General features: G+C 35.1%; 2 pseudogenes across 2 annotated transcripts; both read right to left on the minus strand.

The window, feature by feature from the left end:
- Positions 1–38,259: 38,259 nt before the first annotated feature.
- Positions 38,260–39,880, minus strand: LOC149201301 (putative serine/threonine-protein kinase WNK11 pseudogene; annotated as a pseudogene). Its single transcript, XR_016253411.1, has 2 exons — positions 39,780–39,880; positions 38,260–39,497 (listed from the first exon to the last, which is right to left on the minus strand). The product of XR_016253411.1 is annotated as a putative serine/threonine-protein kinase WNK11 pseudogene (transcript).
- A 27,972-nt stretch (positions 39,881–67,852) lies between these two features.
- Positions 67,853–69,501, minus strand: LOC149201302 (putative serine/threonine-protein kinase WNK11 pseudogene; annotated as a pseudogene). The gene is made up of 2 exons (XR_016253412.1): positions 69,386–69,501; positions 67,853–69,102 (listed from the first exon to the last, which is right to left on the minus strand). The product of XR_016253412.1 is annotated as a putative serine/threonine-protein kinase WNK11 pseudogene (transcript).
- Positions 69,502–72,089: the final 2,588 nt, after the last annotated feature.

The following is a 72,089-nucleotide window of genomic DNA, read 5'->3' on the forward strand; positions in this document are numbered from 1 at the left end:
CAAAAATTGGTTTTGCTTAAAAACAAAATTACCATTTTGTCATTGAAAGGATAAACTAAAATAGATAACCATATGGAAAACCACAACAAAGAATAACCACACATCTTTTTATTATTATAAGATAATTAATTCCTCTCTAATTTGCAAAATTTCATGGGGGAGATATTTTTAAAACTAAATGAGGGGATACTTGTATTCTTATACATAGTCTCATTAATAATACAAGTGGAAGAGTAATTAGATTTTATTGTCAAGAGTTTACTAAATTAGATTTTATGGTCAAGAGTCTACTAACTAGTGAATTGTTGAATTTCTTTACAAGAGATGTTGGTTCAAGTCAATTATTAGGCAGTATAAGAGGACCCCAAGTTTAAATATGGGCTACTAAAATGCTCTTATAAGCTCGCACTCTTTTGAAATTGATTACTCATAAATTAACCACAACACTCAAAATAAATAGATCTAAACCAACCAATATGACGATACGGGCGCGGCTTAAACCCTAGAACCACCAAAATCATGAAATGTAATCATTATAAGAATTTACATCTCTTTTTAGTGTAAAATTACCTTAAGTTAAAAAAACGGATAAAGTCAACATGTTCAAAACCTCTGGTTTTGTAGCATGAAGAGCTTTTCAATAAATTTTAAGAATTAAATAAGGTGAGACTGAATAATCTGAACAATGCCATGAAATGGAATGGAATGCAAACGAAGACTCGGCCGTATTGCCGTGTAAAGCCTTACCCTTTACTTCTTTACAGACTTGAGCTTCACCGCAAGAAATACGAGTAGGAGCAAATTCTTCACCCTCTGCTTTCACATCATCGTCCTGTAGCAAACAGAGCTCTTTCATTTAACATCAAACATGTGAACCCAGCAGCACCAGCATTATCGTCTTTCTTTTGCCAGAAGGAAGATAGTGAAACGAGATATTCACAGCTCAAAATACTGAAATAAGCAGGGACGACAATAAATTTAAATCTTTTATCAGCATAAAATTAGAGAATGTTGAAGAGTCGGATGGAGTAAACATGTTGACAACCTCTGGGTTTCCGAAATGTAGGGCGTTTCAAGAAGTTTTCACAAACTAAATTATGGCAAGACTGAATAAACTGGACAATGCCATGAAATAGAATGGAATGCAAAAGAAGACTCAGTCGTATTGCCCTAAATGAACAGGACTGCAATGCAATGTAATGAATAACAAGAGTTGAGTGTTTTGTTCCTTACTTTCCACCACTCATACAGCTGTGAAATTAAATTAGAAAAAATCAATCTCTAATAATAACAATGAGCATGCATGCAGCCCACCTCGTAAACAGAAACAATACTGGGTAATAATAGAAAACTTCCCTTAACTTAAAAAATCTTCAAGCTTTATCCATTTGTAAATCTGGATATAAAGTTGGCTTTTGACAGCCTCATACTTAGAAATCAATCATCCCTGTAATATGTAACCGCCTATAAACTCGGCAATACATCACACCTAATCGAATAAATTATTTTTTATTTTTAATGACAACTCTTCAAAAAATGTCAATATCTTCGTAGTCCATACTCTCCAACAATATGCACCTCAGCAACTTCATCTCGATTTCTTAGAGATTACGGGCTTGATTCTAAATAAATTTCAAAATAATTAAAAAAATATTTATTAATATAACATTAAAATTATACCTAATAATAATTAATTAAAATTTAACTATAAAATTGGCTCATTAAAAAGAATAAAAATTAGTTACTATATATTCTTTATATAATTAATAATATAATTATTAAAACTTAACTTTAAAATTTTCGAATTAAAGAAAAATACAAATTAATTACTATAAAAAACCAATTTATATATATATATATATATATATTCATTCATTATAATTAAAAAGGAAATAATTACTATAAAAAACCAATTTATATATATATTCATTCATTATAATTAAAAGGAAATTATATTCTCTTTTGGAAAAAAGCCCATTTATATATATATAGATATTCATGGTTCTGAAAAAGACAAATTAAAATATAAAAAAATAATCATTATATTTTGTTATATTGTATTATAGATAAAAGAAAACATTACTCCAAATATTTATATTAAGATGACGTACAATTTCCCAAAGGATTTTTGTTCACATTTATAATATGAGAACATGCATATCTATATTTTATTAGAAATCCCCTTTAGCCTTTCGTTGACAGAGCTTCTTTAAAACACTTCACTTAACTTCAGGATTGGGCAACGTGACGAATAAAGATTCAGCAATGACATACACTGTTCAGCACCATCCAACTCTTCTAGGTCAAGGCACCAATCGACATTTAGTGATTCCAGCCTTGTTAGGTGGGCCAAATCGGGAAGAGCAGGTGGGCCAAATCGGGTATGCTCTTCAACTTGAAACAACTTGTTGCTCTCAACTCTTTCAACGATACCAATACCTTCATGCTCGGTAGACTCTCTAAACTCCTGCACTTCAAATCCATCTGTTGGAGGTTTGTCAAATTACCGAGGGACTCTGGGAGCCTCACCAAACTTACACAATCAGACAACTCCATGCTTTGGAGGTTTGTCAAATTACCAATGGACTCTGGCAACCTCACCAAATTTACACAATCAGACAGCTCCATGCTTTGGAGGTTTGTCAAATTATGGAGGGACTTTGGCAGCCTCACCAAACTTATACAATCAGACAGCTCCATGCTTTGGAAGTTTGTCAAATTACCGAGGGACTCTGGCAGCCTCACCAAACTTACACAATCAGACAGCTCCATGCTTTGGAGGTTCGTCAAATTACCGAGGGACTCTGGAAACCTCTCTAACCTGAAGCACTCAGACAACACCATGCTTGAGAGGTTCTTCAAGTTACCGAAGGACTGCGACAACCTTTGCAAACTTCTGCACCCAAACAACTTGATGTGTTCGAGCTTCGTCAAGTTGCCAAAGGATTCTGACAGCCTTTCCAACGACCATCACCAAGACAGTTGTACGTGTTGAAGGTTCGTCAAGTTACCAAAAGAATTTGGTAGCGCCTTCAGGTTTTCACATCTTTCAAACCCCAAAACCTTCACACACCTCATCTGGCAAAATTCTTCTGGAAAAATTTGGAAAGAAACATAACTGAAGAGAATCCTTTATACTTAATGAAGCCCATACTCATTCATTATCATCATGCAATTAACCAAGAACGTCAACAATTGCAAACAAGTATAAAGGGGAGGGGCAACTCTCGAACAGTCTGCCCAACAATATATTATATCAAGAATATTAGATTTACAACGCAAGTGTGTCTTGGCTGAACCAAGTCTCACACTTAGCCAAATTTACAAGATAAGCAACCTGCTTTACAATCATGTGCACCCTTGCACAAAGAGAAGTGCTCACCCGAGCCACTTATCCTCTCTACCAAGTCCTGCACATACAACCCGAACCTCGACACGCTTGCCTACACTTCAACCGGCATAAGAAACTCCAAATCTGCACTTAGATAACCTACGCATGAGATATGCGCAGTCCTTTACCCCTCTTGCACAGATTTACCTCTGCTCTATGCGTAGAAGTGATGTTCGAATTCGTTGGTTGAAATGAGCCTCATGCTCACATACTTATACACTCCTCACGTGGGATTACATGGGGTGTGCAGCCCCATGGCCGACCCCCAAAACCACTTAACACATGCCCACAAGCCATCGTTCTCAAGTCAGATTTCATGTAACCTTTACATCGCATATAATTATGTTCATGCTCCAACACTTAGTCGCATAAGTGTCTTTCATAACGTCGCATCTATCGTCGCAATCCTCCGCAGAAGTGTCGCAACATTGTCGCACTCTATCGCACTTCCGTCGTTGGGCGCGCCCGCCTGGGCCCGCGTGCACGACCTCTCTCGGCGCCCGTCGCACCGCGGCTCGAAGGCCTTACATCCTCCTCCACCTAAAATTGTTGTCGTCCTCGACAACATATCATCCCGGTAGCCATCCACCAAGATCATCACTCAACTGTGATGTGAACTCCTCTTCGTAAGGCAAACATCCCTGTAACATATGTAGAGATTCTCCTCCACTATATTCCGGCCTAATGACCAGCTGCCACCAAGCTTACCATACCAAGGCATGCACCTCCACGGTATGCTCTCCATAAGATGTTATCTCGATCCATATGTGATCATGTGAACCTCTGTCATGATACTCCAGCACGATGCCAACATATCTCTGCACACTTCCGGACCTCATGTCTGAACTAGTTGGGTAGCTAATCCAACCATCACGCTCAATCCATGAGAGTGAACATCCTCATGCCATCATCAGTTGTTCCTCAAACATCTGCCACATCCTTGACTCCTCAAGAATCCATCTCCATAATCCATGCTCAGGTCCATGGAAACTCCATCCATCTCATCTGCAACATGTCATGATGCTTGATGCCAAGCCATCCCTGCACCATCAATCATACCTACTCAAACATGTTTTAAGGACTCACTGCAATGAGCAGCTAAAAATGAGCCCCATCTTCTTCATCCATCAAGAAAATGTAGAGGGAGTAGAGCCTGAAGGCTCTCCCTCACTAATCAACTCGATCCACCTATCAGGATCCTCAATCTCCATCCTTTGTAGATAAGCAACCCGGTCTTCCTTCTGGACATCCGGCCTCACACATACCTCATCATCATCATCATCATCATCCTCCACCAACTCTAGCTTTCTTGTTAAATCCAAGATTCTATCTGAAAGTGATCTAATGACCAATGACTGCTCAACAAGCTTTGTCTCAACACTAGAAAACTGCTTGTTCACCTTCTCCTTATCCTCCATTTGCATCACTCCCAATTTACAATCAGGCCTTGTCACACCAATGGTTGGCACACCAATGGGTACATCTTCCCTTCCATCATAAATATAGAGCTTCTTCAAATGTGGAATGATCATAGCATCGAATTGTTTCATGAACTCCATCCCCAATACAGCTTCATAGTCATCAATCCGCACTATAGTGAAATCCACCTTCCCGGTCCATTCACCAAGTGTAGTGTTCACCCTTTCAGCTATACCAAGAATCTCAATAGGAGGAGAATTCACTGTCTTCATTTGTGTCTTTGCCGGTACAAATTTCAGCCCAATTCTTCTCACAGTATCTTCGCCCATGAAGTTGTGAAAAGCCCCACTATCCACCATAGTGAGCACATCAACACCTCCAACCTTCATTCGAACATACTCCAACTTGTTCCTTTCAGGATCCCTCCTAGAGGCCACTTCCGTAGTAGCAGAAGCACAAAGTATCTGCATCATCCCCACAGAAGCATCTTCATACTTTCCATCAGACTCAACCTTCTTCTTCAAGGCCTTGAGATGCCTTACCTCAAGGGCTAGGCAATCCCACTTCTTCTGATTCAGTTCATGTCTTATCTGTAGTTCCTTGAATTCTGCTTCAAGCAAGTCCATTTCCTTTGCAAGTTGAGAGGCTTCCTCCTCATTATGGTCAGAAACCCCTTCCTTAGCCAAGGCATGAAGAGCACTCCTTGTTTCAAACAACCTTTTGCCATATTCCGCAAATCCTTGTCTTACTTCCTCTGACTCTTCAAGTAGACTTCCTTCAAACTCTTCGAAGGTTGCAAAACCCAATCTCTGCCAGATAGACATCTTTACCAAGTCACTTGCAACCTAAACCAACCCTTGTTCCACTTCGTGTGAAACAGTTTCCTTCACCTACAAGTACCTGTTACGAGCAAACCTTGCTCAATAGCTTCACCCTTCAATACCTAGATCAGCTGCTCTGATACCACCTGTCACGCCCCTACACCTGCGGTAGTCTTCCAACAGCTTGTAGCAAGGTGCGACACCACCGAATGCGTTCTTTTCACCAATACTAACATTCGTGGACTACACCTACTTTCACATTAACATACTTAGTTTGTGTTTCGCAACCAAGTAAAAGCAATTATCCTTTATACTTAATGAAGCCCATACTCATTCATTATCATCATGCAATTAACCAAGAACATCAACAATTGCAAACAAGTATAAAGGGGAGGGGCAACTCCCGAACAGTTTGCCCAACAATATATTATATCAAGAATATCAGATTTACAATGCAAGTGTGTCTTGGCTGAACCAAGTCTCACACTTATCCAAATTTACAAGATAAGCGACCTGCTTTACAATCATGTGCACCCTTGCACAAAGAGAAGTTCTCACCCGAGCCACTTATCCTCTCTACCAAGTCCTGCACATACAACCCGAACCTCGGCATGCTTGCCTACACTTCAACCGGCATAAGAAACTCCAAATCTGCACTTAGATAACCTATGCATGAGATATGCGCAGTCCTTTACCCCTCTTGCGTAGATTTACCTCTGCTCTATGCGTAGAAGTGATGTTCGAATTCGTTGGTTGGAATGAGCCTCATGCTCACATACTTATACACTCCTCACGTGGGATTACATGGGGTGTGTAGCCCCATGTCTGACCCCCAAAACCACTTAACACACGGCCACAAGCCATCGTTCTCAAGTCGGCTTTCATGTAACCTTTACATCGCATATAAGTATGTTCATGCTCCAACACTTAGTCGCATAAGTGTCTTTCATAACGTCGCATCTATAGTCGCAATCCTCCGCAGAAGTGTCGCAACATTGTTGCACTCCGTCGCACTTACGTCGTTCGGCGCGCCCGCGAACCTCGCCCGGCGCCCGTCGCACCGTGGCTCGAAGGCCTTACAAGGCCGAAGGGGGGGCGAGTGTTTGAGGAGGCTGGTGGATTAAAATGGAAGAGGCAAGCCTATGAACCATTAATTAATTGACACCTTAAATGAGGGGGCTGCTCGGTGAAACCTTTGCTCTCAAGCATATTACCTTAAGGCCTAATCCTATTCATTGATTTAAAATTTCACATGTTCACATCTACCGTGAGTTGAATTGAAATAGGTTAAGCTAATAAACCTAACGATGATAGATATGAGGAGAGTTTCACCATGTAAACAGATTGTTCTTGAAAAAAATATTTTGGAAAATTATGGCGAAGTGACAACAACCAGAATGGACAACTTCGAAGATTTGGTTTGTTTTAAAAGTCGTCAAAACTTTTTTGTCCAAATCTTGTTAGTAAATTTGGCGGAAAACGCTCCCCTCGCAAGTTTTAATCTCACAAGGTAAAACTCGAATCTTCAATAAAATTTATTAAAAATAAAAATAATAACATTTTTAACACAGGTAGAAAGCTAGGATGAATCATGAGGATAAAAGACATTCCCCACTAGCATAGTACCCAAGGAGTGCTTAGTCAACACATCCAACCCAGAAAGCTAGTGAGCAAGCCAACAAGCCTAGATATTAAGGGGCATGGTTCTCTTAATGAATCCCACTAACCAACTTAACTAGGAAACACAAAATTTAAGGGATGCTACCCCATAGAGGGCCAACCTTCAACTAACCAACCAAATCAACTAGGAAAACCCAATGTTTGAATTGTGCTAACCCCTTGGGGGTCAACCTTCTAGTTGCATCTGAATTATTTTATATTTAATTGTGTGAGTTACATAGCAATACATCTCTTTCTATCCTGGAGTTTGTGCATATCCATTTTATATTGTTTTGTAACTATGAGTGAAGGGTTTTAGAATTAGAGAATTTGTAAGCCTATAAGAAGGCCTCTTGGATTCATTAATAAACCGAGGAAGTTGTTTTTATCTTCTCCATATATTATTTACTATTTTGGATCAACTTCAACTTCATCTTGTGATTTCTTTATCTCTTAGATCAAATATAGTCATCTCTTGTGGACTATTTCTGTAGCTCTTGTTTGCAGGTATCTATTTCTAATGAATTGAAGCCGTTGATTATTTCCCATCTGAAATTTTCTTCCATTTTAATGGCCTAGAGACATTAATCTATCTATTCTTTTATATTTTACACATGATCTCTTTAAGGGATTCACATTAAGTATTTAAGGTTGCTCAGTGGCCCTTAGGGAAATTCAATTCAAACTTACCATAGAAACTTAGTAGACAAAGGAATGGAAAGAGAAAGGCAACTCTAAACTTGATGGTGTTGTCAAGAAGCAAGAACACATTTACCTTGACATGTTTTTTTTTTTGTTAAGTTGTTTGTGATCCTCTAGGTTTGACCTGTCGCTTGAGAAACTACAACCCAAGGGCATCTAAGCTATCAAAGTCACTCGGGGATCACACTCGGCTTGGGCCACACTAGTCCTAAGCTCACTCGATTTTAGTGTGTCACCTCCTCTTAGCACGGGCAGAACAAGCTCTGTGAGGTTTGATCCTAGGCTTCCTTGCTAATGAGGCCCATCCTCAATATTGTGCTAGTGAGACTTGACATTTACCTAAACACTGTTAAACATACTTTAGCTCCCAAAAGATTAGGAAAATGAGGCAAAGGACACCCTTTTTGATATTTTTGATACATAAGACCTCCTTATTTGTCTAGTTGACTTTATATATCTCTCTCGTAAGGTGCTCGCTAGAAGTGCTTTCACCATTATTCTATGGAAGGCTCTCAAGGAAAACTAATCATCACCAATGTTGAAGATGTAAAATATAAGTTAATTTAATTTACTATTTGATTGATAAACTATTTAATTTTATTACTTTTTATTTGGTCATTTATAGAACTATATCTCTATTGATTTTTCAAAAAGATAATTCAATCTATTTTGATGATAGGGAATAACATGTTAGTTAAATCAAACCTATGTTTAAGAAATGTATTTTAATTTGATAAATAAAGTTATAAGTCAATTTTTACACCACTATAAATATATTTTATTGTTAGATAAATTAAAAAAAAAAAAATGGTTATTACACATGAATTATTTATTTAAATGATATGTGAGATATATCATGATTTGTGTAAGATAATAGAAGTGGAATACAATGAAATGAATCATTTATTTAAATGATGTGTGAAATATATCGTGATTTGTGTAAGATAATAGAAGTCACATGCAACAAAAGTTCTTCCCTAGATTAATGGTAATTTATAAGAAAAAAAATTCATTGTAAAAATTTATATTTCATTTCCATAGTCATAATATTTTTATTTTCAATTCTATATTCACTGATTCCAAATCTCAAATCTCACACACAAGAGAAAATAAGTAATATGATAATCCTCCATTTTTTCATGAAAAGAAAATTTTGTTCCATGTTTTTGAATTTTATTTTTTTCCAATTCCCTAATTGCTTCCATGTTCATAATTTTTCCATATTTTGGTCAAATCTGTATGCATTGGTATTAGAGGTTTATGATTTGAAGAAAAATATACTATTCTCAACTAAAACGATTATTTTTTTAAATAAATATTATATTAAAAAGTCAATTTTTATAAATTTTGAAGAAAATAAAGTAAATACAACTATTAATTAATCATATAAACAAATTGTTTTAATAGTTATACTTAAAATAAATATTTTTATTATATTATTTAAATTTAAAAAAAAAAAATACCTTAGATATGATTGAAAATATCTAAATCCCGCTATATTAAAAAAATGGCATTTTGATAGTGATAATAAAATAACAAATTTATAAAAATTTATTAATAATAATAATAATAGATGATGAATTTCTAAATTCCATATAAATACACAAATAAATCAAAATATATCATAAACATTAAATTTTATAATATGAAATGAAAATTTTAATTAAAAATCATTAAAAAAATCTACAATTATTAAAAAGAATCAACTGAATCAACTGAGCATCGTATGAATGTATATAGTAAATAATATATATCCAATCCCTATCTAAACACAAAATATAATATATTGCATATATGTTCACGAACCAATTTAATATCTTAATGTTAAAATATTTTAATATATTATATATTTAAATCCATATGATAAAATAACAATTATATAGAGGTATACAGTGCAACAAGTAATAGCAGACAAATATAAAAAATCTCCAACACCGGTGCATTAAACATCTCAAGATATTTCTGTGAAGACTAGCACCAGTACACCTTTTAAAACGAGTGTGCTACAGCTCTTTGTGCAACACAAAAAACCCTTTTAAGCGCAACCCAAAACAGTGAGGATATGCGCCACCAAAGAGCCTGTAATATCCCTATCGTAAAGAACTCAACGTAAAATCAATCAGTTATGAAATAAGTTATGAATTAACTAATTCTTGATAAGGATGAGATCAAGAAAGGAGAGAACTGTCATATTAGCAGCGAGTTCGAAGGAGCTGGGGTTACATCTTAAGAGCCGCCATTGATTATGAGAGTGAGCCATATATTATTGTGGAGCGGTGGAAGCAGAGCAATTATTCAAATGTGGAATGATCATAGCATCGAATTGTTTCATGAACTCCATCCCCAATACAGCTTCATAGTCATCAATCCGCACTATAGTGAAATCCACCTTCCCGGTCCATTCACCAAGCGTAGTGTTCACCCTTTCAGCTATACCAAGAATCTCAATAGGAGGAGAATTCAGTGTCTTCATTTGTGTCTTTGCCGGTACAAATTTCAGCCCAATTCTTCTCACAGTATCTTCGCCCATGAAGTTGTGAAAAGCCCCACTATCCACCATAGTGAGCACATCAACACCTCCAACCTTCATTCGAACATACTCCAACTTGTTCCTTTCAGGATCCCTCCTAGAGGCCACTTCCGTAGTAGCAGAAGCACAAAGTATCTGCATCATCCCCACAGAAGCATCTTCATACTTTCCATCAGACTCAACCTTCTTCTTCAAGGCCTTGAGATGCCTTACCTCAAGGGCTAGGCAATCCCACTTCTTCTGATTCAGTTCATGTCTTATCTGTAGTTCCTTGAATTCTGCTTCAAGCAAGTCCATTTCCTTTGCAAGTTGAGAGGCTTCCTCCTCATTATGGTCAGAAACCCCTTCCTTAGCCAAGGCATGAAGAGCACTCCTTGTTTCAAACAACCTTTTGCCATATTCCGCAAATCCTTGTCTTACTTCCTCTGACTCTTCAAGTAGACTTCCTTCAAACTCTTCGAAGGTTGCAAAACCCAATCTCTGCCAGATAGACATCTTTACCAAGTCACTTGCAACCTAAACCAACCCTTGTTCCACTTCGTGTGAAACAGTTTCCTTCACCTACAAGTACCTATTACGAGCAAACCTTGCTCAATAGCTTCACCCTTCAATACCTAGATCAGCTGCTCTGATACCACCTGTCACGCCCCTACACCTGCGGTAGTCTTCCAACCGCTTGTAGCAAGGTGTGACACCACCGAATGCGTTCTTTTCACCAATACTAACATTCGTGGACTACGCCTACTTTCACATTAACATACTTAGTTTGTGTTTCGCAACCAAGTAAAAGCAATTATCCTTTATACTTAATGAAGCCCATACTCATTCATTATCATCATGCAATTAACCAAGAACATCAACAATTGCAAACAAGTATAAAGGGGAGGGGCAACTCTCGAACAGTTTGCCCAACAATATATTATATCAAGAATATCAGATTTACAATGCAAGTGTGTCTTGGCTGAACCAAGTCTCACACTTATCCAAATTTACAAGATAAGCGACCTGCTTTACAATCATGTGCACCCTTGCACAAAGAGAAGTGCTCACCCGAGCCACTTATCCTCTCTACCAAGTCCTGCACATACAACCCGAACCTCGGCATGCTTGCCTACACTTCAACCGGCATAAGAAACTCCAAATCTGCACTTAGATAACCTACGCATGAGATATGCGCAGTCCTTTACCCCTCTTGCGTAGATTTACCTCTGCTCTATGCGTAGAAGTGATGTTCGAATTCGTTGGTTGGAATGAGCCTCATGCTCACATACTTATACACTCCTCGCGTGGGATTACATGGGGTGTGTAGCCCCATGTCTGACCCCCAAAACCACTTAACACACGGCCACAAGCCATCGTTCTCAAGTCGGATTTCATGTAACCTTTACATCGCATATAAGTATGTTCATGCTCCAACACTTAGTCGCATAAATGTCTTTCATAACGTCGCATCTATAGTCGCAATCCTCCGCAGAAGTGTCGCAACATTGTTGCACTCCGTCGCACTTACGTCGTTCGGCGCGCCCGCGAACCTCGCCCGGCGCCCGTCGCACCGTGGCTCGAAGGCCTTACAAGGCCGAAAGGGGGGCGAGTGTTTGAGGAGGCTGTTGGATTAAAATGGAAGAGGCAAGCCTATGAACCATAAATTAATTGACACCTTAAATGAGGGGGCTGCTCGGTGAAACCTTTGCTCTCAAGCATATTACCTTAAGGCCTAATCCTATTCATTGATTTAAAATTTCACATGTTCACATCTACCGTGAGTTGAATTGAAATAGGTTAAGCTAATAAACCTAACGATGATAGATATGAGGAGAGTTTCACCATGTAAACATATGGTTCTTGAAAAAAAATATTTTGGAAAATTATGGCGAAGTGACAACAACCAGAATGGACAACTTCGAAGATTTGGTTTGTTTTAAAAGTCGTCAAAACTTTTTTGTCCAAATCTTGTTAGTAAATTTGGCAGAAAACGCTCCCCTCGCAAGTTTTAATCTCACAAGGTAAAACTCGAATCTTCAATAAAATTTATTAAAAATAAAAATAATAACATTTTTAACACAGGTAGAAAGCTCTCTTATACGATGTATACGGGTTTCACCGTAATATACCTTTGCATGCGGACGAAGATTTCCAAGAATTATTGCTACATGAATACTCTACATACCTTCATTCAAAACGAAGATCGTGCTTGGAAATAAATTCGGGTGAGGTGATCATCCACCTTACTGCTTAGTATTATGTAATGGTTTTGTTTATTCTTTTATAATAAATATTACACACCAAACTCAAGCTTCCCATGTACAACTACTACACCTTCGAACCCGCCATACCCAATATTAATACATTTACAAACACAAATACAAAACTTTCCATTTCTAAACATTATTCAACTTTAAATCAGACTCAGTCCAGCGTTCAAACGTTACGATTGTGCACCAATGACGGCCTTCTCAAACGAAGACGCCAATTGGAAATCATCCTGGAGCTCTCATCCAAACGCCTATCCTGCACCTGGGCACATTTACAGCCGCAATTCCGTGGAGGTATGGTTCCAGCGTAAGGAAAGCCTGGTGAAATACTCCAGAACATGCATTCTAATCGTTCTTATTCGCGATCGCAGGGCTGGAGCCTTGGGAACCAAAAGCAACTGGAGTCTCAACATCCAGTACCAAATGAGAAAAGGCGATGGCCTGAGAGCGAGGGCAGGCGTTGAAAAGGCACTGGGAGAGCTGGTTGCGGCGGGCGTTGTCGAGGTCGGTGGGCACCATTAGCATTTGGGGAGCTTCAAGGTAAACTGTTCAAAGTGAAAGAGCTTACCCATAACAGAGAGGGTTCAGCTCTCCACCCATAACTGAAATGCCCACTCCACCCGTATTTGAAGATCGTGACACAATACATTAAACACATGGTGAAGTGGAATAGATGTCAGAACTCCAGGTACACATCTATTTGTCTCATTCCACCACCCTCAGGAGACAATGGTCAAATTATAAAAAAACAAGTGTCAAACTATAGGGAAAAGGGTAGACGATTGCACTCATTAAAAAGAATGACAAGAGCTAACGGGCATACTGTAAGACATTAAATGCACGGCTAGACGCGTCTCTGTTAGCTTTTTAACGCGCGCGGTGATAGATAAATAAAAATACGCGTGCATGTGTTAAAGAATTAACAGAAACGCATGTAGCCGGACATTTAATGCCCTATAATATACCTGTTAGCTCTTGTCATAAAAAAGCCTATACGCCTAAAAATAAAATATTTATTTATTTTTTATAATTTTTTAAATATGATTTTATAAATTTTAGTAATAAATTATTATAGAGCATAATTATGTTTTTGTTCGTCAGAGATTTCAACAGACTATTATCGGGATTGAATATTCCATAACTAAAAAGGCAATCACACGTTCAGAGTAATTCGTTGGTTATGAGCTTTCCCAACTCCGTCAATTGTTTTGTTTTTTATGATGGGTACCAATGAGTTTAAAGTGGTTTATTGCTAGGTGGGTGTTTTTTTATTTTAATTGAATTGTTTGTATGGATGAGATAAATGGTATTTATTTATTGCGTAGCTTAATTAATAGATGAAATTGTTTGTTTATTTATCTGTAATTTAATTAATAAATGAAATTGTTTGTTTATTTATTTTGTAATTTAACTAATAGATGAAATTGTTTATTTGTTTTGTTTTGATTTTTACTTTTTTGTATTTTTAATTGAAAATTTAGTTAATTTTTTTATAAAAACAGTTTAAGTTGTTTCATTTTTAGGATATAAAATTAGTTGAAATTGTTTTATTTATAGAAATGTTTCAAGAATTTATATAGAAATAGTTTAAGCTGTTTCATTTATAGAATGTAAAAATAGTTTAAGTTGTTTTATTTATAGAAATGTTTCAAGAGTTTATCATGGTGCTAAATCTATTTATTCATTCAAAAACATAATTTAAATAAAAAATCATTGTGAAAAAAATAATTTCATCTATTAGTTACACATTGTCTTTATTTAGACAAGAATGTGTAATTATTTTAAATTATTTAAACTTTTACAAAATTGAAAATACTTATTTACACTTTTATAGATTTTAGTAGTCAAAGAGTTTCATACATCAATTTTATGTGTGACTCGGTTGTGATTTTAAGAATTTTTTAGATGTTATATGAATAAGATTTATTGGAAAAACTCAAGTTTAAAGTGGAAAAAAAACAAGAAATATTGGAAGAAGAGATAATTAATGTTGATGTGAAACAAGTACCTTTATTCTCTATAAGTTGAACAAAATGCTAGTAATCATATTTTTTTCATATTTAATTTGTATATTACCCTTATGTAGGTGTACATTTAGACATATAATGTTTGTTAAGATAAGGTATGATATAACTTCTATGTATTGATGGATATGAATAAGTCATCTAATCTTGTAACACACTTTTTTTTAATTATTGAAATATAATGATATAGAAAGTAAGAGTTCACATATATTTATGACCTTGATCAATTTTTTCATGATCTAGGTTGATTTGGAATTGGGTGAAATCCCTAAGGATATCTTTCCACCCTCCATGAATCTTAGATCATGATAAAAATTTATTCATGCATAATTTTTTTGTGAGATTCTTATCTGATCTGTAGTTAGAAATAAGGTTTGGGTACAACAATATTAGTTCACAATAGCATGGATGTTGGGATCTTAGATGGAGTAGATGTATCACATAGCCTTCACTTGGGGAGAAATACCATACCACGTGGGTTCATAGTCGGGGATATTTATTGAGGAAAAAATGACATAATATATTGAGGGATATATATAGGGGAGAGGGTTTTTATATTAGCAGGTATAAAAAATGGAGTCCAAAGTTAATGAAAAAATATAAATGGGTATAAAAAATGTTAATGAAAAAATGGATACTTGCAATATCTAGTGAAGGTAGGGGTTTTTAAATTGGGAATGTGTATTGGGATTGTATTGGTAGGGGGTTAAATAATGTGATGTTTAAAGGTTTTTTCCAATATGTAGTCAAATTAAGGGTATTGTTTAATATGCCACAAATGCATGTGATATGTCAGAGGTTCATTGAGTGAAGCCCCCGTGAGATGTATTACCCTCTCCAAATCTAAATTTAGGCACTTTATCAAATCGAATACAAACACATAACCAACTTTGCATCCAATCAAAATATTTATGTAGCTTAACATTGTGAGATTGTTGAAGCATGCAAAGGGATAATAAGTGTAGAAGGGTCATTCAAGGACCTCAAGGAAATTAGAAAATAAAATTCACTTGGGGATTAGGCCATACAATGAATAATGAGGTTGAAGTTCTAGAAATATATCTGGGGATCACTTTTTAAAAGGATATAGAGCAGTGCGATGTGGTGATTGTTGAAGACTCCCATTATCATAAGACCGTTGAGTGAAGGAAGAGCTCCCTTCTTCCTCACCTTCACTTGCATATGTTAATGATAATATTAATCCTCCAAGCCTTTGATCAAGCTCATTGCTTGTAGATTAAGCAAAATACAACTCTCGCATTTGATCAAATAACCTTCACATAGGGTATTTTTTTCTATCTCATTAACACAGGTTCTCTTCATTGCATTTTTTGAGTAGATGTTTTCTTGAAACCGAAGGATTTTTCATCTCATTGGAGCTTTAATAGCCTAAACACATCCATTTTCATACTAGTAATTCATTCCTTAACATCACAACCACTCAACTCAATGATAGTTTTCTTATACTTTACAACTTTCATCCGCTTTGCCTAACATCATTTCAAAATCAAGAGGAAAGTGAGTATGCTCTCCAATTAAACTAGGACGAATTATGAGGAACAAAGGCATCCCACACTAGCATAGTACCCAAGGAGGGCTTCGTCAACATATCCAACCTAGAAGGTTAGTTAACAAGCCAACAAGCCTAGTTATTAAGGGGCATGGTTCCCTTCAAGATGAAGCCCACTAACCAACTTAACCAGGCAACACAACATTTAAGGGATGCTACCCTTGTAGGGGGGAAACCTTCAACTAACCAACCAACTCAACTAGGAAAACCCAATGTTTGAGTTGTGCTAACCCCTTGGGTGGCCAACCTTCTAGGGGCACCTACATTATTTTATTACTTAATAGTGTGACTTACATAGAAATACATCTCTTTCTATCACAAAGTTTTTGCATTTCCATTTTATATTGTTTTGTAACTTTGAGTGACATACATACATAGATTGGGTTTTTTGAATTAGAGAATATGTAAGCCTATAAGAAGGCCTCTTGGGTTCATTAATAAACCGAGGAAGTTATTTAGTCTTCTCCACATAATCTACTATTTTGGATCAACTTCAACTTCATCTTGTGATTTCTTTATCTCTTGGATCAAATATAGTCATCTCTTGTGGACTATTTCTCTAGCTTTATTTGCATGTATCTATTTCTAATCAATTGAAGTCATTGATTATTTCCCATGTGAAATTTTCTTCCATTTTAATGGCCTAGATACATTAATCTATCCATTCTTTTATATTTTACACATGATCTCTCTAAGCGATTCACATCAAGTATTGAAGGTTGCTCAGTGATCCTTAGGGAAATTCAATTCAAACTTACAATGGAAACTTAGTAGACAAAGGAATGGAAGGAGCAAGCTAACTCTAAACTTGATGGTATTGTCAAGAAGCAAGAACACATTTACCTTAACATTGTTTTTTTTGTTAAGTTATCTGTGATCGTCCTGGCTTAACCTGTGGCTTGAGAAACTGCGATCCAGGGGCATATAAGCTATCAAAGTCACTCAGGGATCGCACCTGACCTAGGCCACACAAGTCCCAATCTGACTATATTTTACTGTGTCACCTCCTCCTAGCATGGGCACAACAAGCTCTGTGAGGTTTGATCCTGGGCTGCCTTGCTAATGAGGCCCATCCTCAATCAATTGTGCTAGTGAGACTTGACATTTACCTAAACATTGTTAAACATACTTTAGCTCCCAAAAGATTAGTAAAATGAGGCTAAGGACACCCATTTTGATATTTTTGATACATAAGACCTTCTTGTTTGTCTAGTTGACTTTATATATATCTCTCCTAAGGTGCTTGCTAGAAGTACTTTAAACCATTATTCTATGGAAGGTTCTGAAGGAAAACTAATCATCACCAAAGTTGAAGATGTAAAATATTAGTTAATTTAATTTACTATTTGATTAATAAATTATTTAATTTTATGAACTATATCTCTATTGATTTTCGAGAAAGATAATTCAATCTATTTTGATAATAGGGAATAACATGTTAGTCAAATCAAACCTATGTTTAAGAAATGTATTTCGATTTGATAAATAAAGTTATAAGTCAATTTATACATCAATATAAATATATTTTATTGTTAGATAAATGAAAGAAATTAAAAATAGTTATTACCCATGAATTATTTATTTAAATGATATGTGAGATATATCATGATTTGTGTAAGATAATAGAAGTGGAATACAACAAAATGAATTATTTATCTAAATGATGTGTGAAATATATCATGATTTGTGTAATATAATAGAAGTCGCATACAACAAAAGTTTTTCCCGAGATTAATGATATATTACAAGAAAAAAATTCATTGTAAAAATTTATATTTCATTTCCATAATCATAATATTTTATTTTCAATTCTATATTCACTAATTCCAAATCTCAAATCTTACACACACAAGAGAAAATAAGTTATATGATAATCCTCCATTTTTTCATGAAAAGCACAAGAACAAATAGAGATATGACCCAACTTTTTGTTCCACATTTTTGAATTTTATTTTTTTTCAATTTCCTCATTGTTTCTATGTTCATATTTTTTTAATATTTTGGTTAGATTTGTATGCATTGATATTGTATGCATTGGTATTAAATGTTAAAGGTTTATGATTTGGAGAAAAAGATACTATTCTCAATTAAAAACATTTTTTTAAAATAAATATTATATTAAAAATTCATTTTTATAAACCAATCGTTTTGATAGTTATACTTAAAATAAATCTTTTTATTATATTATTTAAATTAAAAAAAAAAATACCCTAAACATGAGTGGAAAATATCTAAGTCCCACTTACATTAAAAAGAAAATGGTGTTTTGATAGTAATAGTAAAATAACTATTTTTATTATATTTAAAATTAAAAAAAAAATTAATAATAATATATTTAAAATAATAGATAATGATTTTTAAATTCTATATAGATAGATAAATAAAGAAAATGGTGTTTTGATAGTGATAGTAAAATAACTATTTTATTATATTTAAAATTTAAAAAAAAAAATATTAAAAATAATGGATAATGATTTTTAAATTTTATATATATAGATAAATAAATTAAAGTATATCATAAACATTAAATTTTATAATAATTTAATATCATGAAATGGAAATTTTAATTAAAAATCATTAAAAAATCTACCATTAAAAAAAAAAAAAACAAAACAATTGAGCATCGTATGAATGTATATAATAAATAATATAATATATTGCATATATGTTCACGAACCAATTTAATATCTTAATGTTAAAATATTTTAATATATTATATATTTAAATCCATATGATAAAAGCATGGGAAAGGTGCAAATTCATATATATGTTTTTGGATAAATTTAACAACATATATATGGAATATGAGAGACGATGGCGCGCTTTGCAGCTGCCCACGAGGGTTTCGGTTAGGGCTTTCTGAAAACCCTCCCTCTATCGCCTGAAGACTAACCGTGCACCTGATCTGCCTGTTAGCTGGCCCGACTTTTCAAGCCCCATCTGTCATTTTCAACATGGCCCCAGATTCTGTCGGTGATGTAATGGAAACGGAGGAGGAGGTTGACTACTCAAAAGACCCGCTTTCTTCACAGGTCATTTTTGATTGCCCTTCTTTCATTTCGTCGTCTGCTGGCCCTAGCCATTCTCCACATTCTGTGCCGCATCCCTCTCCGGTGGTTACTATCCCGGCTCCCCCCCCCTCTTGCCTACCTGAAGGCACCCCCCCTCTCGAGCCCCCTGGCTTGGACCTCCCTCCTCTGTCTCCGGGGACCCTCCATTTCCTATCGACTGTCATCCCACCATCGCCTCCCTTTGATTCGCACCCTCCGACTTCTTCGTACCCGGCTACAGCATCTGCTGGACTGCCTCTTTCGTCGGTGGTCGGGCCCTCTGCTCTCCTCCACTCACCCTCGGGTTGCTTTGAGACCCCTACAGTCAGAGTCAGTTCATCGAAGGCGACTCCCCTGGAACGCTCCCCGGATCCCTTGGTGGATCACCCTTCAGCTCCGCGCACAGGTAAGAAGCGAACTAAGTGTGTCAAAGCTACATCCAGGGACATTTCTATTAGATTTGGAGAGACATCGACTATTGGGGAGGCAGCCAAAATGACAAATACCATTCTTGTTGGACATGTTCGTGGGCGTGCTTATTCAGCGACCAGGCTTACCCTTTGGGTGAAGGAGATTTGGGGAGGGGTTCTGAAAGAACTCCCTGAAGTACAAGTTCTTCCACGAGGCTGGTTCGCCCTTCACTTTGCTAAGGAAAATTACACGGACCTGGTATTAGCTAGATACTGGCATATCGAGATGGCGTCGGTGCTGTTAAAAAGATGGAGCCCTCTCTTCGACCCTGAACGAGAACAGATTGGGGCTGGGCCTTTGTGGGTTCGTCTACCTGGGCTTCCCCTCCAATACTGGAGCGAAGAAGTCTTCATTCGCATCGGGAATGCCCTGGGAACATACCTCGACCATGATCGTACTTTCATGGAATCCAGGAACAGAACGCTTGCTCGCATCCTTGTACACCTAGACACTCGTGAAGGCTTGGAGGAAAAGATCACTCTACACTCAGGTACAAATCCTAGACTACGAAGGGGTTGCTTTTAGATGCCGCCGCTGTCATAGGGTGGGTCATATATTCAAGGATTGCCCTCTCAACAAGAGAACAGATGAAGCACCTGTGCATTCTACCATTCCATCGAAGACTATATCACCGACCGCTCAGCGCTTTCCGGTCTCGGGCGCTCCCCTCAGCACTCCACTTCAGACACCGGGCGCTGCTCATTGCCATGCATCTACTCCGGTCACCAGATCTCGGGCAGCCTCAGCATCTACATCCACTCCGGGTAATTCACTTTTCCCTCCTTTGTCTATTTTCACATCTACTCCATCTACACTCTCTCCCTCATTGTCTGTTGCATTCTGCACTATGCCCTCCTCCCCAATTATTGCTCCTTCCGCTCCATCATCTCAAAAGCTCCCATCGCCATCATCTTCTCCCTCATCATCCCGGGGTTCTAAACACTCCTATAATCCGCGTCCTTGTACTCACACCCTGGGAACTCATCTAAAAATCGTCGGTCTGGGTATCACATCATCCGGGTTGACTCCCTTGTATGCTCGAGGGAGAAAATCTGATCTTACAAAAGCTATCAGGAGAGCGGAAGCTGAGGTAGCTTTTGGGCGACAATCCACCATTTTTGGGGTACTTGGAGAGAAGAACACCCCAGGAAATCTTCCTCCATGAAGTGCCTCTCTTTCAACTACAGAGGCTTGGCTAGTGCCTCCAAGAAACTAGCCCTGAAAAGACTGATTGAATCATCTCCTGTTGATATTATTCTCCTACAGGAGACCCTTGGCCCTGCGGACTCCATATCTGCCTCCCTATCCTCCATCACCTCGGGATGGATCTTCACAGCGATGGACTCCTCGGGTAGATCGGGGGGCCTTGCGATTGGTTATAACCCTGCTTCTATAAGGGCTCATGGCACTTGGGGGGGATCTGGATTCTTAGGACTTGACCTTTTCTCGGCTGATCTGGGTATCAATCTCAGGGTTATCAATATATATGGACCCTGCCATCAAAGAGAATCCTTCTGGAATCACCTTCTGAGCTGATCTATCCTCTCAGCTGAGAATACCATCCTTGGGGGCGACCTAAATTTCTCCCTGGGGTATAGCGAATCTTGGGGATCCTCGGCATAAATTGACTCAATCACCGGGTTTATGACCGACCTCTTGGAACGTCATGACCTGATCGATGTTCCCATGAATAATCCTCTCCCAACCTGGAGGATTAGAAGAATAGGTGAAGCTGCCCTGGCGCGCAGACTCGATAGATTCATTATGAAAGACACTCTGTTACAACAGCTTCATCACTACAAATAATGGGTTGGTACCGGGGGAATATCAGACCACTATCCTATCTATTTGGAGATTTCGGGGCCATACAAAAAACCAAAAGCCCCCTTCAAGTTCAATCATGGCTGGTTACAAGATCCCTCCTACATCAAGCTAGTTAAAGACTTCTGTATCCACAATCCGATTGATAGAAAAAACACTCTGGCAAAAGGCTTCTGCATGAACCTATCGCAGCTCAAACATCTCTCTATCAAATGGGCCAGAGAGAAACACCAAAAGGAGAACTCAGCTCTTATGCTCATAGAATCTGAACTATCCACTCTTTCAGATGAAAGAGGCCTGGGCTTTACCACAGCTGAAGATAAAGCCCACTTGGTGGAACTTGAAAACCAGAAGCAAAAGATATTGAGGGAGCGAGAAGAATCTATTCGACTTCGCAGCAGAGCTACATGGCTAAAGGCCGGAGATGACAACACTCGCTTCTTTCACAATTACGCTAAAGTTAGGAAGGTTAAAAATACTATATGGAACCTCCCTCTGCCAGATGGTGGTGTGGCAGACACTTTCTCCAAGCTCTCACAGCTGGGATCATCCCACTTCAGGAACCTCTACAAGCAACCCCTGGGCTCCACTATTGCAGATATCATCAACATAGCAGGACATTTCCCCAGGTTTGTAAATGAAGAAGAAGCGGAGAACCTTTTTGATCCAGTGACTCCTGAGGAACTTGAAAACACCATAAAGTGGTTCAAGAAGGACTATAGCCCGGGGCCGGACGGATGGACCATCGAATTTTACATTGCCTTCTATGAGCTGATCAGCAATGATCTTCTTAGGGTTGTAGAGGAATGTCGGGTGTCTGGGTCCCTGTATAATGCCATCAATTCAACTTTCATAGCTCTGATCCCCAAATCTGATACTCCTTCCTCCTTTGATGATTATCGCCCCATTTCCCTCTGCAACGTGCTCTACAAGATCATTTCCAAAATCATTGCAAATCGCATCCGTCCTATTCTGTCTCGACATATCGCTCCTCAACAATTTGCTTTCCTGGAACATCATCAGATTCATGAAGCCATTGGTGCTGCACAAGAAGCCTTTCATACTATCTGGACCAAGCATCACAAAGCCATTATCTTAAAGATTGATTTAGCCAAGGCTTTTGACCGGGTCAGTTGGCTCTATCTCAAGATGCTTCTCATCCACCTGGGGTTCCCTCATAATTTCATCACCTGGATTATGGCTTGCATTACCACTCCCACCTTCAGTGTTCTGATTAATGGATCTGCATTCCAGTTTTTTCATTTTGAACGTGGTCTCAGACAGGGTTGTCCTCTGTCTCCCCTTCTTTTCCTTATTGTCATGGATGGCCTGAGCTGCTTTATAGACTCTGCTAAGAGAAATGGGGATTTTAGTGGACTCAAGATAACTGACGACTGCTTCCTCACCCACCTTCTCTTTGTGGATGACGTAATGATCTTCATTGATGGCAGCATTCGAGACTCCCTTTCTTTCTCGAACATTATCACTCTTTTCTCATCCGCCACTGGGATGCTTGCCAACCATTCAAAATCCTCCATTATTCTCTCCAGAACTTCTATCCATGAATCCCATCTGGCCCTGCAGTTGTTTCCTTATAGCATCCATCCCTTAGACCTCGGCCTCAAATATCTGGGGTTCTGGATCAAGCCTCTCAGCTCAAAGATTGCGGATTGGTCTGGCTAGTAGCAAAATTGGAGAAGCGCCTCAATATCTAGAGCCATTGACACCTCTCAAGAGCAGGCAGACTCGTTCTAGTAAAGGTGGTCCTCGAAGCAACCCCGGTCTTTTGGATGGCATTAGCCTAGATCCCGCGCAGCATCTTGGCCAGGCTACAACAAACTTACAATAGATACCTGTGGAATGGGAATCAGGAAAAGCGCATATTTGCTTGGGTTGGATGGAAGAAGATTGCCACTCCAAAGAAATGGGGTGGATGGGGGCTTAAAGATCTCCCTACTTTCGCTCAAGCCCTTGCGGCTAAAATGGGGTGGACCTTACTCACTGGAAACAACCTCTGGACATATATTTCATATTACAAATATATCTGGCCCCTCAATATCTTGGATTGGATTTGCCTCCCTACCTGGCCAAAATCTGGTATATCACCAATTTGGAAAGCGCTTCTTAACTCTATGACTCTTATCAGGGATAATCTGGTATGGAAAATCAATGATGGAACACAGGTCCGTATTGGTCTGGATCCTTGGAATGGTAGCGGCGGTAGGCACATTCTTCCTGAAGCACTCATCCGGCATCTTCACTCACAGGGGATTAAAGTTCTGGCTGACATTGCTGATCCACAAAACACTTCCATTTTTGAACAGCGCTGGAAAAATGCAAATCAGATCAATATACCACCACACTGGCATCAGGACTGGTTGGCATATATCAATGCATTATCAGAATCGCATATAAGGATCAAACAAGGGCAGGACGAGCTAGTATGGTATCATTCGGAGAACGGAGTATACACCCCAAAGTCTGGCTATCACACTCTGATATCGCATAAGGTTCCAGACACAATCTCTTTTTGGTGGAACTCTATTTGGAAACTCACCGCTCCCCCCAGACAGAAGCTATTTTTCTGGTGTATCTTAAAGGGTGTTGTCCCTACTGGGGAATACCTCATGCGTCGTGCAGTCTATGGACCGACCTGGTGCACCCTGTGCAAACATAACTCCGAAACGAGCGTTCATTTGTTCTTAAACTGTTCTACGCTAACGTCTATATGGAAATCTATATCATCCTCTATTCATCACACTGGAAAATGGGAGGGCGATGATATTAATCGAACCTGGGAAACTTGGTTTTACCATCACAAAAACTCCAAGCTACAAAGCCTGCCTATCATTATTTGTTGGTACCTATGGCTTGCACGAAACCGAATGATCTTCGAAGATAAACCTGTGCACTGGCCGCATCTTACTGCCAAAATCATATCGGTCTACCATGAGACGCCTAAGCCGCCACAGCCTAAGGTTCGAAGACCCCGTGACCCTCCACATATAGATCATAGCACCCCATGGGCATTCTTCGATGGCGCAGCCCAACAGCAGGGCTGTGGGGGAGGTTTTCTACTATTCATCAATGATCAACATTTCTACAAAGCAAAACTGGGGTTGGGAGCTGGCACAAATAATTTTGCTGAGATCATTACCCTCCGTCATCTCTTGCATTTTGCATTGGGGCACAATTGCATGCATATTCATATATATGGAGATTCGAAGATTGTCATTGATTGGTTTAACAATAATACTATTTGCCACACACACACTCTCAGCAACATTTTGGATGATATTAATTTACTGAAGGCACAATTTATTGACATCACTTGTCAACATATCTACAGGGAACACAACAGCAGTGCCGACCAACTATCCAAGGAGGCCACGGCACTTCCCAGAGGAGAGTGGATGATACAGGAGTAGCGAGGAACAAATGCATACCAATACTACCACCGCCCATACATAGATGCACACTATCACAGGGCAGCCAGCCCATGAGATACGGATCTGAAAATGATACTTTTTTGGAACTTTTTTGTACATAGATGATAAAAAATTTAACCTGAAGCCCTGTGTGGCAATCTGTATATATATAACTGATAACAAAGAACATCCTGCGTGATGATTTTTGCTACTGAACAGACAAAATTGATATATAGCCACCCACATGTGGCAGAAGAACATACAACATATGCAAAATGCATCTACAATATGTATTTTTTCTAAGTTAATGAATGATTACGATTTTTCTAGTGGAAAAATATATGGAATATGAGTACCGATCAACAATAAAGTCCACCAACTCAATTTAAATTTCTCCTACGCAGAGTCAACAATTAAATAGCAAGTAATAGCAGACAAATAATAAAAAAATCTCCAACACATCAAGATATTTGTGTGAAGACTAGTTTATATATATCAAATTTTCTTTTGGATTTAAATTTATACTTATTGAATTTTATTAAAAAAAAATAACAATTAATTGTTCATATATTACGGTTTCAGATTGTGTACTTATTTGATCAAGAGTTTACTGAATAGATAGCGAATTCAATTTTTTTTGATACATATATATTTTTTAATTTAAATAATATAGTTTTTTAATAAGTAAAATACGGTATAATATTCTAAAATATTTCTAATACAAACTTTTTTACAATATTAAAAAAAATAATGGTAATATTATTGTTCTTTTTTGCACGTTGCTCCTATATATATTTTTTTAAATTTTTTGCACGTTACTACTATATATTAAAAAAATTAAATAATGGTAATATCATTGGTCTTGTTAAATAATGGTAATATCATTGGTCTTGTTTCTTTTGCAGGTTGCCACCATATATTTTTGTTTATTGTTTTGATATTCATTGATATTTTTTTTTCAAGGATATGGCTTTTTAGTAAATTATCTTAAGTTATTTAATTTATAGAATATAAAATGAGTTTAGGTTTTTTAATTTATAAAATTTGAGTTATGTATTTAAAAATATATTTTAAATAATAAAAAATTATTGTGAAAAAATTAATTTCATTTACATAGATTGTTTATTAGTTAAATTGTTATTTTATTTAGAGAAAAGTGTAATTATTTTAAATTATTTAAATTTTAATAAAATTGAAATATTTATTTAATTTTTTATAAATTTTAATAGTCAAATTGTTGCAGTGGAGGTGGGTCTCTTATCCCACAAATAAAAGAGTTTCATGATGATGATGGTGGTGGTGGTTAACATCTACTAAGACCAAATTTTTGTCTATCGGACCTAAAGAAATGAATTATTTAGTTTTCTTTAAGATTTTATTCCTATGCTCAAAAAGCTTGGAGAGAAGCCTCCCGAGCTCATTGTAATTTTGACATCGTAAAAGGCTAGGAAGGTCATTATTGCAACAAAGATTTTGAAACTGAGATCTAATGTGGTTGTACGCAGGGTATTCTAAGAGGAAGTGATTTTCATCTTTGATGTTTGTATTATCACAAATATGGCGGAACCTTTCCATCCATGGTGTTTTAGGAACTACCCAACGACCCGTTTCACTATGGAACTCATGAGAGTTAGTTCTGATCTTGGCTATATTAATTTTCTTCTTTGAGCTAGTTAAAACAGAGAGATACTTTTGATCTTCTAGGGTGGGGTTGATGACCTCCTTATAATATTTTAATTTTCTTTTAGTTGCTAAATCTTTCTCACACCACCTTTTTTCTTTGAGCTTAGCAATAACAATATTTTTAATGTTATTAATGTTTTGCAATGCAACATTCTCATCGATCTCCTAATGGTTTAACCAGGCCCTGGTGTCTTTATACCAACCTCGTTTGAGTCTTAGGTGGTTTAGGTTGGAATTTAAAGCTAGCTCAGGAAGTCTATGGTTTCCTATGTTATCGAGTTTATGCTTGTACAACAAAAGCCTAGTCATAGCTAGGGTCTTGATAGGGGAAAGACCCACTTCTATAAGGAGAATAGGATAGGGTGTGTTGCTTTTAATTTTGAGGTTATATGTTATAAAACGCTTCTGGATTTGCTCAATATTTCTCCAAGATTCTCTAGAGATGCTACAACCCCAAACCTCACATCCATATAAGATAACTAGAATGACTAAAGTTACAAAGAGGAACTTCTTTCTATCCCACATTACAAGGTTTTCCATTTTACAATTATTTTCAAGACCAAAATAAGCTTTCCATCCCCCATTAATCCTTTTCTCAATGCTATAGTTTGAGTTGATCTTGTGATGAATATCAATTCCTAGGTACTTGTAGGAAGAAACTTCCTCCAAGTTATTATTATCATACTTAAAATTAGCATAAGTGTCCTTCTTGGATTTGATAATCATAACTTTTGTTTTCGCATTGTTAACAATCATACCCATGGTAGAGTAGAAATCCTTAAAAATTCTAAGTTTCTTATCAAGATCAGACGAGCACCTTTCAAGAAGAATAATCGTCAGCGTAGAGAAGAAGGATGATGACTATCCCAGCTAAGATCGTGCCAACACATCCTGCTTCCTCCAAACAACCTTCTAGCTTGTCGATGTAAATGCCAAATAGGGTAGGGGAGAGGGGGCAACCTTGTTTAACTCTGATATTACACTTAATATCTTTCGACCACCCCTCATTACTTTTAACTTAGCAATTACATTCTCTTATAACCTTATAGCAGTAGCTCTCAACTCAAAAGGAACTTTAGCTCTTCTAATTTGTTCCAAAGGTTGTTTCTAGGAACCGTATCGACAGCCTTTATAAAGTCCACAAAGCAACAGAAGAGATTGGATTTATCATTGCGGCATTCCTCCACAATGATCCTAAGTGTAACGAGGTAGTCTGTTGTTGAGTGTTGCTTTCTAAAACCCGCTTGGCCTTTAGCCTGCTCACCTTCACTTTCAAGCCATATGCTCAACTTCCTTTCCAAAACAATACCATATATCTTGGCTAGGAGAGGGATGATCATAATTGTCTGATTATTAGAGGGGTTATTTATATCCCCACTTTTAGAAATAGGGATAATGAGGCTTTGATTCTATGGTTTATGGAACCCTTTCTTGACCGCTTGATTGAAAAGCTTGTGAATGTGGGGGATGAGGACAAGACTTCCAATTTTTAAGATTTCTGCCTGGTAACCTTCAATGTCCTTAGCTTTCCCATTAGCCAAGCGATTAACCCCAAAATCATTGTGTTCTAGTGAGAAAAATTCTTTCGTTGTGAGCAGGGTTTCAAAGTTATCCATGACATTTGGAGATTCATAAAGCTTTTTAAGATAGGAATTCCAGTCGTGAAAAGCAATTTTATTATTATCTTTAGTTTTCCTAGATAGAATCTGCCTCCAGAATTTCTTAGGAGCTACCTTAGAAAGGTGTAAGAGATTCTCTTTTCTTTTACGAATATACTGCCTTTTTTTCCTTTTAGTTAGGGCTTTGTATATTTTTATCTTGCCAATTTTAAGAGATTCATCAACAACTTCCTTAATTTCTCTCATCGCACTTTTAAAATATTTGTCATACCATGGGTTGGCTTTGCTATTTCTTTTATTACTTGAAGCTTCAATTGAGAACTTGTTAATAGAATATGAGAGGGTTGTAGTAAAATTATGATATAGATCTCCTATGTTGTCTATACTAGATAAAGGAAGCAAATTAGTTTTTAATTCATTTAGGAAGAGATCTTTTTTATTTCTGTCAAAGGTTAACTTATTTTGGCTATAAGGATTATCTTCTATGGGATCTCTATGCATGACAAAATTGAGAGTTATAAGTAAAGGCCTATGATCAGAGTTAGGCTCGTGGTCGTTTAAGATGTCAAAATTTGTTATTTCATTGTATAGAGGGAGATCGGAGATAATATGGTCTACCACGTTGCTACCAAGCCCATGGATGCAGGTCATCTGGCTAGAATTGGAGCACTTCTTTAGACCGTTGTAAATTATGAGGTCCTGAGCACTATAGAGCTTGACTAGCTCCGACCCAAACAAATTCTCCCTGAGGTCTTCAGAGCTCCTTTTTTACTGGCTAGCTAGAGGAAGGTTTTCGTCTAACCAAAGAGGATTAGGGTTGGAATGATTGCTTATAAGAATAGCTTGGTTGCTTGGAGTTCGAGCATTAAAGTCACCCATTAAAAGGATATTGCCTTCATTCCTTATGCTAGAAATATCATTATCTAAACCATTGTAAGGACTATTTTTATCTATATTCTTTTTCTTATAGAAGTTAGAATTTATGGGGGGGAATAAAAGATTGCTATGTAGGTCTTTTTATCATAAATGTCAGTAATTTCTATCCAACTATATTGGTTGTAAGGGTCATTTTTATAAATACTATCATGGGGAGAGATGTTCTTCTTAATGTAACAAGCTATACCCAAAATGCCTCTACGGGAGGATCACTTATTCTAGGTAGACCATAATGAAAATCCATCTATGTTAGGGACCTTAGATTCTTCGTGCTCCCAAGTTTCAACAAGCAAAATAACATCAACATCATCCGAGGTCCAACTTAGCTTAGGGCCTTTGTTCCATGGAAAGCCTCGATAGTTCCAAGAGAGAATCCGAAGCATGTTGAATTGCTATTTATTATTATCTTTTTGGTTTCTATGTCAAATAATGGCATTTCTATTTATGATTATTTCCCATTTTCCTTCCTTCCTAGCTTCCTTTACCTTTTGAACCTCCTTTCTCAATTCTGCTTGATCTTCCGGAATGAGATCTTCATTTATAAATATTCTCGTTCCTTTTAGATTTGAGGTTTTACTAAGTATGTCATACTTATGGTCAGAAGAGCTCACCTTTGTTCGGATCAGCCTTCCTTTATTCTCAGTTAGTTTCCCCAATGTTGTTGCTTCTGTGAGACACGTTGTTTCAATTTGTAATCTGTTATGTAATTTTATCTGGGCTATGGCTAAAGTATCCCCGTCTACCTCCTCTTTCAAACCGAAGATTATAAGGTTCAAGGCCCTTTTGTTACGCTCATGGTCTAATTCTATCAATTTTTTCATTTCATCTTTAATTGGTTTGATATCTAATTTACCTACCACACTATTTAGGGTGAGGCGGCTATTAACTTTTTCTTCTAGCTCTTTAATCATGTCCTTCATTTTAAGACTCTCTAAAGTATTAACATCTACTTGTTGGGATGTTTGGTTCATATTTTTGTTTTGTTTTTCTATAACCTTCAACCTAGTCTCCATTGCCTCCATCTTATTCTCCAATAGTTCTATTTTATTTTCTATTTGTTTTTGGATCTCGTCTCAAGAGATGTGAACTTGTTTTCCAGCATGGCTGCTAACTCTGTTTGTAGCTTGACTTCTCTTTCTTCTCTACATTTCTCTAAAGACTCTATATACTCATAGAGGCTTTGTAGAGTAACTGTGCTAGGTCTACCTTTGGTAATCTTTGGTAATTGTGGTGAATTATTCATACTTGAAAATATATGAGCATATATGTATTAGAAAAATATAAGGAATGTGTGCACCTGATATTAGCAAGCCAGACCGTAGATGCACATGTCCCGAATTGTTTTTCTATTATCGCAGAGAGATCATGAATTATTACCAATAGAGAGATCATAAATTATTACCGTAGAGAGATCATAAATTATTACTGCGGAGAGATCCTAAATACATCACCCTAAATTGTTACCCAGAGAGATCGTAACTACATCACCCTAAATTTAGCGTTAGGCTTGGTTGTGATTATAAAAAAATAAATTATTATTTTATCATATTAATAAGTTATTAGAATCTTCTAGATGTTATATGAATACAATTTATTGGAAAAGCACAATATCAAAGTGGAAAAAATAATAAATGTTAGAAGAAGCTATCATTAATGTTGATGTGAAAACTTTTTTTGTTCTGTGTAGGTTAAAATGCTAGTTGTCATATTTTTTTCAAAGTTAATTTGTATTTCACCCTTTTGTTAAGATAAGGTATGGTATAACTTCTATGTACGGATGGATATGGATAAGTCAATTAATCTTGTAACATTTTTTTTTATAAATATTGAAATTTAATGATATAGAAAGTGAGAGTTCACATTAATTTAGGGCTTTGGTCAATTTTTTCCATGATCTAGGTCGATTTGGAATTGGGTGAAATCCCTAAGGATATTTTTCCACCTTTCACCAATTGTATATCATGATAAAACTCTACTTGTGCATAAAAATTTTGTGAGATTCTCATATGTTTGTAGTTAGGAAAGAAGGTTTGGCTACAACAATATTAGTTTACAATAGCGTAGATGTTGGATGGAGTGGATGTATTACCCTCTCCAATTCTAAAGGTGGGCACATAATCAAATTGAATGCAAATGCATAACCAACTTTGCATCCAATCTAAATATGTGACATGGATTAACATTATGAGAATGTTAAAGTATGAAATAGGATAATGAGTGTGGAGGGATCACTCAAGGACCTCAAGGAAATTAGAAAATAAAATTCACTTGGACATTAAGCCACACAACTAATAATAAGGTTGAATCTCTAGAAATGTATTTAGGCATCACTTTCTTAAAGGATATAGAGTAGTATGATGTGGTGACTGTTGGAGACTCTCATTTTCATAAGACCATTGAGACAAGGAAGATCTCCCTTCATCCCCACATTCACTTGCATCTTTCAATGGTAATGTTACTCCTCCAAGCCCTTGATCAAGCTCATTGATTTTAGATCAAGAAAATACACAACTCTCACATTGATCAATTAGCCTAAATATAGGGTTTTTTTTCATCTTATTGATACAAGTTCTCTTCATTGCATTTTTTTTTAGTATATGTTTTCTTGATACCCAAGAATTTCTCATCCCGTTGCATCTTTCATCACCTAAATACATCATTTTTCAAACTAGAAATTCATTCCTTAACATCGCAACCACTCAACACAATGATAGTTTCCTCATACATTGCAACTTTCATCCCCTTTGCCTAACACCATTTCAAAACTAAGAGAAAGTGAGGATGATTTCCGCTTAAACTAGGAGGAAATATGAGGAACAAAGACATCCCCCATTAGCACAATGCCCAAAGAGGGTTTAGTCAACACATCCAACCCAGAAAGCTAATCAACCAAACAACAAGCCTAGATATTAAGGGGCATGGTTCCCTTCAAGATGAATCCAACTAACCAACTCAACTAGGCAACACAATCTTTTAGGGTTGCTACCCCCTTAGGGGCCCAACCTTCAACCAACTAACTCAACTAGCCAATCTAATGTTTGAGATGTGCTACTCTGTTGGGGACTAACCTGCTAGGGGCACATACATTAGTATATTATTTAATTGTGTGAGTTACATAGGAATGCATCTCTTTCTATCGTGGAGTTTGTGCATATCCATTTTATATTATTTTGTAACTTTGAGTGACATACATACCTAGATTAAGGTTTTTGAATTGGAGACTTTGTAAGCCAATAAGAAGGCCTCTTGGATTCATTAATAAATCAAGGAAGTTTTTTTATCTTCTCCATGTCTTATCTACTTTTATGGATAAACTTCAACTTCATCTTGTGAGTTATTTATCTCTTGGATTGAATGTAGTCCTGTCTTGTGGATTATTTCTCTTGCTCTTGTTTGCAGATATCTATTTCTAATCAATTGAAGCCATTGATTATGGTGCATCTGAATATTTCTTCCATTTTAATGGCCTAGGGACATTAAACTATCCATTCATTTATATTTTCCACATGATCTCTTTAGGGGATTCACATCAAGTATTGAAGGTCACTGAATGTTCCGTAGGGCAATGCAATTCAAAACTTACCATGGAAACTTAGCATGGTGTTGTCAAGCAGTAAGAACACCTTTACCTAAACATTGTTAAACATGAAGAATCAAGAACACCTTTACCTAAACATTGTTAAACATGATTTGGCTCCCAAAAGATTAGGAAAGAGAGGATAAGTACAATGTTCTTGATATTTTTGATACCTAAGACCTTCTTGTTTATCTAATTGACTTTGTAGATCTCTCTCGTAAAGTGCTTTCCATAAGTGCTTTCAACCATCAATCCCTTGAAAACTCTCAAGAAAACCTAATCATTACCAATGTTGAAGATGTGAAATATAAGTTAATTTAATTTACTATTTGATTAATAAACTATTTAATTTTATTACTTTTTATTCAGTTAGTTTGTAAAATTATATTTCAACAAATTTGTGAGAAAGGTAATTCAATCTATTTTGATAATAGAGAATTGCATGTTGTCAAATTAAACCTTCTACTTTTAGTATGGTTAACAAATGTATTTTGATTTGATAAATAAAATCATAATTCAATTAATAAGAAAAGGAAAAAAACAGTTACTACACATGATTTATTTATTTGAATGATGTGTAGATATACTTTGATTTGTGTAGGATAATAGAAGTCAAAGACATCAAAAGTTTCTCAAGGATTAATGACAATTAACAAGGACAAATTCACTATAAAGTAATACATATAGTAAACCAATATAAATGGAAATAAGTAGTAAGTTTGTCTTATTGACTTTGATGAAGTTTTCTATTTCATTTACATAATCATATTTTATTATTTTCCATTAAAATATATTAAATCTAAATCTCATATCACAAATACACTAGAGGAAATAATAAGTATGATACCTTTTCTTTTCTTTCCATTTTTTTAAAATTACTTCAATTCCTTAATTGTTTTTATGTTTATATTTTTTAATATTCAAATATGCATAGATTGATATTAAAAGTTTATGATTCGGAGAAAAATATGATATTCTCAATTAAAATGAGTTATTTTTTATTTAAATAATTATATAAAATTAAAAAAATATTTATTTAAATTCTGAAATAAAAAATTATAGATACAACTATTAATCTTATAAAAAAATTGTTTTGATATTATTTAAAATTTTATAAATCAAACTAATAATAATATACTAGAAGTTATGAGCGACGAGTTTCTAAATCCTATTTGTATATTAAAAATAAAATGTTTTGATAATTATAATATTTAAAAAATAATTAATATAATAAAATTTTATTAATGATAATATATTAGAAATTAGAAATTTCTGCATTTTATTTACAACAAAAATAAAAAACATAAAATAATATTAAACTGAACAATGCTTTACTTTTATATTAAAAATGAGAAATGAAAATTTTAAGGAAAAAAAAAATAAATAATAATATTAAACTGAACAATACTTTACTTTTATATTAAAAATGAGAAATGAAAATTTTAAGGAAAAAAAATTAAATAAACTGAAATATAAACTGAGTAAATAAATAAATTATGAAGGTATGAATTATAAATGTATATAGTAAATAATATATATCCACTTCCTATCTAATCAAAAAATATTATGCACTTCATATCTAAGCACAAAATATAATATATGGCGCATATATTTCGAAACAAATTTAATATTTTAATAAATTATATATTTAAATCTATATCATAAAAATATTGGAAAATATGCATATTCATATTATATTTGTTTGGATAATTATCGGGACTAGATATTCCATAACCGGAAAAGAAATCACACATTCAAAGTGATTCTTTTGTTATGAACTTTTCCAATTTGGTTTGATAATGGGTGACAATGCGTTGAAAGTGGATTGTTGGTAATAAGTTAGTGTATTAATTGGTATTGGTATTTATTTAGGAAAAAAATATATTTTTATAATATTATTTAAAATTAAAATATTTATTTATATTTTTGTAATTTTTTTAGTAATGAATTATTATATATAGGTGGTTTTTTGTTTTTAAAATAATTATATAGTCAATTTAATTATTTTAGTTAAAATTAGATTATTATTAGTAATAGTAATAGTTTTTAGATGTTATAGGAATATAATTCGCTGGAAGCGCATAAATTTAAATTAGAAAAATAAAAAAATATTGAAAGAAAATATCATTAATGTTGATGTAAAACAATTATGTTTATTCTTTATAGATTGAACACGATGTTAATTATCAAACTAGTTATAATATGTTTTTCATAGTTAATTTGTATTTTAGGTTATGTCGATATACATTCTAACATATAAAATTTGTTAAGATAGGTGTGGTATAACTTCCATGTATTGATGGGTATGGATAAGTCATTTAATATTGTAACAATAGTTATTATTATTATTGAAATAAAATTATATCAATTTTTTTTATATGAGCTAGGTCAGTTTGGAATTGGGTGAAACCCCTATAGATATTTTTCCAATGTTCATGAATATAAGATTACTATAGAACTCATGCATGAAACTTTTGTGAGATTCTTATTTGATTTGTAGTTGTAAAAAATGTTTGGCTACAACAATATTAGTTTAGTATAGCATGAATGTCATGATCTTGGATGGAGTGAATGTCTTGCCCCTACAAATCTAAATCCAGACATTTCATCCAATCAGAATATGTGACGTAACTTCACATTATAAGACTGTGAGGCATGTAGGGGGATAATGAGTGTAGAGGGACCATAAGGACCTTAAGGAAATCATAAAATAAAATTTTCTTGAGGATTAGATCATGAGACTAATAATGAGTTCATCCAGTCAAAATATGTTACGTAACTTCACATTATAATACTGTGAGGCATGCAGGGGGATAATGAGTGTAGAGGGACCATAAGGACCTTAAGGAAATCATAAAACAAAATTTTGTTGAGGATTAGATCATGAGACTAATAATGAGTTTGATGTTTTAGCAATGTATCTAGAGAAAAAAATTAAAATTGTCAATGTAATTTGAAATCATCTAAAAAGTTAAATGAAAAAATATTAGGTACACAAGCATATATGATGTTATTTAATCAATACACACCTAAGCATAGATGGAGGAATCAAATGTATATTTTAATTTCAAAATATGTTCATAAAAATACAAATTCGAGTCCATTTCATTAAAAAAATGGCAAAAGATACATTTTAAATATGAATAATTTATGATGTAAAAGTTATCCATTTTAAAAACCAAACATGTTTCCATGATATTTTATGATGTAAAAGTTATCAATTTGAAAAAATAAACATGTTTCTTCTCTTGGAAATTGGTATGCATGTATAAGGGGGCCTATCACAACTAACCTAGGGAAAAGCAATTGATTGTAAAGTATTTATTTTATTAATACGCTTGAAAAGTAAGCATAGATAGTGTTCCATGTTGTTAAAGAAAAATGTTATATTTACATGCATTTAGAATAGAAACAAAAGATAAAATTAGAAATACTAGCAATTTATATTTTTTTTTAATTTACCATATATGAAAGAACAAAGCTGATGGTTGAATTCTAATCATTGAATAGAAACAAAAGGATAAATATTACCATTATTATAAACTTACAATTTTTTAAATTTACCATATAACAAAAAGCAAAGACATGGAATCTAGTGGCTCTACAAAATGAGCACATTGCAAAAGATGCATTTTGAATGTGGAAATTTTATAATATGAATTTTTCAAAACTAAACTATGTTTCTATCCTTTAAAAGTGAGGGTAGGTATATGGTTCATATATGTATAGGGGCATATGACAATTTATTAATGGAAAGACAATTGATTTAAAAGTGTGTACCAATAAATGGTTGTGATATGTATAGGGGCATATGAAAATTAATTAGGGGAAAGACAATTTAAAAATGGAGTTTGATATATGGTTGTGATATGTACGGGGACATATAGCAATCAATAAAAAAATGCAAATGATCGTAAAATCTCTATCTTATAAATATACATGTATCATTGTCTTATGTTTTTATGAAAAGGGAAAGATTATCAACTACCAATAACTCATAATTTTGTATATGTATTACACAACTAGAATCTAATTAAAAATAACTTATAATTTTGTAAATTTATTAAACAACTAGAATCTAATTAAAAAGAGTACTTGGAAATTCAACAAATTCTAATAATTGTGGAGACAAAATGGGCACATAGTCATTCTAACCGTGTCCAAGAAATTATATTACTTTAAAGCATAAGTATTATTTTAATATACACTAGTGGTTGGTTGTAAGTAAATATAAAACAATCATGTAACATGTGTGCTAAGTTGCAATATGGAGAGTTCTACTGGGTAATTAGAACCATTGAGTTCTTTTTCACTTCTTAAAATTTGTTTTGTATGTTAACTTTGGCTATTAAATGACATTCTAATACTTTACATCACCAGAAATCTATGAGATTCTTACACTACCTACAAACCACATAGCCATAGATTGGGGTTTCAACTTTCTACTAAATGTTTCATATTAAGTGGTTGAAGTAGCTTAGCCTCTCCTACATATATGAAAGTTTAAGTTTGGATTATGCCTTGATTCTAAACAATGGATTTACTTTTCAAATGCATAATTACAATGTTGAATTAGATTGCATTAGGTATTTGACCTTATAATTTACAAGATTATAAGTAAGTTTCTAAAATTTGTGCAATATCAATATTTTAAAATTTTATATTCTAAACAAAATACAATACTTTAATTAAAAATTTTCCATTTTATAATAAATTATTTTACCAACAAATCAAATTTAAAATAATTTAATGCTAATAAATTTAATAGCCAAATCAATGTATATAAAATACTTATCAATATATATAAAATACTTTTCCATATTGCAAAAACTAAAGATCCAAATAATTTTATCTCAAATACTTTTCCCTATTACAAAAATTCCCTACATTATAAAATCAAAAAGTAACCAAATAATCTAATTTACCCCTCACCATTCAAATGCCCACCAATTATAAAACCTTGCCCATTAAATATAAAACCTTTCCGAAAGTTTTACCCCTCACCATTCAAATGCCCACCAATTATAAAACCTTGCCCATTAAATATAAAACCTTTCCAAAACTTTCTATATTGCAAAATCTAAAAAATATCAAAATAATCTAGCCTAATCCCACGAAACAACCCACTATAAATCTAGAAACATATAATGTTATTTATCTATCTTTCCAAATTGCAAGATCCAAAAGACATCAAAGAATCTGGCGAAATAACTCATTAGATATATCTATAAACATATAATATGATTTATCTATTTTTCCAAATTGCAAGACTAAAAGACATCAAAAGAATCTAGCAAAATAACTCATTATAAAATTTATACACATCTGATATGATTTATCTTCCCCATTATGTTATAGTTATGTATAACTACATTGCAGATCTCAAAAAAAAAAATTGGCAAAATAAACAGGCAGAAATCCATCTTTCCTGTTCAGTGAAACAACCTGGCATCTAATAGGTTCCCGCTTGTACTCCTTTAAAAAATGGGTCCATCAGAAGCTCTGCAGCAGAAGGCCGGACTGGTGCTGCAGCCAGGCATTTTTCAATGAACTGTCTCATTTCTTGATTTGTAACCTTTTCCAATGCTGCAGGCCTTATGTCAGAACTCACCTTCTTATAAATTTGAGCAACGCTACGGCACTCACTATAAGGAATTTCCAAAGTAACCATCTCCAGGAAGCACATGCCGAAGGAATAAATATCTACAAGCTCATTATACTCTTCATATAATTCTGGAGCCATGAATTCCGGAGTACCGAGAACAGTGTGTGCAAAACGATCATTTACCAGGGTAGTGGCAAGACCCAGATCCCCAATTTTCAGAACGCCACTATTGCCATTCACAAAAATATTGCTGCAATTCAAATCTCTGTGAATTACACCAGGCTCAAGATTATGAAGATAATGCAATCCTCCCAGTATCTGGAGTGCCCAGTTCTTCAAAGCCTTCATTGAGACATGACGGTGCTTCTGGCGGTACTCTCTCAGAGTACCCGAGGTACAGACCTCAGTAATGAAATTCACATGACTTGTCTTTCTATCCAGCCATGCATTATAGAGCATAATTATGTTCTTCTTACTCAGAGATTTCAACAGACGGACTTCTGCATAGATCCTCTGTATGGAAACATCATCTAGGTTTTGCAGAGGCACTTTGTTCCAAGCAACCTCAATACCCTCTTCTTGATCAAAAGCTCGGTATACCTTCTTCATAGCACCACGGCCCAGCAAATCTTCATAGCGACCATACCTACCAGTGGGATCCAGTTCCACAAAGGGCTCCCTGTCCTTATCACAGGTGTCATATTTTACACTAGGCATTTCTCCACCTCCTATAAGGGAAAGGAAACCCTAACCCTGGAATTCCAAATTAGGTTCCTCTTCTAATTTGAATTTAATAAACAAAATCCCTTGCAGGGCTATAGGAAGACACAGAAATGGAGATTTTCCCTAAATTCCGAAGACAAACAGACAGCAAAGACAGAAGGCTTTGCCTCCTTTGGGATTACTGCAGACACTGACAGCATTTTCGCTCCAGAGATACTGAGAAAACAGAGCCGCCAGATTCAGAAAGCCACCCAATAAATTTAAATGTAAAACATAAAATTGCCAAGCAATCTTAACAAACCAGGAAATCCAAAACCCTAACCCTACAGACAAACAAATTCTCTGCGCAGAAAAGAAGTCTCATAAAACTATTTTGATAAACAGAATCCTCAAAAAAATAAAACTGTGATCAAAACCATTGCAGTGCACAGAGTTCAAATTTCACTGATAAAGGAAAACAACCTTATAAAAATAAATAGGAGAATGCAGAAAACATACCGGTCTATCTGTAACCACAGAAATCGCTCAGAGTCCGTCCTCATAAACCAGGCAAAAGATATTTGAGTCGAGAACATGGAGAGCAATCTGAGGATGTAAATAACAGAGGTGTGTATTTATACTAGAGGTTGGGTTTGACCGAGAAATACCAGCTACGCATAAATATCTGTTTGGATTATTATCGGGATTGAATATTCCATAACTGAAAAGGCAATCACACGTCCAGAGTAATTCGTCGGTTATGAGCTTTCCCAACTCCGTGAATTGTTTTGTTTTTTATGATGAGTAACAATGGGTTTAAAGCGGTTTATTGTCAGGTGGGTGATAAGTTTTTTATTTTAATTGAATTATTTGGATGGATGAGATAAATGGTATTTATTTATTTTGTAATTTAATTAATAGATGAACTTGTGTGTTTATTCATTTTGTAATTTAATTAATAAATGAAATTGTTTGTTTATTTACTTTGTAATTTAAGTAATAGATGAAATTGTCTTTTGTTGTTGTTTTTTTATTAGTAATTTTAACTAAAAGTCTAGTAGAATTTTTTATAAAAATAGTTTAGTTTGTTTCATTTATCTAATATAAAATTAGTTTACGGGTTTTATTTATAGAAAATTTACGAGTTTTATTTATAGCAATGTTTCGAGAGCAGGTAAATTTATTTATTTATTTAATTAAGTTTTTTTTAGAAATTTTAATTAAAAATTTGTTAGAATTTTTATAAAAATAATTTAAGTTGTTTCATTTATAGAATATAAAATTAATTTAAGTTGTTTTATTTATAGAAATGTTTCAAGAGTTTATTATGTCACTAAATCTATTTATTCATTCAAAATATAATTTAAATAAAAAATCAAAGTGAAAAAAAAATAATTTTATCTATTAGTTACACATTGTCTTTATTTAGACAAAAATGTGTAATTATTTAAATTTTTATAAAATTGAAAAGAATTATGTACACTTTTACAGATTTTAGTAGTCAAATTGTTGTGTGGGGAAGGGTCTCTTGTCTCACAAATAAAGGAGCTTCATACATCAATTTTGTGTTTGACTTGGTTGTGATTTAAAAAAAAAAAGTTAGAATTTTCGAGATGTTATATAAATATGATTTATTGGAAAAACAGAAGTTTAAAGTGGAAAAAAACAAGAAATATTGGAAGAAGAGATAATTAACGTTGATGTGAAACAACTACCTTTATTATCTATAGGTTGAACAAAATGCTAGTTATCATATTTTTCTCATAGTTAAATTGTATATTACCTTTATGTAGGTGTACATTTAGACATATAATGTTTTTTAGAATAAGTTATGATTTAACTTCTATGTATTGATGGATATGAATAAGTCATCTAATATTGTAACAAACTTTTTATAATTATTGAAATATAATGATTTAGAAAGTGAGATTTAACATATATTTATGACCTTGGTCAATTTTTTCATGATCTAGCTTGATTTGGAATTGGGTGAAATCCCTTAGGATATATTTCCGCCCTCCTTGAATCTTAGATCATGATAAAACTCTATTCGTTCATAATATTTTTGTGAGATTCTTATCTGATTAGTAGTTAGAAAGAAAGTTTGGATACAATAATATTAGTTTACAATAGCATGGATGTCGGGATATTAGATGGAGTGGATGTATTACCCTCTCCAAATCTAAATTTAGGCACTTTATCAAATCGAATACAAGCTCATAACCAACTTTGCATCCAATCAAAATATTAATGTAGCCTAACATTATGAGATTTTTGAAGCATGCAAGGGGATAATAAGAGCATACGGATCATTCAAGGACCTCAAGGAAATTAGAAAATAAAATTCACTTGGGGATTAGGCCATATAACGAATAATGAGGTTGAAGTTCTAGCAATATATCTAGGGATCACTTTTTTAAAGAATATAGAGCAATGCGATGTGGCGATTGTTGAAGACTCCCATTATCATAAGACCGTTGAGTCAAGGAAGAGCTCCCTTCTTCCTCACCTTCACTTGCATCTGTCAATGATAATCTTACTCCTCCAAGCCTTTGATAAAGCTCATTGCTTGTAGATTAAGCAAAACACAACTCTCACATTGATCAAATAACCTACACATAAGGTATTTGTTTCTATCTCGTTAACACAGGTTCTCTTCATTGCATTTTTTGAGTAGATGTTTTCTTGATACCCAAGGATTTTTCATCTCATCGGAGCCTTCAAAGCCTAAACACATCCATTTTCATACTAGCAATTCATTCCTTAACATCACAACCAATCAACTCAATGATAGTTTCCTCATACATTGGAACTTTCATCCCCTTTGCCTAACATCATTTCAAAATCAAGAGGAAAGTGAGGTTGCTTTACACTTAAACTAGGATGAATCATGAGGATAAAAGACATTCCCCACTAGCATAGTACCCAAGGAGTGCTTAGTCAACACATCCAACTCAGAAAGCTAGTCAGCAAGCCAACAAGCCTAGATATTAAGGGGCATGGTTCCCCTGATGAATCCCACTAACCAACTTAACTAGGAAACACAAAATTTAAGGGATGCTACCCCGTAGAGGGCCAACCTTCAACTAACCAACCAAATCAACTAGGAAAACCCAATGTTTGAATTGTGCTAACCCCTTGGGGGGTCAACCTTCTAGTTGCACCTGAATTATTTTATTATTTAATTGTGTGAGTTACATAGCAATACATCTCTTTCTATCCTGGAGTTTGTGCATATCCAATTTATATTGTTTTGTAATTTTGAGTGACATACATATGTAGATTAGGGTTTTAGAATTAGAGAATTTGTAAGCCTATAAGAAGGCCTCTTGGATTCATTAATAAACCAGGGAAGTTGTTTTTCTCTTCTCCATATATTATCTACTATTTTGGATCAACTTCAACTTCATCTTGTGATTTCTTTATCTCCTAGATCAAATATAGTCATCTCTTGTGGACTATTTCTCTAGCTCTTGTTTGCAGGTATCTATTTCTAATGAATTGAAGCCGTGATTATTGCCCATGTGAAATTTTCTTCCATTTTAATGGCCTAGAGACATCAATCTATCAATTCTTTTATATTTTACACATGATCTCTTTAAGGGATTCACATTAAGTATTTACGGTTGCTCAGTGGTCCTTAGGGAAATTCAATTCAAACTTACCGTGGAAACTTAGTAGACAAAGGAATGGAAAGAGGAAGGCAACTCTAAACTTGATGGTGTTGTCAAGAAGCAAGAACACATCTACCTTAACATTTTTTTTTTTGTTAAGTTGTTTGTGATCCTCTAGGCTTGACCTGTGGCTTGAGAAACTACAACCCAAGGGCATCTAAGCTATCAAAGTCACTCGGGGATCACACTCGGCCTGGGCCACACAAGTCCTAAGCTCACTCGATTTTAGTGTGTTGCCTCCTCCTAGCACGAGCAGAACAAGCTCTGTGAGGTTTGATCCTAGGCTTCCTTGTTAATGAGGCCCATCCTCAATCAATTGTGCTAGTGAGACTTGACATTTACCTAAACATTGTTAAACATACTTTAGCTCCCAAAAGATTAGGAAAATGCGGCTAAGGACACCCTTTTTGATATTTTTGATACATAAGGCCTTCTTATTTGTCTAGTTGACTTTATATATCTCTCTCCTAAGGTGCTTGCTATAAGTGCTTTCAACCATTATTCTACGGAAGGCTCTCAAGGAAAACTAATCATCACCAATGTTGAAGATGTAAAATATACGTTAATTTAATTTACTATTTGATTAATAAACTATTTAATTTTATTACTTTTTATTTGGCCATTTATAGAACTATATCTCTATGGATTTTCTAGAAAGATAATTCAATCTATTTTGATGATAGGGAATAACATGTTAGTTAAATCAAACCTATGTTTAAGAAATGTATTTTGATTTGATAAATAAAGTTATAAGTCAATTTATACACCAATATAAATATATTTTATTGTTATATAAGTAAAAAAATTTAAAAATAGTTATTACACATGAATTATTTATTTAAATGATATGTGAGATATATCATGATTTGTGTAAGATAATAGAAGTGGAATAAAACAAAATGAATCATTTATTTAAAAGATGTGTGAAATATATCGTGATTTGTGTAAGATAATAGAAGTCACATGCAGCAAAAGTTTTTCCCTAGATTAATGATAATTTATAAGAAAAAAATTCATCGTAAAAATTTATATTTCATTTCCATAATCATAATATTTTTATTTTCAATTCTATATTCACTGATTCCAAATCTCAAATCTCACACACAAGAGAAAATAAGTAATATGATAATCCTACCTTTTTTCATGAAAAGCAAAAGAACAAATAAGAATATGACCCAACTTTTTGTTCCATGTTTTCGAATTTTAATTTTTTTCAATTCCCTAATTGTTTCCATGTTCATAATTTTTCAATATTTTGGTCAGATCTGTATGCATTGGTACTAGAGGTTTACGAATTGGAAAAACATATATTATTCTCAACTAAAACGATTATTTTTTTTAAATAAATATTATATTAAAAAGTCATTTTTATAAATTTTGAAGAAGAAAAAAGTAAATACAACTATTAGTTAATCATATAAACAAATTGTTTTAATAGTTATACTTAAAATAAATCTTTTTATTATATTATTTAAATTTAAAAAAAAAAAATAATACCCTAGACATGACTGAAAAATATCTAAATGCCACCTATATTAAAAAAAAATGGTGTTTTGATAGTGATAATAAAAATAACAATTTTTAGTATATCTATTCATAATAATAAATGATGATGAATTTCTAAATTCCATATAAATACACAAATAAATTAAAATATATCATAAACATTAAATTTTATAATACTTTAATAATATGAAATGGAAATTTTAATTAAAAATATTAAAAAAATCTACAATTATTAAAAAAAATCAACTGAGCATCGTATGAATGTATATAGTAAATAGTATATATCCAATCCCTGTCTAAACACGTTCATGAACCAATTTAATATCTTAATGTTAAAATATTTTAATATATTATATATTTAAATCCATATGATAAAATAACAATTAAATAGAGGTATACACTGTGCAGGAAGTAATAGCAGACAAATATAAAAAATCTCCAACACGGGTGCATTAGATATTTGTGTGAAGACTAGCACCAGTACACCCTCTAAAACGATCGTGCTACAGCTCCTTGTGCAACACAAAAAAAACCTTCTAAGCGCAACCCAAAACAGTGAGGATATCCGTCACCAAAGAGCCTGTAATATCCGTATCGTAAAGAACTCAAACGTAAAATCAATGAGCTATGAAATAAGTTATGAATTAACTAATTCTTGATAAGGATGAGATTAAGAAAGGAGAGAACCGTCATATTAGCAACGAGTTGGAAGGAGCTGGGGTTACATCTTAAGAGCCGCCATTGATTATGAGAGTGAGCCATATATTATTGTGGAGCGGTGCTTCGAGCGGTGGAAGCAGAGCAATTATGCGAAAGTGACCACCGTCGAGTGAAATTAGTGACAGATTCCGGGTTTGAAGATCGTGAGCAGCTTATTATCGCATGCATGACTCACGATTGCTCTCAACATATACCTGACTGTAGTGTGATTAAAGGAGCAACTACTTTTGTTTGGAACAGCCATATTCAACCAATGATCTATGGGTAGGAGCCTATCCGCATTGGATCACTGTGAGAGCGGCCTGCATGATTCGTGTTTTGCTTTGGATAGTCTGTGGTGGTGCAACTGAAAAAGATAAGTAAACCCCTTGAAATATATTTTTGTTTATGTGCACAGAAAGATAGGTTTAATCTTGTCCATGTTCTTCAAAGTAAATTCTTTTTTTTTGGTGCACAAAGTATAGTTGGTTATGATTGCCAGGTATTGCAAAGTCTCAATGCATTAAAATATTGTAGAAATATAGTCCTTTTGAAAATATTTGTTGCTTAGTTTATGCATAGTAAAAGCAAAGTAGTTTTGTGATTTTCTTGAGAGTGTTAAAATTTAAGTAGCTTTATTATATCTTTGGAATAAATTTCACAAGGATTCTTGCTAAGTACCCAAGACATCCTCTTGAGAATAGATGTATGAGACATCTCAAGTTCTTGGGGAGATTTTTGTTTTATATTTTCTTGCTAAAAAAAATATATTAGTACATGTAAATAAATATTATATATTCCTCTTGGTAAATAAAATAGGGTTTTTACTTGAATAACTTAAAAAGGGTTTTACTTAAATAACCTTTGTATGGGTAATTCAATATATTATTACATGTAGAATAAGGTTAAATATTCCTCTGTAGATAAATATTGATATATATATATATTATTACTATTCTTTAGGAAAAGATGGTTATTATATATATTTGCAACATTAAAAGATAAGTAACATTTATTGTCTTTATATAACATGCATAAGTGTTTATGTAAGAAAAGATAGGATGAATTCTTTTTTCTTAAAGAGGGATTTCGTAGTCTTTTTCCTGGAAATGAATATAGATTAAAGAGGTTAATTTGTGAAATATTTTCATGGGTAGAGAGTTCTCTTGAAAAAAACAATACTTAGTTATGAGAAAATATAATAAACTATGCATAGATAAAATACACAGAGATAAGTCATAAAAACCTTCTTCGGAAAGGATATATCTATCCTTTTTCATGCATAGGTTCAACCTTCTTCGGAAATGATATATAAAGAGGTTAATTTGTGAAATATTCTCATGGGTAGAGAGTTCTCTTGAAAAACAATACTTAGTTATGAGTTCTAAATATAATAAACTATGCATAGATAAAATGCACATAGATAAGTCATAGGAACCTTCTTCGGAAAGGATATATCTTTCTATGCATGAAAGATAAGTTAATGGTGTTAATCCCTTTGCAAGAGTTTGCAAAATTTACATGTTTTGGTGAGTAAAAAGGAAAAGGATTTGGTTGTTGCATATTGGGTAGTTTGATTCATTGCATGGTTAAATGTATAAATGGTTATTGTTATTATTATCTTAGTTCTTATGTGCAAAAAAAAGGTTGACTATAATACCTTGTTGAAATAAATGCATGAGGACCTTGTTGTGATACTTTCATGGAAACAAATGCGTAACTGATTTGTACATAAATGATAGAGAAACCATGATGGGTTCTTGAAAAATAACTATGTGAAAAGAACACATGCAAAAGCATAGAAACAATAGTTTATTACATGTATGAAAATATAACTATTGTGTTGTATATTGTAAAGAGGAACAATGGATTTGTAGAACTATTGGGTTCGATCTTTTGAAGAGATATATGTATTAGTGTGAATAAGAATTGTGGAAAGTAAAACAAGTATTTACTTGAATAAATGAACCGGTATCTATTAAGACATGCTTGATAATTGTTTGTGCACTTGAAGTAGACCTTTTGAAGAGAAATATGTATTAGTGTGAATAAGAATTGTGGAAAGTAAAACAAGTATTTACTTGAATAAATGAACCGGTATCTATTAAGACATGCTTGATAATTGTTTGTGCACAACATTGTTAGAAGAAACATGTGGTGATATACATTTATAGCTCATGCACATGAGTAGATGTTGAAAGATCACTTTTAGAGACTGATTTATGATTGATTAATATTGTAGATGTTGAAAGATCACTTTTAGAGACTGATTTATGATTGATTAATATTGTAGATGGATTAATATTGTAGATGTTGAAAGATCACTTTTAGAGACTGATTTATGATTGATTAATATTGTAACTAATCTTGTTGCCAAAGCTTGTTGACGACAACAAAGATAGCAAACGATAGCGGTTTGTGCCAAAGAAAAATGGTGTTTAACATTGTGGTAGGTTGAGAACTAATGGGCCATGCTTAGGAGTATGAGTTGCGGTATGTAGGTAAAGGGTTTCATGAAAAATGTAATAGCTTTAGACAGTTATATGACATTGTAATGATATTTCATTGTAATATTTTATAGCAATGGATAAGGGATGGAATCCCTTATAAGCCATTGAGTGTGGAGTGAAAACCCTCACGAGTGTTTAATAATAAGATTAAACCTTTGTTGGTTTTCACCCTACGGGGTTTCTAGGGTATATGGGTGTTCAATGATGTGATTACTTATTGTGTCAGATTGATGGTGTTGAATTGATGGTTTTTAATCCTTGATGATGTTGATTCCTTATTTGATGTGATAATCATAATGTCAAGTATGTGATTAATTAATATGGTTAAGACAATCTTGAAATGGATGCAAGGTTCATCATTAACAATTTATGTTAGTTGAATTGATGGTGTTAAATCCTTGATGATGTTGATTCCTTATTTGATGTGATAATCATAATGTCAAGTATGTGATTAATTAATATGGTTAAGAGAATCTTGAAATGGATGCAAGGTTCAACATTAACAATTTATGTTAATGTACTACGGTAGTGGTTGACAATGGTTATGCAATTGACAAAGGCCTATTGAAATTTACTTTATGTAATAATGAACATTATATCTAATAATGAGGAATGTGGAGTTGTAATTTGAATAATTACTTGGGGGTAATTTTTCCCTGCTTTTACATGATAGCTTGAGGTATGTTACAAAGGCAATGCAACAAACTTTTCCAAGAGAAAACCTTCACTTCCCAATTATTTTAATTAAAAAAAAAATGATAATTTTAAATAATAATAATAATTTTAAATTTATATATATTAAATATATATTTAAATTAAAGTATAATTTTAAATTAATATAATATTAAAAATTATATAAAAAATTAACCTAATAAAAAGTTATTCATAAATTTTTATCTACAACTAATTAGATTAAGAGTTTAATATATCAAATTTTCTTTTCGATTTAAGTTTATACCTATTAAATTTTATTTAAAAAAAAACTAATGGTTTATATATTAGATTGGCAATAAAAGGGCTAGAGATTGTTTACCGATCAAAAGTTTAGAGATTGTGTACCAATCAAAAGTTGAGAATAGATAGTGAATTCATTTTTTTTATGCGTATATATTCTCTTATTTAAATTTTTTTAAAATATTAAAAAAGTTAAAGGATGGTAATATCATTGCTCTTGTTTTTTTTTGCAGGTTTGTCACCATATACTTTTGTTTTTTAATGTAAGAATAACATAAACTATATATAAAAATAAAATAGAAATATGTAGAAAACATACTTGTCGATCTGCGACCACAGAAATCGCTCTCTGTTCTCGTTAACTGGCAAAAATATTTAGTTCGATAAGAGGCAGAGCACCCTGAGGATGTGAATAACAGACGTGTATATATACTAGAGGTTAGGTTTGACCGAGAAATACCAACTATGCATAAATATATGTTTGGATAATTATGGGGAGTGAATATTCCACAACGGAAAAATGATAGTCACATTAAGAGTAATTAGGTCAATACGTCTTTCTATGCGTCAACTATTGTCAATATTTTTATTTTATTCCCCTTCAAACATTTTCAACCATTGATTTGAAGTATTATCTAATAAACATGCACTACACTTTAACTGTTTTTTCCAAATATTGTTTGAGTTACTTTCTTTTCACCTCCAAATTATGGTGTGCATTGAACTTGGCCTTATTACTTATTATGTAAAAACTCTAATCCCCGTAGGCCCTCAGTCTTACCGCCTAGAGTTCTTTTGCATCACTTTTCTGATCGCTTTTGTCGTCAATTACTTTGTGGGCTGACGGCAAAACGAGCAGATCCGAAGGACGGGATCTTTGAGAAAAATTTTAGTCCATTAGGTACCGGGCACGGAAATGATACTCCCCTGTTGCTGAGAGAAGAACAAAATGTCTTCAAGTTTTATGCCAGCGGGCGCCGATATTGCCTGGGCTTCTTGGGGACCATGGAACTCGAGAGCAGGCATGATCTAATCTCGAGGATGTATAATTTTATTGTGCCTTGCAAGGATGAGGTGAATATCGAGATTTATATGAATGAGGATGGTATGGATGTTGTCGTATTTGCGTTGGCCAGGAAGAAGGCTGCCAAGAGTATGCACAAGAATACCAGGGATCTCCAACAGTATGCCAGCTTGCTTACGCCGTGACGAAGTCTGGGGTTTTCATGTGGAAAAACAATGATCGACGAGAATATTTGAAACTAGATACCATTAACCAGATGCACTATTTTAGTGGCAAAACCATTAACTAGATGCAATATTGCATTTAATATTAACTTGCAACAATGCAACTTAGATCACTTTGATCTTTGCAGGTGGTGCGGTAGGATTGAATATTCTAACTTGGAGAGATGGAAAAAAATTGAAAAGTTTTCACTTCGCTTCTAACTAATTACAGCTAGCAGCTCAAAGACGTATTGAAAGGCGGTAAGGGTTATTAAACAAAGTGAACCCAAAAGACATGATTATCGTTCCAGCATGTGCCACAGAATTGACGGTCCACATTATCAGTCCCCCAAATCAATGGAGTTTCGGTGCCACAAGTTTAACGGAATTTATGTTAAGGAGTGACCTAGGGAGTGGTTTTGTAAGGCCTCTGAGCTGTGGAGCGTCGGGCGCATCGTGCACGAAGGCGAGTCGGGCGCGCGAATGGGCGTGTGGGCGTGTGGGCGGGCAGAGTGCGACGGGGTTGCGGTTGTGCGACGAGTTTACGACAGAAACGTGACGAAATATGCGACGAAAGGAGAAGTCACGAAAGTGGCTGTGTTGTTACACTTGGGCGTATATATTATGAAAGCACTTAGAGAAGGCTTATATGCGTTGATGCGTTGAACATAAAATATACCAAGCTGACACCACAAAGCATAAACGTGAGGGCATTCATATTAATGATTAGAAGGTCGGCCAAAGGTTATGTACAAGGATGTGGAACATATAAATAAAGAGTGGTTGCTCCTCATTTGAGATAAGTAACTTCGCACTATCCATTCGTACAAGGGGTAAAACAGCACAGGGGTAAAAGGGGGCTGCGCATACCTCATGCGTAGCACTTCTAAGGTGCAGGTTTTGACTTAAGTGCAGTTTGGGTGAGGCAAGCGTGCCGAGGTGGGAGTTATGTGCAGATTGTGTGTAGGACTTGACAAAGTAAGATAGGTGGCTCGGGTGGGCATTCTTCTTTGTGCAAGGGTGCATATGATGATGTATAAGGCTGTTCTATGCCTGTTGTAAAATTATTCTAAGTGTTGGTTTGAAGTTTGTCAAGCACACTCGTGTATTGTTGATGTTCTCGGTTTATTGTACATGGTTAATGAGTGAGAATGGTCTTCTTTAAAGTATAAAGGATAACTCTTTACTTGGTTGCAAGAAAACATAAGTTAAAGTAAGTCTATGTTGGAGTAGGCGTAGTCCATAAACGTTAGTATTGTTAAAAAGAACGCGTTCGGTGGTGCCGCACCTTGCTACAAGTGGTTGGAAAATCACCGCAGGTGTAGGGGCGTGACAGTTGGTATCAGAGCTCGGTCGGAGCTGGTGACAGGTGAAGCAGGTGCAGATAAGGTTATGGAGAACAGTCTGGGTTTCGTAGACTTGATGGTTTATGGCAAGGCCATTCAAGCTCTAGTAGACACGGGTGCTACACATAACTTTATGACAACACAGTTAGCAAAAGAGACTGGGCTGGAGGTCAGGGCAATGAACTCTAGAGCTAAGGTGGCAGGTTTGGTACATGATGTACCTGTACAGATGAAAGAATGGAAGGGTCAGTTGGACTTCATAGTGATGGAGATGAATCACTTCGATGTGATACTTGGACAAGAATTCTTAAAGGGAAACAAGGCTATTGTTGTCCCCTTCTGTGATGAAGATGTTGCAGGCATGACTACGATGGAGGATGAACTTGAGGCTGATCAAGTTGAACCAGGATTGTGCAGTTTGTCAACATGGATGGATGAGGTCACTCACATGGAGGAGCCTCATGATGAGGAAATAAGTGATGATACTTGTGTTTCATTTGAGCATTTGGGAGATGGACCATGTGCAGGGAAGAGCAAAGCCAGTTTGCCAAGGCAAGAGGACATCTTACCATGGATGACTATGATGGAACCTTGTATGGAGAAGCAAGGATTGTCAGTTGTTGAAGAACTTGTTGGGGTTACTTGTGACCTTGTGATGAAAGGTGCAAGGACCCAGGACAAGGGTGGAACTTGATGATCGTTGTGGAAGAATGAGTCATGCTTTAGCCACATGAATTGGCTAAGTGCCCGGCATGACTCATGGACAGGTTAAGGAGGGCACACACTTGTGATGTTTTGAGTGGACTTCTCATGGTCGAGACCAAGAGATAGTCTTGATGGACACTTTGGTGGAGGAGCTATGATGAAGAGACTCATGACATGATGACACGATGGTGAGATGGTTGAGTGACCGAGTTCACTAAACCGAAGTTTGAAGACTTGGATGAGATGGCCAGATGTTGTGATGTGTCTACTTGGTTGGACTACATGGGTAGCTTAGTCATGGACATCAGGTTGGAGACTTGAAGACATGAAGCATGGTAGAGACCTATGCAAGGACATTGTGTGGAAGCACTTGTAGAGATGTCAAGGGACATCCAAACAAGGTGCTAGGGCAGGAATGTTATGCAGGAGGACTTGCTAGTGTGACATGGGGACTTGAGGATGGCACATTGCAGATGATGAAGAGGACTTCATGGACCTGAATGGGGCACATCAAGAGTTGATAAGATTGGAGACTTGAGGATGGCACATTGCAGATGATGAAGAGGACTTCATGGACCTGAATGGGGCACATCGAGAGTTGATTACTTGGATGGAGTTGTGAGCAGCTATGGAGCATTCCTACTACATGGGGAGCTGAGGCATATTGTATGCTTGCTGAGATGTTGGTTGGAGATGGCTCATGGAGCTCATGAGGACATGAGATTATTGTGACTTTTAGAGACTTCATGTATGGTGGACTTAAAGGTCTAATGCATTGAGGAGCTGAGGTTAGATGACTTTGATGCAGTATGAGATGCATACTTTCAAAGTGCATGGACATGGCTTGGGAGAACTTGATGTAGAGGATCGATAAGAGGCACTTTGAGGTAATGAAGTTACAATGATGGTGATGATGCTTTGGTGATACACTTGAGCATGGGTCGAGCCGAGACTCAACGACTTTCTATACATGGGAGCTGATTTGATCAAGGATCATGGGCAGCACATGGATAGATGAGACAAGTGCATACTTGTTCGATGGCAGACTTGAGGGATGGCACATTGTAGATATGATGAAGGGTTGCTTCATGGACCTAGATGTGGCACATCGAGAGTCGGTTTGATGAGATGATCTCTTCACTTTGGAGGAGACACACACCTGGACCACATATTGCAGATGACAGTGGTTCTACATATGTTGTGGTGATGTTTGCCTTATGTGGAGGAGACCATATCATGGTTGATGATATGTTGTCGAGGACGACAAAGATTTCAGGTGGAGGAGAACGTAAGGCCTCCGAGCTGCGGAGCACCGAGCGCATCGTGCACGAAGGCGAGTCGGGCGCGCGGACGGGCACGTGGGCACGCGTGCGGGCAGAGTGTGACGGGGCTACGGTTGTGCGACGAGTTTACGACAGAAACGTGACAAAAGATGCGACAAAAGGAGAACTCACAAAAGTGGCTAAGTGTTGTTACACTTGGGCGTATATATTATGAGAGCACGTAGAGAAGGCTTATATGCGTTGATGCGTTGAACATAAAATATACCAAGCCGACACCACAAAGCATAAACGTGAGGGCATTCATATTAATGATTAGAAGGTCGGCCAAAGGTTATGTACAAGGATGTGGAGCGTATAAATAAAGAGTGGCTGCTCCTCATTTGAGACAAGTAACTTCGCACTATCCATTCGTACAAGGGGTAAAACAGCACAGGGGTAAAAGGGGGCTGCGCATACCTCATGCGTAGCACTTCTAAGGTGCAGGTTTTGACTTAAGTGCGGTTTGGGTGAGGCAAGCGTGCCGAGGTGGGAGTTATGTGCAGATTGTGTGCAGGACTTGACAAAGTAAGATAGGTGGCCCGGGTGGGCATTCTTCTTTGTGCAAGGGTGCATATGATGATGTATAAGGCTGTTCTATGCCTGTTGTAAAATTATTCTAAGTGTTGGCTTGAAGTTTGTCAAGCACACTTGTATTGTAAAATTGAAGAAGCTGTTATAATATATTGTTGGGCAGACTTTACCGGGAGTTGCCCCTCCCTTTATACTCGTGTAGTGTTGATGTTCTCGTTTTATTGTACATGGTTAATGAGTGAGAATGGTCTTCTTTAAAGTATAAAGGATAACTCTTTACTTGGTTGCAAGAAAACATAAGTTAAAGTAAGTCTATGTTGGAGTAGGCGTAGTCCATAAACGTTAGTATTGTTAAAAAGAACGCGTTCAGTGGTGCTGCACCTCGCTACAAGCGGTTGGAAGATCACCGCAGGTGTAGGGGCGTGACAGGTTTGGTCGAAATCACTCACCTGGAAATCTATGGCTCAAATTTCGCCTGACATCACTCAGTCCTTATTCCAGAAATCTCTCAGGTGCGCCCGTAAATAGTTTGTGGTTTTAGTTAAAGGTTTTCGTGGTTTTAAATGGTAGTTTGTGGTTTTAGTTAAAGGTTTTCGTGGTTTTAAATGGTAAATGACAAGCGAATCGCCGCTATTTTTTAATTTTATTTTTAAATCATTAATTATATTTATTTATTCTTATGTTAGTCCAAACCTCTCCCTGATTTAAGAATTCAACATGTTTGTTTAATTGTTTCCGATTAACTGTTTTGAAGGCAATACTTGCTATCACATGGTTTGAAAATGGACTAATCTGAAAAATTTACTGCAATCAACCACACATACGCAGCCAGTTTTACGAACATATTATATGTTTGTGGTAGCCACTTTTATGAACATCTTATATGTTTGTGGTAAGACTGATTGTGTCACTCGAGTCTGTTAACACAAACCATTATATTGATGTGCAGGTAGGTGCATGGTAATAATTAGTCAATTTATGTACTATAATAAAATTTCATCATATAATATACATGTTAATTATTTCATAACATAATTTAGATATTAATTTATGGTTGTTCTGCCTCAATTAAATTTAAATTTCATCACATAGTTTATACGTTATACTTTTATGAAATTAGCATTTTTGTTTTTCACGGCTTTTGAGAACATCATATAAAGTATAAATTAGAATAGAATAGAAGGCGGAGTCTCTATTTTTCTCTTTTTCTGTGAGGTGACTATTATGATTGCTAAAATATAAAATAAGTTTTAAAGATATGATTATGGTGGTAAATAAGAAATATTAAAAATATGATTAGGTTTGTTTAATATTCAAGTAAACATGTATTTCTAGGAAATTAAACGCATAGTTCCTATTTCAATTTTTTCAATTTTAATAATGGAGTCCACTCACCCAATCTATCTTTGTATGGTCTTCGTCACTCTGATCTCTGATTTGCCCATTCACTAGACAATTATATTTATTGCAAGTCCAATTCTCACCCTGATATTGAACCTACAAGGGTGCCAGTCATGAAATTGGCATGTTAAGTCAGGGGTCGAGCAACATTCTGGTTGGGGTCAGATCAGGGTTTGATTTCTACCTTGTCCAAACTTCAAGAAAATGATTTAAAACTTTTACTTGATGAGCACAATTAAATGAAAACATTTGTTTTATATAGGTTTAAAGACAAAGAAGTTCAGAAGGATATGAAACTGGTACTGTACAAGATTGTGAACAAAGATGGGAAACCTTATATTCAAGTTCAGGTACGAGATGGAGAGACAAAGGTATTCAGCCCTAAGGAAACTAGTGCTATGATTTTGACTAAGATGAAGGAGACTGCAGAAGCATTACTTGGCAAGACTATAAAGGATGTTGTGGTGACTGTCCCTGGTATGCTTTCTTTTCAACCTTTTTTTTGTGAGGTTGTGGGTAACCAATTCTTGATTGCATTGTGACTATTAACTTGTGGGCTTGCGCAGCTTATTTTATTGATGCACAACGCCAAGCAATGAAGGATGCTGGTGTTATTGCTGGCTTGAATGTAGCTCGTATTATCAACGAACCCATAAATGTAGCAATAGCTTATGGCTTGGACAAGAAGGGTGGAGAGAAAAATATTGTTGCTTTTGATCTTGGTGGTGTCACATTTGATGTCAGCGTTCTGACTATTGACAATGGAGTTTTTGAGGTTTTAGCTACAAATGGTGATATCCATCTTGGAGGTAACCTGTCTAAACTTCGTCTAGTAGTTTTACATTACGAATTTGAATAGGTGGTTATCATTGACTTTTTTTGTTGGCTTTCGAGCTTTGAACTTAACAAGATGTACACTAATATGCAGGTGAGGACTTTGATCAAAGGATAATGGAATATTTCATCAAATTGATCAAGAAAAGGCACGAAAAGGATATTAGTAAGGATAGCAGAAATGAAATCAGACATTCAATGTGTTCCTTGTAATATAGATATAAATAAAACATCTAAAGAAAAGTAATTGCACAATGATCTGGTCCAAGAAGAAAAGGCTTTCCAGAAACCAATTAACTTTTCTAAAAAAAATTCAACAATTCCAATTTAATAATCCTATCAGCCTCTCTTTGTACCTTTTGGGACAATTGCTAGAATATATATAGCAATTGTCCCAAAAGGTACAAAGAGAGGCCGCTAGGATTATTAAATATATATGTTTCAACGAGTACGCATTGATTATATATAGAGATATATATATTTTGAGGCATAGGCTAAAGAACCCATATATTAGCTTGAAAAATAATAGAAATTTTGGCAAGATTATAATAAAATTTAACAGAAATTTTTAGAAATTTAGATTGCACCTATCAAACTTCAAAATTTTGATGCTGAAACCATTTCCACGGTTAAAAAAAAAATATTAAACATCTTATCATTCTGATCTTATTTTTTTTAAATTTAACCAAATTCTGCAAATTTGTGACATCCGGACGTAATATTCCATAACAGGAAAAAGAAAATGACTCTTTCCTGCCTTCCTGGATTGTTTTGTTTTTTTATGATGGGTGACAATGGGTTTTAAGTGGTTTATCGTCAGGTGGGCTATAAGTTTTGATTTTTATTGAATTATTGATAATGATGAGTTAATTGATATTTATTAATTTAGTAGTTTAACTAATTTTGTGTTTTTTTAAAACAATTTTAATTAAAATTTTGAGATTTTTACAAAATTAGGGTGAAAATTAGGGTGAGTTGTTTAATTTATAAAATATAAAATTAGTTTTTAAGTTGTTTAATTTATAAAATTTGAGTGTATAATGAATTTTTTTAGGAGGTTGAATTTATTTATGCATTCAAAAACATATTTTAAATAGCATAAAGTCACTTTAGAGAAAACTATGTAATTATTTTAAATTATATACATTTTTACAAAATTGAAAATATTTATTTACATTTTTATAAATTTTAGTTGTGAAATTATTGTGTGGAAGCGGGTCTCTTATCCCACAATTAAAAAAGTTTCATATATCAATTTGGTGTATGTGATTTTAAGAAATTAAACTATTATTATTATCATTATTATAAATTATTAGAATTTTCTAGATGTTATATGAATACAGTTTATTGGAAAGCACAAGTTTAAAGTGGAAAAAAACAAGAAAGATTGGAAAAAGAGATCATTAATGTTGATGTGAAACAACTCTCTTTATTCTTTATAAGTTAAACAATATGCTAGTTGTCATAATTTTTTCATAATTAATTTGTTATTATTATTATTATCCATTTTTAAGGTCACTACCAAGCTAGACACCAAATTTGTGTATGAGACCCCCTTGTTTGTGGGACAAGGGACCCACCTCCACGCAGTGATTTGACTGCTAAGTCTACGAAGGCATACATACTCTACCCCCCTCTGGTTTTGAACCTGTGACCTCTTAGGAGGAAACACATGCTCTTAACCATTAGGCCAACCCAAGATGTGTATATTTTTATGTAGGTGTATATTTGGACATATAATGTTTGTTAAGATAAGGTATGGTATAACTTCTATGTATTGATAGGTATGAATAACTCATTGAATCTTGTAACATTTATTTTTTAGTTATGGAAATATAATGGTGAGAGTTTCCATCAATTTAAGACTTTATCAACTTTTTCATAATCTATGTCAATTTGGAATTGGATGAAATCCCTAAGGATATTTCTCCACCTTCCACAAATCTTAGATCATGATAAAACTCTTCTCATGCATGAAATTTTTACTTTATTCATAGTTGGAAAGAAGGTTTGGTTATAAAAATATTAGCTTACAATAACATGAAAGTTAGGATCTTGGGTGGATTACCCTTTCCAAGTCTAAATTTGAGCACTTAATCAAATCATATACAAACACGTAACCAACTTTGCATCCAATCAAAATATGTGGCATAGCTTAACGTTATGAGATTGTTGAAGCATGCAGGGGGATAATGAGTTTATAGGGATCATTCAAGGACCTCAAGGAAATTAGAAAATAAAATTCACTTTGGGATTAGGCCATAAAACTAATAATGAGTCTGAAGCTCTAACAATGTATCTAGGGATCACTTTCTTAAAGGATATAGAGTAGTGTGATGTGGTGCTTATTGGACAGTCTCATTATCATAAGACTATTTAGCCAAGGAAGAACTCCCTTCTTCCACACCTTTACTGATGTCTTTCAAAGATAATCGTACTCCCCCAAGCCTTTGATCAAACTCATTTCTTTTAAATTAAGCAAAAATACGACTCTTACATTGATCAAATAGGGTACACATAGGGTATTTTTTTATCACATTGACACAAGTTCTCTTCACTACATCTTTTAGTAGATTTTTTCTTCATACCCAAGGATTTCTCATCTCATTGGAGCTTTCATAGCCTAAGCGTGCATCATTTTTAGATTATCAATTCATTCCTTAACATCACAACCACTAAGCACAATGATAGTTTCCTCATACATTGAAACTTTCATCCCCTTTTTCTAACACCATTTCAAAACCAAGATGAAAGTGAGGATGTTTTCCACTTAAACTAGGAGAAATTATGAGGAACAAAGACACCCCCCACTATCATAGTGCTTGAGGGTTTAGTCAACACATCCAACCCAGAAAGCTAGTCAACCAACTAACAAGCTTAGATATTAACGGGCATAATTCCCTTCAAGATGAAGCCAACTAACCAACTCAACTAGGCAACACAACATTTAGGGGCTTCTACCCCCTTAGGAACCCAACCTTCAACCAACCAACTCAACGAGGAAACCCAATGTTTGAGATGTGCTACCCCGTTGGGGGCCCAACCTTCTAGGGGCACCTACATTGTTCTATTATTTAATTGTGTGTTACATAACAAGGCATCTCTTTCTCTACTGGAGTTTGCGCATATCCATTTTACATTATTTTGTAACTTTGGGTGACATACATACCTAGATTAGGGTTTTTGAATTGGAGACTTTGTAAGCCTATAAGAAGGCCTCTTGGATTCATTAATAAACCGATGAACTTGTTTCTATTTTCCCCATGTCTTATCTACTTTTTTGGATCAACTTCAGCTTCATCTTATGCTTTCTTTATCTCTTGGATCAAATATAGTCATATCTTTTGGACTATTTATGTAGCTATTGTTTGCAAGTATCTATTTCTAATCAATTGAAGCATTTAATTATGGCCCATGTGAAGGTTTCTTCCATTTTAATGACCTAGAGATATTAATCTATCCAATCTTTTATATTTTCCACATGATCTCTTTAGAGGGTTCACATCAAGTATTAAAGGTTGCTCAGTGGTCCCTAAGCGATGCAATTCACACTTACCATGGAAACTTAGAAGACAAAGGAATGGAGGGAGTAAGCAAACTCTAAAATTGATGGTGTTGTCAAGAAGCAAGAACACCTTTACCTAAACATTGTTCAACATACTTTTGCTCCCAATAGACTAGGAAAAAGAGGTTAAGGAGAAGCTTCTTAATATTTTTGATACACAAGACCTTCTTGCTTGTCTAGTTGACTTTGTAGATACGTCTCCCGAGGTGCTTGCTAGAATTTATTTCAGCCATCAATCTATAAAAGAATCTAAAAAAAACTAATCATCGCCAATGTTGAATATTAGAAATATAACTTAATTGAATTTACTATTTAATTAAAAAACTATTTAGTTTTACTACTTTTTCATTTGATCAATTTATAGAACAATATCTCTACAAATTTGTGACAAATGTAATCCAATCTATTTTGATAATAGAGAATGGCATATTAGTCAAATTAAACCTTTTACTTTTAGTATATTTATGAAATGTATTTTGATTTGATAAATAAATTCATAATTCAATTTATACATTAATATAAATATATGTTATTACTAAAATAAATAAAAAGAAATGAAAAATTAGTTGTTGCACATGAATTATTTATTTAAATGATGTGTGAGATATACTTTGATTTGTGTAGGATAATAAAGACAAATACATCAACAATTTCTTAGAGGATTAATGATAATTCATAAGGAAAAAATCTGTAAAATAATACATATAAAAAGTTATAACCTCTCCTCCCACATTTTCCCACTTTCATCGGCTTGCTAGGGGTAAACATAGGTTGAAGGTCACTATGATAAGACCAAACCTCCTATGTTACCTTAAGGAAATGGAGTCGACAACTTAAGACCTTACTAACTTCCCTCAGGTGCCACAATACCTCCAAGAGTAATCCAACCCCTCCAGGTGTCCAGCCCCTGAGACAACTCACTCTTTCCCTAACCTAGAGCCCCAGATGCTCCCTTTCTAAGGCCTCCATGCGAATATGGAACCCTAATCTCTCCAATAAGCCCACCTTCGTGTGACTATGGAATTTTTTGCTCAGTTCTATGCCAACGACTCTGAATTCTATGCCACATTTTTAGGGTCGAAACTCCAGAACTCAGTGAATCTTCCAGAGATAAGAGAACAACCATTAAAGCCACATAAAAACAAGTATGTTTCCTCATCAAAGCAAGAGAACCTTAGCTTTTATTAACATAGACAAAATTTGACTAAGTTCGAGACTTCCACGTATCACCTGACTATATTGGATGAACCAATTCTTTTTTTCATCCAATCACCCCCTTGCCATATTCCAAGCATGAATGTGGGATTTCATGGGATAAACCAATCCAAACAAAACCAAGGGAATCAATAGGTTAACCCACCTCCACCTTCATGATACCGTGATCTCACCTAAACTAATGCCAAGATCACAAAACCAAACCGATCTCGAATGCCTCAGAATTTATTCACGAATAACTTGTGGAATTTTCCTGTCTCTACCCTTAGGCTTTACCATCTATCCCACCATTACATGTCAAGGGATTCCTAGGCCTTTGGGAATTTTCTTGAGACCACCTCACCGAGATCCAAAATCATCTAGCAATCCAAAGATACAACCGAGAACAATCCCATCACACCATGACTATGTGGAAATGGCAAGGCTAAACTAAAATCCATTGTTGAAACATGTCAAAATCGATGCTAATGACAACAAAAGAACCAAATACCAACATTCACATACCATGCATGTCAAAACTAGCTAGGAAATCATACATGCAACATGTTACATGCAAGTATTCTCACTGAAGCTACTTGATCCTTGTCTTCCTTTGCTTTACTATGTTTTTCTTTCTCCTCTTGGTGCTCTTCTCCTCTCTGAGACAAATTCCAACACTAAACTGAAAAAAGGCTACCAACTGATGCTCTGAGAAATTTTTATTGATGAGGCCTCTAATTTCTTCAATTTCCCATTATTTTCCTCCTCACATGTAACATGTGACCTTTCACCTTCCTTTTTTCCTAATTTCCATTATTTTCATTAATAATTTGCCAAAAATACATTTTTCCTTTCCAAAGCCTTAGTGATTTCCTTTCTAACTTTCCCTTAGCCATAAACACATCAAGTGATGCCCACTAGGATTATTTTCCTAACATTCAACTTGGAATAAATTTCCCTTGCCCGTGGTCTTATTTTACCTTTATTAACTTTTATCACATGAACTTTTAACCTAGGGTTATTATAGACCCCTCCCCCTTAGGGGAACACCATCCTCGGTGTTCTATGACACCTACAACTAGAAAAGCTACTAAAAAGAAAAAACATACAGCCTATGGAGCTTTATAACCCATCTCGTTGCAGTATTCACAATAACATCTTGCTCAAAAGCAAAATCATCATGTAAAACATGACAACATGATAACCATACTGCTTATTGGAGCTTTATAACACGACTCATTGCAGTATTTACAATAGCAACCATACATAAATATGTACAAATACCAAAACGCGTTTTCCTTCACTGGAAAACAATGAAGGATACATAAACCACATTTGATCATCCATCTCCCATGTAGCTTCATTGGGCCCAAAGTGCTTCCACTGCACTTTACCCTACTCAAGTTCTATGTTTCAGAGCATGAGATGTTTCCACTGCAATATGAATTGAAGTTCTGGTTGGAATTCTCCTTCTTGCTCCACATGCAATACAAATCAATCAATAACATGATCAACATCCTTTACATATCTTTTAATCAATGAAACATGAAAAACATCATGGACTTTCAATGTTGTAGGCAGTGCAAGTCTGTATGCCACTGGTCTAATCCTCTTAAGGATCTCAAAAGGACCGCAATACCATGGTGCCAACTTGGAACATGATCTGATCTTCAAGGAGCTCTTCTTGGGCTTGATGAACAAATGCACATGCTCCGCAACCTGGAACTCCTTAAATGCCCTGTATTGGTATGCATAACTTTTCTGCCTATCTTGTGCTACCTTTACATTCTTCTTTATAATATGCATTTCTTATTCCATGTCTCCTAACATGTTTGGTCCAATAAGTACCCTGTTCACTGGATCACTCTAGCTAATGGGAGTATTACAACCCTGCCCGTATAGTGCCTCAAATAGACTCATTCTCAATGACTCCTGATAACCATTATTATAAGTGAACTCAACCAATGGAAGGTACTCCTCCCATCTCCTCTACTGATACATAACATACATCCTCAACATATCCTCTAGTATCCTCTTGTCCCTCTCCATCTGTCCATCTGTTTGCGGATAATAATTTGTACCGAAGGCCAACTCTGTCCCTAATCCCACAAACAACTCCTTCCAAAACTTGAAAGTGAACTTAACATCTTTGTCTGACACAATCTTCTTCAAAATGCCATGCAATCTCACGATCTCCTTGAAGAAGACTTGTGCCACTTCACTAGTTGAATAAGTAGTCTTCGCTAGAATGAAGTGAGCTACCTTGCTCAACTTGTCTACCACAACCATAATAGAATCATGTTGCCTTGATTCCCTCTGAAGACTTGTAATGAAGTCCATGGAAATGACCTCCCATTTCTAGTCTGGAATCGAAATAGGTTGAAGCAATTCTCTTTGATGCTTACACTCTTCTTTGACCTACAGATAGTCCAAACATCTCACCACAAGCTCTGCCACTTCCTTCTTCATATTTGGCCAATAGTAGGACTTTTTCACTGCTATCAATGTCTTTTGATATCTTGGGTGACCTGAATATGGTTTAACATGAAACTCCCTCAAGATAAGCTTATTGAGTTCGTTGTTAGCCAACACATAGATCATGTCCATAAACCTCACCAAGGCATCTGTTGTGAGACGATATTCCACATCCTGATCACTCGTACCCTACTATAACTTGTGCATAAGATCCATGTACATGTCATCCTGTTGTCCTACATGTAAGATTTGATCCTGTAGATCTATCCCATATGAGCTCATTGTTGCAACATGGTTCAATTGCACTGGCCTGCTGAAAGCATTTGCAACCCTGCTCTCCTTTTCCTTAATGTATCTAATCTCGAAACCAAACTCACTAAGGGTAGCCAACCATCTAACTTGCATGGAATTCAGATTCAGTTGATCAAACAAATATTTCAACCCACTGTGATCACTCATCAACACAAATCTCTTGCCAAGAAGATAATATCTCCACATATTCAAGGCATAAATAATAGCTACCAACTCAAGATCATGAGTCACGTAGTTATGGTTGTGCTCATTCAATTTCTTGGACTCATAGCATATTGCATGTCCATCCTGCATAAGGACTCCACCCAACCCTCTCTTGCAACCATTTTTACACACGACGAATTTGTTATCAGTATCTACAATATTTAACACTGGAAAATTTATCAACAACTGCTTCAACTGCTCAAAACTGGCTGCACACTCCTATGTCCATTCAAAATTCTTACATTTCCTCTGCAAGGATGTAATAGGATATGCAATGTGTGAGAAGTTCTTGATGGACCTCATGTAGTAACCTGCTAACCCCATGAATGATCTGACTTCTTCCACATTTATAGGAGATTCCCACTCCATATTAGCCCTTATCTTTTTTAGATCTACTACTATGTCATTCTTGGAAACAACATGTCTCGAGTAGTGTACTTCTGTTTGAAAGAAACTGAACTTGTTAAGCTTGGCATATAACTGATGCTCCCTTAGCAATCTCAACACTACCGCTAAATGCTCACCATGCTCTTCCTCATTCTTAGAATATATCAATATGTTATCAATGAAAACAATAACAAACTTGTCCAGATAAGGACACAACACACTATTCATCAAAAACATAAAAGTAGTAGGAGCATTAATCAAATTGAATGGAACTACAACATACTCATAATGGCCATACTTAGTCCTGAAGGTAGTCTTGCAGATGTCCTCTTCTTTGATGTGTACCTAATGGTATTCTGGTCTCAAGTCAATCTTTGAGAACATTGATACTCCCTTCAACTGATCGAACAAGTTGTCGATTCTTGGCAATGGGTACTTATTCTTGATTGTCACCTTGTTCAGTTGCATGTAATCAATGCACAACATGAGAATTTCATCTTTATTCTTCACGAACAATATTGGTGCACCCCAAGGCAATACACTTGTCCTAATGTATCCTTTATCAAGCATTTCCTTCAGCTGCAACTTCAACTCTACCAACTCTTGTGTGATCATCCTGTAAGGTGCCTATGATGTTGGTGTTGCCCCTAGTACCAACTCAATAGAAAATTATACTTCCCTGTGCAGAGGCAACTCTTGAATCTCTGCTGGAAACACATCCTGAAACTGTTGCAAGACAGGGTACCTCTTGAAGATTTCAACATCCTCAACATCCTTACCCTTGTCATTGGAAATATGAACTGTAAACATCACACACCCTTTCCCACAATTGCACTTAGCCTGCATAGGTGTGACCATCCTCACCGATGTAGGCTTCTTCTTTCCCTGCAAGATTCTCTTCTCCCCATTATCATCAGGGCACTCAATAGCCTTGTCATATAAGTCTACTTTGGTCTAGTGAAGATACAACCAATCCATACCCAAAAGCATACTATATGATTCCAATGGTAATACATTCAAATGTGTTGTTGTGGGCATACCATTCAACTCAAATGCACAAACTCTTACACAATGATCAACTCTCTTATTAGTACTTGTAGCGAACTACACCAACTAAGACTCTGCATGCACTTATTTTCTCAAGCCACACGTATCCACCAGGTTAGGATTAACATAAGTATAATTAGATCCAAAATCAATCAAAATAGAAATAACTTGATCAAAACGCTTACCGTCCATCTCAATAATAGATGTTTGGTGATCTGTCTGCCTGTTGTCCACAGCTACATAAATTTTAGAAATACTATGACCAACATCCCCAACTGTCTGTACCTCCTAATCACTATAGATCTTAGGCCTACCTCCCTGGTACAATGGAAAATCCTTCTTACAATGATCTTTGCCACATATCCAACACTGCAACGATGCTCTACCATCACCTCTAGTTTGCTTCTCTCCAGGCTGTGACCCATGTCCCTTCTCAACTATATTGAACTCTTTGTAAGGAACCACATTTTCCTTCTCACCTGCATCTTAAGGTCTTCCCCACTTTGGTGGCCACTTTCCTTTTACTTTTTCATTCCCCTTCAAGTCATGTTTAGGCTCAACTTTGCGCTTTGACTGCTCATAACAATGCTTCAATTTACAAATGGCTTCTTCTAGTGATCTAGGCTCATCAAAATCAATTCTATCTCTATATGTTGTCGACAATCCACTAATGAATCTTTGAATCTTATCCTTCTCATCCTTGAGATATGGAACATACCTCAACATCTCCAAGAATATGCTAGTATACTCATCATCTATTAGAGAATCTATCTGTAGATCATAAAAATTCTTAGGTTTTTCATCATAGTACCTCTCTGATAGGTACTTCTTGAAGATCCTCTCAAAATCATCCCAAATCAAGTCTTCCTCTTGAATGTCCTCGAAATTCTTCACATCTTCCCACTAGATATCTACTTTCCCTTTAAGATTAAAGGTGGTTATATTGGCTTTCATGTTCTCTGACTAGTTGTGAAATCTAAAGATTTTCTTCATCCCAAGCAACCATGCATGTGCATCTTCTGACTTCTTCACCTCTCCATTGAATGTACGATGCTTCACTTTCTTGAACTCTTAGGACAATTGATTGTATAATATTTCTTTTATAAATATGCTTGAAAAGAAGGTACCATTGTCATGTTATTATTAAAAGGGAAATATTATATCAACATAAACTTGTAATCAAAATCTAATCAATTATCAATAACTTATTTTGTATATGTATTACACAACTAGAATATAATTAAAAATAACTTGCAATTTTGTAATGTATTACACAACAAGAATTGCATTAAAAAGAGCACTTGGAAATTCAACTAAAATTCTAATAATTGTGGATACAAAATGGGCACACATTAAGTCTAGCCATGTCCAAAAATGTATTACTTTAAAGCATAAAGATTGCTTTAATATAAAATGGTGGTTGTAAGTGAATGTAAAACAATAATGAAACATGTGCTAAGTTGCAATACTGCAATACTCAATTTAAGTGGGTAGTTGAAACCATTGAATTCTTTTTCACTTCTCAAAATTTGCTTTGTAGGCTAACTCTTGCTCTAAGATGACATTCTAATACTTTACACCACCTGAAATCTCTACGAGTCTTACCCCACCTACAAACCACATAGTCATAGTTTAGAGTTTCTACTAAATGTTTCATATTAGGAAGTTGAAGTAGCTTAGCCTCTCCTACATGTCTAATTTTAAGATTGGATTAGGCCTTGATTCTAAACAATAGATTCACTTTTCAAATGCATAATTATAATGTTCAATTAAATTGTATTATATAAGAATCTAACCTTATAATCTACAAGAATTTTAAAATTTTTTCTAAAATTGATGTAATATCAATATTTTAAAAATTTATATTCTAAACAAAGCATACAATATTTTAATTGATCAAATTTCCATTTTAGAATAAATTATTTTACCAACAAATCAAATTTAGAATAAGTGGCAATAAATATAATACCCAAATTACTGTATCTAAAATACTTTTTCATATTGCAAAAAGTAAGAAAGATCCAAATAATTTTATACTTTTCCATATTACAAAAATTCTCTATAACATAAAAGCTAAAAAATAACCATATAATTTTATTTACCACCCACTATTTAAATACCCACTAAATATAATCCCTTTCCATAACTTTTCAAATTGCAAAATCTAAACCAATAAACCAAGTGACACTACAGCTCACTATAAGTCTATACACATTTAATATATTTATCCTTTCCAAATTACAAAGATCTAAGAGATATCAAAATAACATAGCTAAATGACCAATTATAAATCCATACACATCTATTTACAACCCACTATTTAAACAAATCCCCTAAATATAATACCTCTCCTTAACTTTCCAAATTGTAAAATCTAAACTATATATAAAACAACTCCCAATATAACTCACTATAAATCTATACACATCTCTAATATAATTTATCCACCGTTCCAAATTGCAAAATCTAAGAGATATAGCTAAATGACGAATTATAAATCTATACACGACCTATTATCATAAAGATAGACCTATTATCATAATATCTTTAGATTGTGTTACAATTAACTATAACAACACTCTCTTCACATTAACTATTAAAAAAATTGGGCAGATCTCAAAAATAAATTGGCAAAATAAATAGGCAGGAATCCATCTATCGTGTTATTCTCTTCACATTAACTATTAAAAAAATTGGGCAGATCTCAAAAATAAATTGGCAAAATAAATAGGCAGGAATCCATCTATCCTGTTATAGTTAACTATAACAACATTTTCTTCACATTAACTATTAAAAAATTAGGCTGATCTCAAAAATAAATTGGCAAAATAAATAGGCAGGAATCCATCTATGCTGTTCAGTCAAACAAGCTGGCAACCTAATAGGTGCTCGCTTGTACTCCTTTAAAAAATGGGCCCATCAGAAGTTCTGCAGCAGAAGGCCTGACTGGTGCTGCTGCCAGGCATTTTTCAATAAACTGTCTCATTTCTTGATTGGTAACCTTTTCCAATGCTGCAGGCCTTATATCACAACTCACCTTCTTATAAATTTGGGCAACGCTACGGCACTCACTGTAAGGAATTTCCAAAGTAACCATCTCCAGCAAGCACATGCCAAAGGAATAAATATCTACAAGCTCATTATAATCCTCCTCATATAATTCTGGGGCCATGAATTCCGGAGTACCGAGGACAGTGTGTGCACAACGATCATTTCCCAGTGTAGTGGCAAGACCCAGATCCCCAATCTTCAGAACACCACTATTGCCATTCACAAAAATATTGCTGCAATTCAAATCTCTATGAATTACACAAGGCTCATGATTATGAAGATAATGCAATCCTCCCAGTATCTGAAGTGCCCAATTCTTCAAAGCCTTCACGGAGACATGACGGTGCTTCTGGCGGTACTCTCTCAGAGTCCCCGATGTACAGACCTCAGTAATGAAATTCACATGACTTGTCTTTTTATCGAGCCAAGCATTGTAGAGCATAATCATGTTTTTGTTCCTGAGAGATTTCAACAGGCGGACTTCTGCATAGATCCTCTGTATGGAAGCATCATCTAGGTTTTGCAGAGGCACCTTGTTCCAAGCAACCTCAATACCCTGTTCTTGATCAAAAGCTCGGTATACCTTTTTCATAGCACCACGGCCCAGCAAATCTTCATAGCGACCATACCTACCAGTGGGATCCAGTTCCACAAAGGGCTCCCTGTCCTTATCACAGGTGTCATATTCTAGACTAGGCATTTCTCCACCTCCTGAAAAGGAAAGGAAACCCTAACCCCAGAATTTGAATTTAATAAACAGAAACCCTCGCAGGGCTATAGGAAGACACAGAAATGGAGATTTTCCCTAAATTCAGAAGACGAACATAGAGCAAAGACAGAAGACTTTGCTTCCTGTGGGAATAATGAAGAAACTAACAGCATTTTCGCTCCAGAGATACTGAAAAAACAGAGCGGCCGGATTCAGAAAGTCACCCAATAAATTGAAGTGTAAAACTTAAAATTCCCAGGCAATCTTAAATCAAACCAGGAAATCCAAAACCCTAACTCTACATACAAACAAATTCTGTCGGCAGAAAAGAAATCTCATAAAACTATTTCAATAAACAGAATCCTCAAAAAATAAAACTGTGAACAGAACCATTGCAGTGCAGAGAGTTCCAAACGCAGTAATAAAGGAAAACAACGTTATAAAAACAAATAGGAGGATGCAGAAAACATACCTGTCTCTGTGACCCCAGAAATCGCTCGAAGTCCAATCTCGGAGAAAAAATATTTACGTCGAGAACAGGCAGAGCAACCTGAGGATGTGAATAACGGATGTGTATATATACACTAGAGGTTGGGTTTGACAGAGAAATACCACCTACGCATAAATATCTTTCGGATAAATTATGGGGACGGAATATTCCAAAACGGAAAAGCAATGACACGTGGAGTGATTCGTTAGTTATGACCTTTCCCCACTTGAATTGTTTTGTTTTTTATGATGGGTGACCACGCGTTTAAAGTGGTCTTTTGCTACGCAGTGATAAGTTTTGATTGAGTTTTTTTGGTTTAGCTTAACTAAACAGTAGTTATTCATCTAGTAGATGTAAGTAATTTTATAATTAGTTTAATTAACAGATGTAAGTAATTTTAATTATAGGATTTTATAAAATCAGTTTAAGTTGTTTAATTTATAAGTTATTTTTGTTTTTTTATGATGGGTGACCATGTTGTTTAAGTGGTTTTTGGTTATGGTAGTGATAAGTTTTGATTTTGATTGTGGTTTTTTTACTCAATGATATTTATTCATTTAGTAGTTTAACTAATAGATAGATGTAAGTAATTTTAATTATAGGATTTTATAAAACTAGTTGAGGTTGTTTAATTTATAAAATATAAAAATAGTTTTATTTGTTTAATTTATAGAATTTGATGTTTTAAAAACTTTTCACAGTGTTAATCTATTTTTGCATTAAAAACTTATTTTAAATAATACACAAATCAATGTGAAATAAGTGATTTCATCAAGATTGTCTTTATTGAGAGAAAAATGTGTAATTATTTTCAATTATATAAATTTTTAGAAAATTGAAAATATTTATTTACACTTTTATAGAATTTAGTAGTGAAATTGTTGTGTGGAAGCCGTCTCTTACCCCACAGACCCCACAATTAAAAGAGTTTCACATATCAATTTGGTGTCTAATTTAGCTGTGATTTAAAAAATAAATAAATTATTATTATATAAGTTATTAAGTTTTCTAGATGATATATGAATACAATTTATTGGAAAAGCACAAGTTTAAAATGCAAGAAAAAAAAAGAAAGATTGGAAGAAGAGATCATTAATGTTGATGTGAAACAACTTTATTTATTCTTTATAGGTTGAACAAAATATTAGTTTAGATACCATTTTTGGGATTCAACTGCGTTAAGTAAGTCATTCAAAGTATGACCATTTCCATGAGAGGTAGTCGTAAAGTGACTAATTTCTCATGATTTTTGAATAGTTCACTTAGCACTCATTGCATCGGGTGATGCTCACAGGGGTGAAGAAGTGGGATTGAAACTAGTGAAATGTGGAGAACGAATCACATAGCATCAATCATCACTTCCGGGGCTTGCACCCGGTAACCAGGACTTCCCAGGAGGTCACCCATCCCAGAACTCCTCTGGCTCAAGCGCGCTTAACTGTGGAGTTTTTCCCCACAATCAAGCCCACTTAGCTTGCTACCCCATTTGCAAAACCTTAGCAAGTATTGTGCCTCATGAACCATTCAGGTAGAGATCCCTTGACTCTTTTTGAATTTAAGTATGGGGGATTTTCGCAGTGCATTATATTAGATACCATTTTTGGGATTCAACTGCGTTAAGTAAGTCATTCAAAGTATGACCATTTCCATGAGAGGTAGGCGTAAAGTGACTAATTTCTCATGATTTTTGAATAGTTCACTTAGCACTCATTGCATCGGGTGATGCTCATAGGGGTGAAGAAGTGGGATTGAAACTAGTGAAATGTGGAGAACGAATCACATAGCATCAATCTTCACTTCCGGGGCTTGCACCCGGTAACCAGGACTTCCCAAGAGGTCACCCATCCCAGAACTCCTCTGGCTCAAGCGCGCTTAACTGTGGAAATGGTCATACTTTGAATGACTTACTTAACGCAGTTGAATCCCAAAAATGGTATCTAATATAATGCACTGCGAAAATCCCCCATACTTAAATTCAAAAAGAGTCAAGGGATCTCTACCTGAATGGTTCATGAGGCACAATACTTGCTAAGGTTTTGCAAATGGGGTAGCAAGCTAAGTGGGCTTGATTGTGGGGAAAAACTCCACAGTTAAGCGCGCTTGAGCCAGAGGAGTTCTGGGATGGGTGACCTCTTGGGAAGTCCTGGTTACCGGGTGCAAGCCCCGAAAGTGATGATTGATGCTATGTGATTCGTTCTCCACATTTCACTAGTTTCAATCCCACTTCTTCACCCCTGTGAGCATCACCCGATGCAATGAGTGCTAAGTGAACTATTCAAAAATCATGAGAAATTAGTCACTTTACGACTACCTCTCATGGAAATGGTCATACTTTGAATGACTTACTTAATGCAGTTGAATCCCAAAAATGGTATCTAATATAATGCACTGCGAAAATCCCCCATACTTAAATTCAAAAAGAGTCAAGGGATCTCTACCTGAATGGTTCATGAGGCACAATACTTGCTAAGGTTTTGCAAATGGGGTAGCAAGCTAAGTGGGCTTGATTGTGGGGAAAAACTCCACAGTTAAGCGCGCTTGAGCCAGAGGAGTTCTGGGATGGGTGACCTCCTGGGAAGTCCTGGTTACCGGGTGCAAGCCCCGGAAGTGATGATTGATGCTATGTGATTCGTTCTCCACATTTCACTAGTTTCAATCCCACTTCTTCACCCCTGTGAGCATCACC

The sequence above is a fragment of the Pinus tabuliformis genome, chromosome 2_1 (genome assembly GCF_031772625.1).
Source record: "Pinus tabuliformis cultivar Carrire ecotype Pingquan chromosome 2_1, CPIR1, whole genome shotgun sequence".
Taxonomy (NCBI): Eukaryota; Viridiplantae; Streptophyta; class Pinopsida; order Pinales; family Pinaceae; genus Pinus; species Pinus tabuliformis.